Source organism: Mugil cephalus, chromosome 11 (assembly GCF_022458985.1).
Source record: "Mugil cephalus isolate CIBA_MC_2020 chromosome 11, CIBA_Mcephalus_1.1, whole genome shotgun sequence".
NCBI classification, from domain to species: Eukaryota; Metazoa; Chordata; class Actinopteri; order Mugiliformes; family Mugilidae; genus Mugil; species Mugil cephalus.
Window position 1 is genome coordinate 14773894 of NC_061780.1, and position 72089 is coordinate 14845982.

The following is a 72089-nucleotide window of genomic DNA, read 5'->3' on the forward strand; positions in this document are numbered from 1 at the left end:
TTATGTCTCTGTATGGCTCGCTACAAAACTAAACAAATAAGCAGCATTCGGATGAGATTTTACAGGTCAAACAGCGAAGAGAGTCACAAGAGAGTGATATGCTCTCAAAGCCATTCAAACAACCTTGTCTTATGCCCGGTCTTATTTTCTGAGCTGTCTTTCTCTTAATTTAATTTTTTGTCAATGTCACCCGAGGGGACCAATAATGCAACATGGTTTTCTGTGCCGGTAATACGACATGCCACACAATCTGATACAAAGGATTTTGAGGGTGACATTACAAGACACAACGTTATAGACACACACAGACACACTTTCCTCAGTCCTCTCTTTTGATGCAAAATGCCAGCTCCCCTGAACCACGGACACGAATTCACCACGCTGCTTTGGGCTTCTGCTGCCAAACCCTCCTGCCGGAGCACCGAACAGGCACCATCTATCGTCTGTCAGGAGCCACAAGATGACGTAATGTGGTTCACACAGCAGAGAGGGAGCTTTACAAGTGTAGGTCGCCAGTCGTCCGCAGAGGACATACATCTCTTTTATTGTGAACATTTAAAAACATTATAAAAAATGTTTCCAATTTCTTAACACAATAACACAAAAGAGCTGTTTGTGCCCAGAGCCACAAAAGCTCTTACAGTTGAGAAGAATGCCAGCGAGTCGGCAAGTGAAGATAATAACAAACTAATCACAAGCCAAGGAGGTGACGTAATGTGTTTCCTGTAATAATGGCCAATGTCATCATGCTAGACCTACTTTCAATATTTCATGCGACGTGTTTTGCAGAGCAACAGTGCCACTATGTGGGGATCTAAGAAAGCAGCAGTTTATGTAAGGTTTCAAAGACAAAGCATGACATCATACTGTGTGTATATATCATATAAGACAGTATATAAACAATGTAAACACTCAATAAGACCTGTATGTTAAACACTGTAATGTCATTTAAGGAGTTTAAGGTAATTTGTGAATTACTATATGGTGTTTCGAAAACCACCTAGTTTTGAAAATGTGGAATCACACTGAAATGATTGTTATAACTATTGCTAATTATAACTGTATCGTTCATGATTACCTTGAATGCCTCATAATTGGTTGTATTAGAGGCTTTCGGATTGATTGCATGAAGCGACATATCACTTCTATGGTTTTCTTCATTGTAATCTTCAACTAGGCTCTCAGATAACCTGAAACAGTGCACCCTTCTCCAGAGTGAATATGGTACTGCACCCAAATCTATACTGTGAGCATTAGATTTCATTTCAAGTCAAAATAGTCTATTCGTTTTTTCGTGTTTTACCGTTCAAGCTTTGTCCACTCCTCCTCTTCCTGAGTGAAAGGAGTCTGGCCTGAGAGATCTCTCTGACAATGGACGACAGGTGCTCTTTGCTGTTGCCGTTAATGCTCTGAGGAGAGGCCTTGGACTCCCCGTCTCCGCTATCGCTGCACCGAACGATGGACTTGCTCTGCTGGAAGTGTAGAAATATAAAACAGAATGTGCAAAATATTAAGGACATCTTCCTGTTAAGGCTATTTTTCTTTTCCATCTCTGCTGCTTCCGTTTACCTGAAGCTCGTTGAATGGCATTTTGATGAATTCTCATAGCTTTACATAAAAGAGTAAAGATTGTAAGACAGCCAAAGCATAACATATGTATAAGAAATTTAATTCAGCTTTAAAATCTAAGACTGACTGCTGTGTTTTTTTCCCTAAGTATCCTCAAAAAATTCAAAGCAACAGAGGTATGCAGGAAACCAAATATCCTTGTTAAAAACTGTTGGGTTAATTATTCTTTTGCAAGTTGAAGTTATCACCCACAACTGTGGCATTGCAAAACATTGACTAAAATATTACCAAAAAAAGAAAAGGTACATGCAATTCTTACGTTTCCACTTTGCTTTGAGAATCTGTAGATAGGTGGAAGTGAGTAAGCTTTCATTCTGTAAACAAAACATACAATAAAAAATGAAAATTACTTATTAACACATGAGTCATAAACATAGACGCATATCTGTAATAACAAAACACCGTACTGTTTAATAGCCAGTATATCAGGTTGACTTGCAATTCTGTTCAAATAAAATGTAATATTTAAATCACCTGTGATTGAGATTTTTTTTAATTCTTGTGTGAATGTATCTACATGCAAACTAATATAGCAAATTCCTAATTTCCCAATCCTTTTTTTTTTTTTTTTTTTTTTTTATCTCCACAGAGTGTAAAAATCATTTAAACATATACCAGAACACTTTCGTTCACAGATGGCCCATTTTTGAAAATAATATTCAGAGCCAAGGGGATGTGTATGTATCTTTCTGGAGATTTGAAAAAAAAAAAAAGAAGATAATAGCCCTAAAGGAGTAATTAGTTGCCACACTGGAACACAGACAAACACAAACTGAATGGTTTCCAAGAACAGTCCCTGGTAGCCATAGCATTCAATTTTCCGCCACTTCTCATGAAGGACTCATTCTGGAGAATGGCACAAATGCTGATGCTGTCCATGTCTAAATAAATTAAACAGCTCTAAGGGTATGTGTACTGTATGTGAAGACATGTAGGTACAAACTACACCTCTGCAAGGTTCATGTAGGAGAAGAACAAGATAAGAGAACCGGAAAACTTCCAGTGCTATAAAGAGCAGCAAGTAATTACTTTATTTCAAAGAAAAAAAAAAACAATAAATCAGTCCTTTCTGATTATCGTTTGAAAGATTTATAAAATAAGACCTCTGGCTGTGGAATTGAACTCATTATATCATGAAGGAAAATTGCGGATTTTGTAAAGTGCACAGGACCTACCCTTTGAGCCTCCTCGTTCCCTTGGTTTTGGTGAAGAGTATATCGCTGTAGGGAAGCTTCTTAAACTTTTCTCTTCCCACTGCCACGTAAAGCTGACCGATCTCTAGCTGGTTTCCGTCAGTCACCTGCTGGCCTTCACAGGTGTAGAGACTAGAACGCACAAGTCAGAAGCCTTTTGGTTTCAACCGTGCATTTGCTCCTCCTTTTTTTTTTTTTTTTTGCCGTATGTAAGCAAGACACACAAAACATCTAGCGGTTCAGTTGGGAAAAGAAATCTTTTTCATGCATGAAAATGTATGCCTTTATTTGAAAATCTATTCTTCTGTACTAATGAAAGAACAGATGGTGTAAGTGTGAAGTTTGTCTCATCGGAAATGACATCATAAAGTCTGGAAACAAATACAGTCTGCGTGTGCAGTGTTTTTTTAAAGAATAGTACCTCCGCACACCACCCAAGACTCTCAAGCCCATTTTCTCTGTGATCATTTCTAGTATTCTGTCAAACTGGCCCAGTATCCTCTGGTGGATGAGCAGCCTCATTGCAGGGTCCAAGACGTCACCATTGGCTACGACACTGAGAAAAGAAAATAACCATGGTTGAAGTAAACACTCAGAGAGAACACTGCTTTGTCTTAGAAAACCTTGGCATTATGCCCCCCTACGGTAAAATGCCAAGGTAAATACGATACTCGGAGGAAAGGATTAAACAAAAAACCACACTGCTGTGGAGATTTTGTCTCCCTCTTCTGGCCAAAACACAGACTATGATGTACACTGATCAGTCATAACATTAAAACCATCTTCCTAACATTGTGTAGGTCTGCCTTGTGTATCTGAAACCATAACTATTCAATCAGAGTTTTGTTCCTATCTGGAGAATCAGAACCTGAATCCTAGAATCAGTTTTATTAATCCTGACCACCAGTCACAGTGAATTCATAGAACTTAGTTACATTTTTGATTAAGAAGCGCTTTAATAAACTCTACAGGCTGCAGGCTACTTCATCTCAGTGTTTTAAATTTATTTTCTTTTGTGTTAAGACGTGATCCCAAGAATAGAATCAGTGCTGTAGGTCAGGATTGTGGCAAAACAGTGAAATGTATTAGCATCTCATGGACAAATTCTTACAATATTGTGCAAGGCTCCTTGATGGGCTTCAGAAATCGAGCCGACACGATGATTCTGTTCTGTGGAAGAGGTTTGGCCTGAAAAAGAGCGACAAGATAAGGATGAAATGTCAACTAATCGTTCCTCAAAGACATTTGGAAATTACCTGGCACACAAATGCTGTACATCCCTGTTGCGATAACAGGGAACCCACTCTGAAAGCTTGTTAGGAGATCTCCGTGTCAACTTGGGATTTGAGGACAGCGGGAGACTCAGAACAACAGACCTGAACAAACTTTAGGGACCTTTGCTTCAGGGACAAATGCCAGGTCTTTCAGTCAATATTAATAAATCAGTTGGTGAAGACATTTACGCTAACTATAGATATTAAATTTAGCGCAAATAAAAAACCAACAGCAAAAAAAAAAAAAAAAAAAAACATTCTGCATGTTTAATAATGTACAACTTGAAGAGCCAGAGAGCACCAGAGGCCGCAATTTGAAGTAGTACGATGAGCTAAATTAGTTTTGAGTCAGTTTTATCAGTTTTTGTCACGCTTACCATGACCCAGAGCATAAAAAAAAATGGATAACATCAAATGATTTTACCCCTTAAGGAACAAAAGAGCTTTGAGCAGGCTAAAAGAATGTGTCTCTGATCTCTGTGACAGCACAAGAATAAGGCCATTGTGATCCTTTGTGGTTGTAAAGAGCGAGCTCTGCAGGTCACGTCCCATAACACCTGTAACCCACTGTGACTCTAAGGCCAGGATTCGACTCCTATGAGAACATGAGATACGGGAGGAGGAATATTTAAAGTCTTCTGGGGTCTGAGAGTACAACCTGGCAACTGAAGGGCCAGAGGACAAAAAAGTGCACCAGCAACAAAGAACAAGATCATGTACGCATCTTGTTTTTATCTGTGGTTTTAAGAGTGTTTCTTTTATGTGCAACTAAGCTACTGTGACCAAGTCATTTCCCTTGTGGATCATTAAAGTCTATGTAAGTCTAAAACTCTAAATATCATTAAATGCATGTATACTATAAATGCTGACCTATGCTGTTGCTTGCTATAACTAGAGACCTTTAAATTGCACGACAAAACCACAGAGACAGGCATAACCCACCTAGCTAGTAACCTATCGAAGCAAACAAGCAAGGCAATGTATAGATCTGTCTCTGGGGAGCTATTAGCCGCACAAAATTAGTTTTTCTATTGGGACTTTTTGTTAATCTTTCACTGTACAGTGTGCAGAAAGTTCCATCGGCTTTGTTTTCGGATCATTGTGCACATTTCACCTGGCAACAACCAAGCCAAGGAAAACACCTTCCTCTTTCGATGCAGTTCATACCCACTCACTTCCATCTGGTGCCCACATCACGGGGACGGCCGAGTTGATAAGTCAGCTCTCATTAATGACTTAGTGTAAAACAGTGGTGGAAATCACAACGGCCAATCTTCACCCCATTTACCACTCAATTAAATTAGTATTTTGACATTACATTTTCGCAAACCAGCTGTTCTCAGTACTGCCCAAAGTGGATTGTGACGTGCACGAAGACAGAGCAACAAAATAGCCCTCATCAATCAGCATGGGAAATTAGAGCAATCTCTTCTAACGAGCTCTATCGTCAAAGATTAGATTTGGATTCGATTTTTTCAACCTTAAAACTTCATTACCCCTGTCCTGTAACGCCTCAAAATCAGTGAGAACAAAATAAATAAATAATAAGCGTGGCAAGCACGCAGCCAGCTAAGAGTTCTCATCATTAATTGAGCCAATCAGGCAGGTTAAGTGTGTGAGCCAGGGTGAAGCAGAGTCCTTGTAAACTAAATTGGCTCTTTTTTGTAACGCTTGCCAGGCAATAACAGCGGCAACAACAAGCCCTTACATCTGTCTGTGATGAATAAGGCCCTTGCTAGTGGGCTGATAAGACAAAATCAAGAACACATTCATTTTGAACACGCTACAGTGGAGAGAGGCAAAGAGCACTTAGTCAATGTCTGTAAAGCTCTGGTTATGGGCCAAAATTAAAACACACAAAAGATTGTCTGCATGCTGTTCAAAGAAGGATGAATTACTATTATTATTTTTTTTTTGATGGATCGTTTCCAGAACACCAAGGATGGAGTTAGGTGTACTTGACCAAATGTTATCATGAAGAAACAGCAGGCCGTCGTCATCATGTGGAAAGAGGACCTGCTGTTGACTTTCAAAATAGATGAGCCTGACTTTAAGCTGTTCTTGCTTTGGCTGTGACTTCATGGCTGGTGATTAAAGATGCATTGAAAGGAGGGATGATTATGATCCATAAATCAATAATGCATGGCCACTGAGACAACAACTAAGTGTTTCTTCACCGGGAACAATACAGGAGTAATGCTAAACATAACACCTTGCTTAAAGGCGATCTTTATAAAATCTACACCGTGGGCGTTCGCAAATCCTCATGTATCTTGCATTTCGTGGCAGTTTCAGATGTTGAAAACTTGGATGGAGAAAAGGTTTTGTAGTGGAAACCCTGCTCCTAAAACATATCAGGTGAAAGGGTTTGTTGATGTGTCAGTTGAAAATAATGCATGAAAAGAAGCAATTTAAAGAATTGGTCTAGGATTAATTAATGGACCATATTGTCCCCATATCAACTGACTGTTCATTACATTCATTTTATTATTTTTTAAATTCTCAGCAAGGATCAGTGCGTGACATATTTATGTACTTTTTTTTTATAGAGGCAACAACGAGGCAGACTTTATTGTTTGTGTCATGCTCATACCCCACTGTTAATCAGGTGGGGCTTGTGGAACTTCCCACTGTAAAACCGAAGGGGTAGTAAAACCTGAGGACCTTCTCTGGTAAAGGCATGAGAGGACACACCACCTCCTCCCCAAGACTGTCTGGATTATTGACAATGTGAATTATGCAAACCGCTACCATCTCCTCTGATGCTTTTAATATCAAGTTGGTGATCAAATTACCCGGGAATCCCAGATACAGCCGTTACACTCAACCGTCACGGAAGCTTGTTTGCTGTGCTGCACCACGAAACCACGAGTGATGCTCTACAATTACCACTACAGCGAAGTAAGACAAGGAAGTTGGACTTGTGTGAGGTTCCTAGAAGATTTGAAGACAGTTAGACGAGTTGTTCTCAAGTTCTGAAGAACTGAAGATGCCATAAATGAAATATTTTTAAGGAACCTCAAACAAGTCCAGTTGCCATGTCTTGTCCTGTCTGTAGTGTCACTCATAGGGAAGCAGTTGTGGTTCTGTGGTGCAGCGCAGCAAGCAGTGGGTGAATCCATCCAGTGTAGACAAGCTGCCATGACGGTGGAGGGTAACGGCTGTCAGAAAACAAGCCTAGCTGGCCTGTTTTAAATATACTGCACAAAGACCTGTATGAACAAGACTTTTAACAGGTATACTGTATAATCGATAGTGCTATTTGACATTTTACCACATTTAACAGAAACTTGCCTTTCCTTAAGTATTTGCAGACAAAACTATTGCCTTACCTGTATTGGAAGTGTCTGCATCATTTTCTTCTTTCTTGAGCCAATCTGTTGATAACTACAAAGTACAAAGTGAAGTAAATTAGTATATATATATATAATACTGTCTCTTGCAAATTATTTCAGTATTCTTAAGTTTGGGGTGGGAATATACACCTCAAAACTTGCAGCTTTGAAGCAGGTACCAGTATTAATATTATTATTATCTTTGTTGTTATTTCTGCTGAAATTATTTGCCAGAACTGTCTCTCCTTTACATAAAATGCAATGAGTATTGCAAGAAAAGGGGGTAGCAGGTAAATGTGTGATGCTCAGTGAGAAGACAGCGATGAGTTTCCGTTCAGCGGCAGAGGGCACTCACACGTTCACTGTAGACACATATGGAACACGGAGCACAAACTTGATTGACTTCAGAATACGCCCACCACTATATTCTATGAATAACCGGCTGCACAAATCTCATTATTTGCAGTAGTATAAGCCCTCTTATTTTTAGGGCCGACTGCTCACAGCACTGATCTCGCTTTCCTCGTGTGTTGTGACTCAGGTGCATAAGCTATTGAGTCACATAAACTTTAAAATCGTGACTCAGTGAACCGGCACGACGCTGAGTGCTCAGTTTTATGTACTGTATGCAACAAATGTCAGATGGGGCACACTGGCTGTAAAACAAACCAGGAAGCGGCCAATAAATCAACGCAGATTTGAACAGTTAACAGTATCTATCAGCAGCTGCTGGCAACTTACAGGTAGATGGGTCATTCACGGTTGCATGCAAGTAATACACCTATAATTACGCATATTCTCTAAGATAGTCAATTATGAGGAAAACAAACAAAAACACTTGAATGTAGGCTAGAAAAATAAAAAACTTTAGATAAGTCTTACTCCAGCCTTTTGAACTTTTCCTTCCCAGCAGCGACATACTGCTCCCCGCTCTGCAGGCTCTCCAAGCTGTCCACCTTGTGACCTCCTCTCGGCGTGTAGATGTTCCTCACCGCTCCAAAGGGGGCTTGTATCCCTCCGGTCACCTCTCTTAGCAAAGTCTCAAAATTGCACACCCTCTTTTGGTTTATCACTATCCGGCGCGCCTCGTAGTATGGATCGCCATTGCGGTACATGAAAATGTTCTTCACCACTGGCTGCGAAAGAAAGTTGGGCTTCTCCGAGCTCATTTTGGTGCGTAAAAGCAGCTTGCCTGACGCACGGCTGGTAGGTGTTTCTTATAATAAACTCAAAACTGGTTGAACCCAACTGCGAGTCAAGCGAGCACAAACCATTATAACTTTTGTTAGTGTTGCCCCATCGTGGCCAAACGCCGGAGATGTGGAGCGACGCGGATATTCGTACAGCAGTTTGGATAGATACGCATCCAGGTCAAACGGCCACTCACAGGTAAGCAAGAGGTTACTGATTAAAAATATTAGCACACGCACGGACCCGCTGATGTGTTCCTCCGTTATAAAGGTAACCTATCTGCAGGTTCTGCAGAATCTATTTGCGCGAAAAAGAAAAGAGCGCAGAGCAATCGTCACAGCGTGTGCGCAGCTACGCAGCAGGTGATGGTAAAAGCCAACTGGCTCTGTGTGTAGTTTCCCCACTATGTAGGCTGGGTATCATGGGAGCTCATCTGTTGGGATGTATCTATGGGAACAAGCCGCTGTTCTCTAGCAGATTACGAGGGACCTCACACAGCCGTAATCATCAGGCAGTCAAACATTAACTGAAAGTGGGGGGAAAAGACTTATTGCATATAATGCACATCCTCGGTGTTTAAAGCGCAGCGTTGCCACTGAGAGGTCTGTGATCTGAGAAAAAAGGAAACAATTTCTAAGACTTGGAGGGTGCAGAGGTGTCCTACCGCAGGAGTGAGACTGTTAATTGGGCATCAAGAGACCAAGTGGAAACCCGGGTTGCCGGTGACATCCTCAATGTGGGACAAAAAAACATGTTTGTTTTGTGAACTATAATTGTGTTGCACAACAACAGGGAGAGCTGTACTCAATGTCCTTTTGTTGATTATTGTCATGTGGCATGTGTTCGCAGAGGCTGCCAAAGGTCAGAGGAATTCACGAAGTATGAACGCCCTGGTTAAGTTATTTTTAATGGAAACGCCTGTGCGTAAATGCATTTCTCATGCCGTCAAACTTGAATGATACACAGTATTTGCTCGTGTAATATTGTGAGCTGGTGCTTGATTTCTGTTGATCTTTAGATTTTATCACCTGCTGCTCTGTGCCAGAAGGTTAATAATGAAAACGTAGGCGTAATTCCTTCCCTCCTCCTTCCCCTTCTTGTTGTCATGACCTCCTTCATCAGCAATCAGAGGCAATTATTGCTCCGGTGGGCGTGCTGGGTGGGGTTGCTGACAATAATTACTGAAGGCCAAAAGTCCCAAAGGAGCTTCAACAAAACATAAAATGAGCTGCAGAATGTATTTTGTGTACAAGACATAATGTACATCGCACTCTTTGTTGCAACCTGCAACTTCTCCTTCATAGGTCAATCAGTATGTATCCTAATAGTGAGGCTACACTACAACATCATGAATACACCGGTCAGTCACAATGTTATGACTACTGAAAGGAGAAGTAAACAGCATTGACCATCATGTGTCAGTACAATGTCCTGCTGGAAAACTCTTGGACCTGGCATTCATCTAGATGTTACTTAGACACATACTACACATCTAGACCGGAGCAGGCACCCCCACATGACACTCCTTGATGGCAGCAGACATCCCCAGCAGGATGCAGCCTGATACTGACACACAAACAAATGGTTTACAACAAAACAAAACATGAAAATCAGCACAGGGTGTGGACCTGGCCTCCAAATTCCCTAGACCTCAAACTGATCAAGGATCTGTGGGATGCACTAAAGCAAGCCTGATCCACAGAGGACCCTCTCCTCAAACCACCGGACCCAAAGGCCCCAACTAACATTCTGTTGCCAGACACTACATGACACCTTCGGAGGATCCATGTCCATTCTCTGATGAGTTACAACTGTATTGGAGACACAAAGGAGAACTACACAATATTAGGAAAGTATTGTTTTAATGTTGTGGCTGATCTGTGTATATCATGACATGGATTAAAGATCTTCATAGACATGTAGTGCCTTTGTTTGGTCACTAGAGGGAAGTGTACTCCAAATAACGGTTCAATTTTTGCTTTCAATTTAAAAGTTGCTTGTTGTAAATGTTTTGTACTTACATTTACTGGAACTTGACATGTTTTCCCCCCTAACGTAATGTATGCAAATGTAAATTTTCCTTTCACCGTGGCTTGATTCTATTGTTAATTATTCATTTAAATGTGTTTCTTGCATGCCAGGGAAATTCCAAACGTAGTTTTTCATATACGCAAATCTAACCCCTGTCCCTTCCTCCAAATGGTCTGAATATGTTTGCTTTTAGTGAAGCGTTGTATCACTTAGCTACCATTTCACTGACAGTATTCGATCCAAAAGGTTTCAGTTAAAACCACCGGCGACTGTGTGAATCCCTGGGGACACAATGTCAAGTCACAGCCAGAATCATATATAGAGCAGCAAGAGCACCTCAAAACAAGAAATTTCCTTCCACCTCTCCTTTATTCCACCTCCTATATTTCTTTTCAGTCTCAGTGGCAAGACATGAAATTATACATAATTGCTGTTGTTTATTGGATGTGATAATGGCACCTTTTAAACCCTATCCTCGCACGGCCAAAATTACTGTGCAATTGCTGTAGCCTGAACATTTGGAAAAAAAAAAAACACAAAGCAAACGTCTGTCACCACTGTCAACAAATGGAGGTAAGGTGGCATCAACAAACATACAAATTCAGATATATTAAGGGCCTTACGTATCATGGGAAATGCAAAGAGGGTGACAGAGACGTGATGATATGGGTGAAGTCAAGTTTACAGGATGAATGTAGCATAGCTCTAATGTGTTTTCTGTTTATGCGGTCTCTTCTATGAAAGCTATAGCACGTTGACATCAGACATTCGTTGAGTGGGTGATTATTGTGGAATACTCATGTAACAGAGAGGGATTGCAAGTGGTTATTTACATGAAAACAAAAACCTCACACTGAAACGGACGCCCTTAAAGCATCATCTCAAATATACGTGTCTGCCGCAGCGGTGATTCCCTGATCCCAGCTCCAGTCTGTTTTAGGAAACCTTAATGGTGCAGAGATTTTATGCTTGGTCAGGGGTGAAGATTGGGAAAGATGATATATAGTGCGCTACACCTACGTGCTCAGGAGGCGCTAGATTCTAAATGACTGGCTGCTTTTATGTTAAAACCTTGAAAGAAAAAAATAAATAAATCAATAGCTGTTGTCAGACCACCCTCTGCATTAAAGCAAATGTCAATATGTCTCAATGCATTTTGGACAGTAATCATCCTCAAATGCTATCTGCGGAGGATATTGGGTGATCAGTCTGTGAAGATTGTCTCTGAGAGCGTGTATTTGACACTCCTGTTACTGTAATGAGCACTGTTGATTCCGGGTCATGCCGACCAATCCCGGAAAGGTTCAGTTATCGGTACTATTCAGAACAGGGCAGAAGGCATCACTTCAAAACAGTTATGTCTGGAGGCTATGATCAATATCCGATTTTGCAATACTCAACACAACAAAAATGGATCAATGATCCTTGTTCATTTCGGAGATCCCCGACATTTCTGGGTCCGTTACTAAATAAAACATAAACATATAAAAATATGATATAATAGATATATAATAGATATGTATGTTTGCCTAATCTTGTCTGAAACTCACGTGGTGCCAAAGAAAGCGTTAGAAAGTGGGATTTAAAACCACTACGGGAAATTTTAAATGTAATAATTTTATTAATTATACTTTATTTGACAGTACAAAACAAAATCATACAGTCAGAAACACCACAAGGCACAGTACAGCAGCACAGGCATACAATTTGGGACATAGTTAACCCTTTAGCATGTTACGTGGACCATAAGGGGTTAAAAGAAGTCATTGCTGACGTATTTGGATTTCATGGTTTCTGATTGAACTGAAAGAATTTATGAGGCAAACGAAAAGGAATTTCTATGTAATTCTCACCAATATCCTTAAGGCTAATATAGATATATATATATATATAGATATGTGTACTTGTTGGTCTTATTCAATATCATACAGTACAATACAATACAAGGCCCTCTACATTACATTTACTTACACATGTATATATTAATTTAAATCGTTACATTACACTCTATTCATTTGCAGATTTGATAAAAAAGCAGCTTTTTAAACAGTCTGAATAAGTCTGTGTAAACGGTAAAATTAAAGCTTTATGCTTTCTTTATGGAAACGTGACTGTCGTAGCTTCCAGAATCACAACCTGAAACTTTGTGGGTGACACAGAAGATGGGAAGGAGAAATACTGATCTAACTGAGCAAGTTAACAATCAAGCGGTCTACTGATGAAAACAAAAAACAAAAGAAAGATCCCCTTGGCAAAATATTCTCATTTTGAGGACGTTGTATATCTGAGCTCATCTGTGTTCTTTGGTTGATTAAATCAGCAAAGTGGCAGATTCTGTTTTCCGTCAGTGATCGTTATTGGAAAGTTTAGAATGTGTGTTTGTTTATTTATTGAAGCGATATGACTCTGGGGCGGCTGTTATAAATGACATTTTTTTTCCATTGTTCCATTGGAATCAAGTTCCATTGATTTCTATTCTTTTATGCTCACAAAGCAGCAGCGCAATGAGAAATCTCATGTTTACTCAGACATTGTTTTAGGTTAATCAAATGGCACGAGCAACTATGGAAAAGAACTCCTGGCAATTATTTTGATGTAAACCGCTGACAGTGCTATAACATCATAACAGTCTTTAAGAAGAAAAAGGAGGTAAATAAATAGTTACATTAACATGAATAAGGGCTGGGATTCAGTAAAACCTATGGTATTCATTTCACTTCTGACTCCTTTGTACTTTGAACATTTTGATCTAGATAAATAAAACGAATACCAATACAAAAATGAAATAAAGGTGAAATAATAAATGATGTGTCTCAACATCTCCGCTTGATTTTCCTTAAACAAAATGTAATTGTATCGTTTCTTCTTATGTCCACTTTACTCAGTGTATACTGAACCATTGGGAATACTTTCTCCTGAGGCTTTCACTTCTCGTTGTTACATATGGATAATTCAAGGAAAGAACATTTCCTCCACTAAACAAGCATGGAGCACTTTCAGGGACTTTTTATCCCTTAACACCACATGAAGAGTTTGACTGAATCCCATCCAGCAGTGTTAATGAAAAGGTGGAGAGGGCCAGTGCACAGCTTCACACATCCACTGTTAAAATGAAAGAACACTACAACTTGTATGTTTTTTTTTTCTTTTCTCGTCGGCACTTTCCCGCCACCACCATGATGAGTTATTAATTCAAATGGCTCACTTCTCCTTAGTTCTTAAGACCTTTGCTGTGCATGCACTTATCCACCTCGTGCCCATTAAGTCATTCTCTCTCTTTCACTCTTTCTATGTCTCTCTCTCTCTCTATGTCTGCTGCTCTCAGACCACCAACCAGTGATGCAGCTGTGGGAAAGAAATACAGCACGCATTATAGTATGAGATATAACACAGTACTGCGCTTCAGAATAAATCATTATGCTTAAATGTAATGAAATATGATATCAATCAGAGGAATACAATTGAATATAATATATAATAAATAATGATAAAGTCAACCCTTACAGTGAACTGCCGAACCTCGCCATTGTCGACCAGATGATGCTCTGTCTCTGGGGTGATGGCATAAGCCAGTCTCTGTTAAAGGGAGACCAGTGAGCGGAACAAATCAAAGCAGGTGAACAGAGACAAAGCAAAGTAAAGATGAACGACGATTAGCTCATTTCACCAATTTAGGGCCAAGAAGACACAAGTCGGACTTACATCGCAAAACTTTCCGGGCAGTGTGCAGAGTTTGTAGATGGCGTAGAGAGGCACCATGGTCATTGAGGAAATAGCCAGACACCACCCTACCATGTTAGCCCATGGAGGAAACGTGTAGGAGCCGTAGTTTGGAGGGTTGAACGTGGCAAAGCTCACCACGACCATGAACTATGGGAGAAAATGTTATTGATAACAATGAATGAATTAGCTGTTGGACATAGAGGAAGGTTAGCTGTGGTGGTTTCTATGGTCTTTAACTACAGTCATGGTTTGGTGTGCATTAAATCTCACAATAAGTGAATCCCTAAGGAAAGCTGCTTCCAGTGATAAATTCCAAATATATTGCCATTGTATGTCTGCAGCTCCAGATCGAGATCTACAGGTTTATCTGCAGGTTGTTTTACTCTCTTTGTTCCACGTCATGGTTGTGTGTGTGTGTTTACAAGGCACAGCCAGCAGAAATTTCATGTCAAACTTGAGAGAAGTTGTTGGGGAAAAGCCTGTGATGTAGTTTGATGACAATTTGATTTGACTTGAAGAAGAAGATCAAGTGGATACCTGGATCTCAGAGTAGCTACAATATCCATTTTTATTTAGTTCGCACTGATATGATGACAAACTGAAAAACCTAGAATGCATTTTCTCCTGAAGTGACACTCAGACCCTTGTCAGGGTCAACCGGACTCACCAGGAGGAAGCAGGGGCTGACAAACTTCCAGCACAGCCTCCAGTACCTGCCTGGCCGCTGGCCAATCATCTCCTCAATGTCATCACTGAAGCGGTCGACTCCTAAAGATCACACTCAGGATTATTTCCATGGCAAGGTAGAAAAAATTTGCTAAAAGTGTCACATGCACAAGCACTACATTAGAAATTCATCCCTCTGCCACTGGGAACAATCCAAGACAAATATGCAGTTTTGATATTATCAAAGCAGTGGGTGTTCTCCATTAAATGTTCCCAATGCTGAGACCAATGACAATAGCAGTATTGGTAAAGATAGCGTAAACACAACAGCAAAGTAAAGCGGTGAAAATATTCTAAATATACATTTAAAGTCAGTTGTGTATTTATGTGTATTCATGTATTTAACCCTCCCTGCTTCCCCAAGCTGGGGGAATGGATCCACCATCTCTGCGGCTAATACACTGATTATAGATGAGAACGTCATACAACTGGATTTTGAAAAGGCTACACTGTTTATTGAACTACTTGCAGTAACTGAAGTCATTCCCTAGAGCCACCTGTAATAAGCTGCTGCACCAAGTTTTTACCATACCCCTGGCTGTAGGTATTTATTTTTTTTTTTTTTTAAAGCCTTCATGCCTTTAAGGCATCTCTCACTGCAGAGGAAAATATCCAGGCTGATAACTAATTGTACTCATGCAGTGGACAGTAGACCGAAAGACCACAGTGGACATGGGTCAAAAGTTCATGCCGGCAGTTAAGAGGATGAAAAAAAAAAAGGCCCACTGAAGCCTTGGGCTTGATTTATCTGGCTTGCCAAGGTCAGGACCCACCAAAGTGGGGCAATGTGATGACCCCACTGCCTGGGGCTCGGTTAGTATTTAGTCCTTTATGCACCTCTCCACAGGCAGGTTCAGGAGACATGAGCCAAGAAGTTCAACTTACAAGTTCAGGTCAGTTGTCCTACCTGACCTCCAGAAGGTTTTTGTGCTGTACTGGTGTTTCAACACAGGAGACACTATGAAAAGCAAGTTTTCTTGTTTTGAGGAGGTAGCACTACAGGTGGAAAGACAGCAGATGCAAAGATCTGCTGCATGTAGCTAGGCTGAGTCTAATTATTAGTGGAACCACAAGAGGTCACTAAACATGTTATGACAAGTTGATGTGATCTGAGGTCCTAAAGGGCATAAAAAGGTTATTTATACTATACAACTGAATGATGTCTTCCACAATGAGCCCAGAGTTCCAGAAATGTAGTAAAAGTCAAGACAGATACGTCATTACATCATGAAAACTCTCTAAGATTATTTATTGAGACACGATGTGTTAGATGAAACTAACCTGGTGCTGAGGACAAAACTATGTCAGAAAGGAGAAACAGGTGAGGTCACCCTCACTAACAACAATCTATAACCTAGCTATTAGGCAGCTGACTCCTGTCCATGACAAATGGGAATTGTCTGTTCCCCAGCTGCAATTTTCTTTATGTGCTGCCTCACGACTGCTGAGTGAACAGAGGTAACACTGGCAGAGGTCACAATTCAGTCTACCTGTCCATCTTATGAGCACCATGCACAGAGGCTGAAGAGGCCCAAACCATTAGCAGGAACAGATCACCTAGAAGCAGTATTCTTAGATCTAATAGGACTATGCTGCATTGAGGCACAGAATATCTATCCCAACAGATTTCTCATCAAACCCATAATAAAGCATCAGCTTTGCTGGCCATGAAAAAATGAATCATCTGTTTTTGCCTCTTCTTTTGTACGGTCCATCTTTCTCACCATAGAACCAAGCGATGCCGATGGCTTCAATAAGCACTCCAAAGAGAATCGATGTTCCCGCCGCAAAGTGGTCCAGCAGAGTAAACACATACATCCCTCCCTGGAGAGAAGAAAAAAATACAATGAATGTGAGTTTTATCAAACACGTTGCTACTTTTAGATTTGTCGGGAAAATCCCAATCATTTTGTTTAATGCATATTCAGGTACGTTTCCTCCTTTTATTCACGGACCAGAGTTATGACCAGAATTTATGGACATGATGTTTGCAAGAATGAATGAGTTCAACTTTAGTGGAAAGATGAACTCAATGAATCCTTGGTATGAAACTTACATTTGTAACACAGAAGAGGGATATGAGGAAGGTGGCAACAACAATGAAGAGGGTGAACAGCTCTCTGTGCTTGTGGAGGAATTTGAATTCATCAATTAGGCCTGTGATCACCGACTCCATCCCACCCATCTATGTCAAGAAACACAAGAGTTAGAGTGAAGCAGAAAAGTCAGAATTGCCGATGACAACAGGCACGTGTCATCTGGCCAAAGTAAACTTGAATGAGTGTGTACGTGTGGGTTCACACTCACGGCACTGTCAATGCCCAACGTCAACAGCATGATGAAGAAGATAACTGCCCACACGGATGACCCGGGCAATGTTGCGATGGCTTCTGGGTAAATGACAAACACCAACCCAGCACCTACGAGAAAGACAGAAATCAAGGGATTTACCGCAGAAGAAGACATAGAAGCAGCATCGAAGACAGACTGCCAAAAACGTACAATGCCAAAAGTTACACAAGTTAAGTTATAGAAATTCTTCAGATTGGGTTAGATATGATACCGTACCATCTCTGGCAACTTTGTCAAGAGCCACGTTGTGCTTGTGGGACATATAGCCAAGAAAGGAGAAGACGACGAAGCCGGAGAAGAAACTGGTCAAAGAGTTGATAGAGCTGGTAATAATGGCATCCCTGGATCGATACAACAAGACAGAAAGAAATCGACAATTCATGAAACACTTCCTCTGTCAATATCTGCATAAATTACCAGACTAATTAATTTGAGTGTTGGCTTGAGACTTTATGTATATATACATATATGTGTATCTATACACATGTATGTGTGTATGTATGCATGTATGTATGTATGTATGTATGTAGGAAAAAATGAATGTAGATGGATTTTATGAATTGTTTTATCAGGTTGTCAATATGTGACAAACTGTGGAGATGATGCTTTCTGTTGTTTTGTGCAAAAGTAAGTAGAGAAAATTAACAAATATGCGTTAAATAACAGACAGAGAAAAGTGAGCTCACAAAAAATTGAGTCGGAAGAAAAATAGCTCAAGGAGGAATCCGCGAGGTGCACTGTGTTATGTGCCAGTTATCAGAAACATTAAAAAAGGCAAAAGAGGAGATAAAAGCCTCCTGCGGGATGCTGATGATTTTCAAAGAGTGCAACAGATTTGATTGGTGCTACGGCCGTCTGTGGCACAGCAGGGTGTCAAAGACATGAGGGGTTTCAAGGAGCTTCAAAGGTTATTGTAATTCACCTGCCCGTGTTTCGCGCGCGTGTTTGTAGAGACAACGTCCCATCCTCCTGTCTATCCCCAGTGAATCTCCCACCTGCCTCTCTGTCACTGTGTGTCCTTTACCTGTAGCAGTTGTTGCTGAATTTGTTGTAACTGGAAAAGGCGATCAGCACACCAAACCCCACTCCAAGCGAAAAGCAGATCTGCGTTGCTGCCTCGATCCAGACCTGGGGAGCAACAGAACAAGCACACTTGTGTGAAGCGGCAAACAAAAGGCACAGGAGAGGAAAAAAGCCATTATTAGAGATAATTGCAGGAAACTCATTCAACGGCAGTAGATGAAAGACGCTTGTGAATACGGGGGGTAATTTTGCAAATTACTGCTCCATGCATCTATCTAATCTAATTCTCCAATTGCTCCCGTGCATCTCTCAATCTCTCTCCTTCTTGCGTTCTCGATCACTCTCCATAACTGAATCCTTTGGTCCTGAATGCTTTCTCGTTGAACGCTGCTACGCCTCCTATTAAGGTAAATAAGATGTTGCGATGGCAAGTTGTGCAGATCAGGAAAACACGGTGAACGGTAACACCAAGAATTTTCTCAAATCATTTTAATGCCTTGAGTAAACGTGTCCCTAATTTAACAGGGAATACCAATGTTGTGTTCAAATTTTTTATTTATTTATTTTCCCCTCCAAATTAGCGTGGCAGCAGCATGAAACAAGCTGCAGGAACTATTCAGGTGTTGTTGCACAGCACAGTCATTTCAAAAAGGTAATGTCACATTCAGGCTTTTGTTGTTCAGCATCATAGATCAAAATAAAGAAGGGTGAATTTGACAGTAGAGTTGGGGAATTGCAGTAGTATGTTGCTTAAGGTGTGTTTATTGTGTTAAATAAATAACTTTATTCTTTCACTTTCCTATCCTGCTGCTATTACTTTTATGTTATGTTGATGTCTGTGATTGCTGTACCAGCTACTGGACACTTGAATTTCCCACCAAGGGTTGAATAAAGTATTTTTCTATTCTATTCTATTTTCTATACTCCTTTCATTTTATTTCAGTATTTTAATTTATTTTTAGCCATTTCTCCATTTTAATTCTTTATATTTTAATGTTTTTTATTTTATTTATTTTTTTGTCGTTCTCGCCTCAAGACCACACCTTGCTTTTAATGAATGCATTTTTAATGGATCAATTCTAAAACACCTGTTGATCAAAGCAGAATTTATCTCACATTCTGACCACCTTTTATTAGTATTATTGTTTATTAGTGAATGTAAATCTCAAGAGTCATTGATGATGAATCATACATATGTGTAAACTGTAAATACTCTCATGTCATTTGGGATGTGCAACGATCACAATTCACTGTTATGATACCATAAGTTCCATTAATATAACAGCATATATGTTACTGTACTTAACACGTTCAGTGCTAATGTTAGGTAAAGAGAAATGGAGCTCAAAATGTCAAAGCTTCTTCTTCTGGACCCCCCGCCCCTCCCCTCACCCCAACCCTCTCTTTCGCTGGCACTCACCTTGGCGTCGCAGAGTCTCAGGAAGTCCACGGAGAGGTATGCCTTAATGCCATCGATGGCTCCGGGCAGAGTGACTCCACGGAGCAGGAGCACGGTTAGGACCACATAGGGCATGGTGGCTGTGATCCACACGACCTGAAAGAGTCGCATAACACACACACACAAATGCAGAACATCCCCATGTTTCCACAGAGGAAAAGGGGGGGCAACACACAGAGATTTAGACACATGTAAGTCAACACTCTGGAGGATCCTGAATGGAATTATACTCCTTTTCTGTTTTTATTAACATTAGCAGATGTGGCTGCTGTGTTATGTGCTACCTTGCCAGAGGTCTTGACACCCTTCCAGAGACTGAAGTAGAGCAGAACAATCACCACAGCTAGACAGGAAGTCAGCTGCCAGCGTGGACGACCCAGATCATCAATACCGTTACTGTCCTGAATATGGAGTACCCCTCTTCTAAGGAAAGAAAACATTGTGGTAAGATGCACGGCCACGATTTACAGTATATGTATAAAGTCTATGTATATGTTAGGCAAAGCAAATAAAGTGGGAATTACCCACATCCAGGAGTAATGATGAGTTTTACTAAGACTCCTCACCAAAAGACATGCATGGGTAACCGTAAGACTGATTAGGTCTCTAATAATTGGTGTATTTAGGATCCTTATGGTTAAGTTCAACTGCAGTGAGTTACGCACCTAGATCTGAGTCTTAAAACTGTAAATTAACAACCAAGGCCTGTTTTCAAACTGTTCATCAGCAGCAAGGAGACATTTGAGACCTCAGGAAGTATGAACACATCCCAAATGCTGCAACATACTGAATTAGAGTAAATAATTAAAATTGCATAGCTCATGACAGGGTGCAAAGAAAAGAAAAACTGCAAAGAAAGGTAACAATCTCTTCCCTCTAATTAAGAAGTTGAATCACAGAAAAGCTGTAAAATCACAGAGCGCTGAACGCTCCGGTTCAGGTAATTTCAGAGGGAGTCTAGCAGAAGAGACTGAATGAGATCAGCCAACGTTCAGCTGATGTGGTCAAATTGTCTGCAGGTGGTTCTGTGTAAATAGCATACTGCCAATTCAACCAACATGGATGAAATACCTCAGCTGTCACAACTGAACCGCCCCTCACTTGTTGGAATAGGAAACACCTGCTCAGCTTCATATAGACAGAGGCAACACCTACTAAGTGCATCCAATCTGTAGATGAATTGTCGAGAGAAAGTGCCTGACACTGAGATCCAGTTTCTGTTATCTATGTGTTAAATTACTGATAATACATTCTAAGCGCATAACCTAGACCTAGACGGAAAACCCATAGCCATGGCGTTGCTGCATGGCACAATCCGTGTGGTTTTTGGAAACTATTTTGAGCTGAAGATTGGGCCCACTTACTCGAAATACTCCTGAGCAGGGGTGGCTTTGTAAATGTCACTGACTGAGCTGTTGTCAGCCCAGTCCGAGCAGTTCGGGCTGTTCCAGGTGTTGTTGCAGTGGACCCAAGGTAGCTCGGAGGTGAACGAGGAGAAGAGGTAGAACAGTGCCCAGGAGATAATGACATTGTAGTAGAAGCCAACGTAGAGGGAAATGAGGATCACTGTAAAGCCTACACCTGTGAGAGAAACACCAATGATCAGTATTATACAGACTACACAGAGGCGCAATTGTAGATTAATACTGTGTAAAATAAATCTTCATCTGGCTATGAGGACCGCACAAATTGACTCCTGAGATACACTATATTGCCAAAAGTTATTATTAAAACCTATGGATTAGGAATGGGATGTCACTTAAATTAATATGCGTGTAAAGGCAGAGGAGAAAATACTTTTGGCAGTATAGTGCATTAAAAGGGGGAACTTCAGTGGGAAACAGCATCCACATCAGTGACTCTGCTTTTCTATGTTGTACTTTACATTCAGTAGAATCAAGAATCCTTTATTGTCATCATTCTCACAAGAGCACAGCGAAATTTTGGGCTTAAGTAGTGCATTATAAAAACAATAGAATAAGCACTATAAAAAAAATAGATACATATAAGTAAGTCAGCAGCAAACCTTGAACACATACAGTACATACACTGCAATGACTTGCAATAGTGCATGTCAGCTTGTGTAAAGTAAGTACGTACAGTGAAGTACTGTGCTTGAGTAAATTTTTATTTATATACGTATTTATATACATTTTTCTGTTATTTTGCATATCCGGAGACACATTATGGAGGAACATTAACTTGAGACGACCCATTTAATTGACAGTGGGCATTTCCCCGAGGAATCCTTTAATATTATTTCACCAATAATAAGACAAAAGTCTAAAATATAACTTTATCAAGCAGAACTTTGAGCTTTCCTCTCCACTTAGTCATGTCTCCTGTGACTTTCTAATGGGATATTAAGTTGGGAACCACTGAAATAAACCCTGCAAGTGTACATGAAGTCAAAAATAGCAAAATCTCCCCCACCTGCACTTCAATGGAAAACCTCACTTTTTTTTTCTGTAATGGAGCATCTACATTTCTTAGCGCTCCTGTACTAATTAAGCACAGGATCAGAATTTATCTTCCAACAACAGACAGATAAGATGTGTGCAGAGTGTGTAGAGTGCACACAGATGCATAACAAACCTTTAAATTAGAATTATTTTGGTCTTATCTTAGCAAATATTAGCTGATCAGGAAACAGTTTCTCGTCTTAGTCAAAGGCCCAAACTTTTTTGGATTACCATCTTTCTCACATTTTCATGCAACTTACAGCATCAGTTTCTATTCCTTTATCGCCAAGAATTATTGTCAATCAGTAGGAAGAGTGTCATGTTTTAAGAGAGCTGCAACCGTACAGTAGCCACTGATGCGCGCCTGCGGTCACACGCAAAAAGAGCAACTTTTTCTGAACTGCCTCTTCACGCCTTAATTATCAGCACATCTGCCCTTTCCATAAATCCGAAACAATGTCCACTCATCTAAGACTGAATTTAATTGTTAACCTTTGCTAAGAAGCATGACCACAACTGTGCCTTATTGATTTCTTTGTAATGTGGATGTGATATTTGTCCAGGCAGCGGCGGCTCTTATTAGCACCGCATGTGGCCGAGCTATCTCTCCATGTCCTGCTTCTCAGTGCTTTTCTTCAAATGCATTGATCCTGAGAGGAAACCAGCCTGTTGATCAGAATAATTACTGTCAATACGGGCATGTGTATGTGTATTTGAATAATTACTGTTATCCCCCCGCTGAGAGACAGAGAGAGAGTGAAGCGTGTGATTAGAACGTCAATGTACTCAGTGTGGTCCCTGACAGACGGCACATGTTCACACAAACACATGCTCTGAGGCATGCACACACACACGCACACAAACACACACACACACAAACTGTAGGCCACCTTCAGACCGACAAGGACATGTTTTTGCACAAAAAGTCAAATGGCTTCTCGCGGTGAAGCAACAGATGGTCTTCTGCAGTTAATGGCATTTGTGGTGCATCTCTAAACCGATGGTGTTAAACACAGATTAACTCCTTTCGGCAATAAACAACAGAAAGACAAGAGCAGGTGGACGAACGCGCACAAAGCTTGTGAGGTGTAAGGGAAGCCGAAAAAGTTGAAGCAAACCAAGTGTAACATTATACTTTCAACCTACAACTTTGCACAGAAAATCGGTGAATGGGTCTTAATGTCCGCGTCTCCATTAGTGTTGCGACTGGATAGCATTCTCCCGAGCTGCGCTTTGCTTAACGATGTGTTGAAAAGTACCCCGCCACTGTTTGACAGAAGGATTTGGACAATCAGGACGAGTCTAAAAGCCCAATTTTCATTTGCTTTCCATCTGAGTGCCAACAGAACCTGGCGTTCTGGGGAGGATAAACAATGCCTGTCGCCGCTCGACATGGAGACGAGCAGACAAAAGAGACTGGCGTGCGGACAGGCAGGCAGGCACGTGGGCAGAGGAGGAGACGTGTAGATATTAAAGGGTTTATGTTATCAGACAGACAGCGGTGTGGGCAGATGGACATGCATGAGGAATAAAAAAAAAAAAAAGAAAAAAAGATTGATTTATTATATGTGTGCATATTCCCCCGTTCCCGTGAGAACATGCAAGTATCAAGAGAGCACATTTGCATGTGCACATCCTGCAGTGTCAACATGCGTGTGGGTTGTCTCTGCAGTAGATCTGAATATAAGATCCCATGTTTGGCATTTCTTACCTTTAAATATGGGACATATCTTCCAGACCCCTGCTGCCCCCTCTCTGTTGTACTGTCCCAGGGCCAGCTCCATGTAGAAGAGGGGCATGCCTGCTATCACCATGAAGAAGAGGTACGGCACAAGGAACGCACCTGCACGCACAGGGAAGTGACATTTTGAGGGGTAAATGAACAACGTATAAGAAGCACTTTAGTATTTACACATTTCATTTTGACTATGAGTTCCTGAGGACCAAAATGCAACAGATTACTCTGTTAGACTACAATTAAGTTGTCTGGCCATTTCCTATCATTTGCAATACTACAATCCTTCATCTCTGTACAAGTTGATAAGGCATATATGTAGGATTAAATGGCAAATCTTAAGAGGAGCTGCTTCTGTTTTACAAAAGAAAGTTACTTTTCCATACATACAGGTTGGACATACACTGTCACCAGATCCGAGTGTCAGCTTTGACCATGGCTACGGTGTCATTTCATTTACAGCCACAGTATCATTTACAGCTCTTAAACATAATGAGAGCTCTATGTTAAACAGCCATAATTAGTGACACTGATTGTTAGAGCTAATCTATTCAGAGCAGCTGTGGTGGTTTTTCCCCTATTTTGATCTCTGTAAAGGGTTGGGGTGGGGTGGGGGGGTGGACGACAAAACACAGCGACCATCATACACAATATGTCCGGAAAACACACACACCTGCATGCATGTGTAAACAGGGCATGGATGTGCATATAGTACAGGTGTGGTGCAAAAAAGCAGGAAAATATTCATTTTCTTCTCCTTCGACACAGCGTACATCCCGTTGCCTCTCTCAAAGTGGTCCCTAGTCTGCCTCCCCCCACCCTTTTCATCTTCCCAACCACCTTACCTCCTCCATTCTTGTAGCAGAGGTAAGGGAATCTCCAGACATTCGCCAGGTCCACGGCAAATCCGATCACAGACAGGAGGAAATCGATTTTCTTTCCCCAGGTCTCCCTCTCCTCCTCCCCACCGGGGTGAGTCTGGGCTGGAGCCGGGGCCACTAAGGTGGTCGAGGTGAACTGGACCCCGTTCTGCTCCTTCACGAGGATCAGCTCCACCTGAGACGGGGTCATCAAGGTCATAATGTGCCACGTGCTACGTAGAATCGGATGGGCGCTTCACATATCACGACCACAAACAAATGCTTTCTGAAGATTTACTAGAAAAGCAGCCAGTTTTTCTGGGGAACTTCAGATGTAGATTTCTTTTTTATAGATTTAGATTTAAACCTGACACGTCAACAGCCATCATCTGACTCCGCGTGGAATCACGCAGAGGCCATTACATGTACAAGCATTTACATGGGATTTGATGAGCGAGCAATGAGCGGACCAGTCTCTTGCATTTTATTATTCCCTCACTACCCACGCATGACAGACGGCGCCTGCCATGTCACCTTCACTTAATGCACAAGCCAAAGCTTTTTATTTTGTGCTCTGTTCAATATTCCAACTTACAGAAGTCGCACACTCGTAGCTCCGATGCGGAAGGTAAAGCTTATTTTAAGGAAATACTTGCAGGCATGGCCAACGTTTTGACCCGGAGATCTTCTCCAGGGTAGAAGAAGGACATTCCAACTTAATTTTTTTTTTTCATTATTATTCTTTTCATGTCTGGGTAAATGCATTTAATCAAAAAGCAAAAGGATTCAGTACGATTCAAACTAGTCTGAACGTCTGCAGTCATGTGTCTCAGATCGGCCCTGACCTCTTTGGGACCCATAGTGTTGGAGGCAGGTTTTTCTGGGGCGACAACTGAAGACATCACGGCAACAGGGACTTGCAGGTAATTGTAGAACAAGAAGAAGAAGAAAGAAGGTTGGTGAGGCTGAGGAATCTTGAGTGATACAAAAAAAGAGGAAAATGCATTACTCAGTTGATGAGAATTAGGTTTTTGCAACAAGTCATAAAAAAACAGTTGTACATTAACATTAACATTACATGAAATATTTTACACTTTTGGGGGGAGGGGGAAGATGAATTTGTAAAGCACCGTCACAAGCACAGCTTCGTGAATTACTTTGTAGTTTCAGAGTTATTACATTTAAATACTGGATGATGAGAGGAGAGTGGAGAAAAGTGACAAAGATTAACAGGATCCAGACTGTGGGTGACAAGAGGGGATGGGGAAGCATCTCCGCAAGGTCATCACTGCGTGCTCATTTCATTTTCACACTTGTTGAACGCCATTTTGCTCCCACATTTGGCCTAGCATCCATGCACCACGTCAAACCACAACACGCGGTGCACCATATTTAATTGTGGTTTTCACCGTTTCATTACAACGGCATCAATCATTTTTATAAGGAAAAATGCACTAGCAAAATCAAACTCGGATTTATTTTCAATTTTTTTTTTTTTTGTGTAATTTGTGAATTGAAATAAAATCTTTTTTGTTTGTTTTTTTTACACAGGGGATCACATCAGTTTTATGCAAAGCTTGGTTAATAAAATTGCTAAAAACAAATATTTCCAAATTGTGCCACATTTTCTGTAAATGTGTGACTATATTACTCTAAAAAATAGAAAAGAAACTTTAAAAACAACAGCAACAAAAAAAAAAAAACACTCACCTTTGACAATTACAAAGTAAAAGCTCCTCCAGATGTCAGTTCAGACAATTTAATTCCAGTGCTGTGAACTGACCATATTTACGCAGACCTTCCTTGACAAGTTAGACTCGGACCCTGATTCAAGCAGAAATGTTGAGGAGGACCCAGACGGCCGAGAGGCAGAGTCAGAGTAAAACAGAGTGAGCGGAAAGACAGAAAAAAAAAATGAAAAAAAGACAAGAGGAACTGGCAATCTAAGAGGATTTGTAGAAAGCCCTACCACCCTCTTCGGCTCCAGGGGACAGACACACAGAGACCAGAGTGCCCTGTGGTCTCGTATGGAGATTTGTCTGCGGGACCACTCTTGAAATATGAGGTACAATCAACAACACTCCCCCATCACCGTCACTCTCCTCCCTCCTTCCTCGGCCAAGCCTGGTCTCCTCCTCCTCCTCCTCCTCTCTCACTCATCGTTGCATATTTTTTCTCCCAGGATGACTTTTCATCTGTAGTAATGGAAGAAAAAATAAATACTAAGAAGTATGTAAAGCATATTAATTGACCTAAGGATGTGACTGTGTAAAGCTAGATTGCCTGCTAATACCTGTCATTTATTTAATATATATTTAAATCTCACACTATGTTATTCAATCTTAGTAGCAGTGTTCATATTTAGACCACCATTGTACCATGTTGCCAATGGATATACACTCATTTTCACTTTTTCGTGACGCTAAGATTTAGTGCAGGACTGATATATTAGAATGCATTTGTTTCACATGTGTAATTAATGTATATCCTATGAATATCATCTTTTGGACTGAAGATGATTTTTTTTTTTTGTCCAGAATGCTAAATACAGTAATCCATTATCCAACAGCAAATTCTATCACTGTTAATAACAGATTGGATTATTATACAGAGAATAATCTTACTATTTTATTTGTAGACTTTATACAGTGAAAAATTCATTCAAGAATTCTTTGTCTAAGATTAGTAAATGAGGGGATGGATAGATAACAGGTTTGTTTGACTGCCTGAGGTTTTTGAAAACAGTGGAAAGAGCACAGACAGAAACAAAAATGCATTTTGCAAAAAAATTAAAATAAATAAATAAATGGCAGAAAATTTGGTGTCTGCATGGGACAGTTATATAAAATATGAAGCAAAAAAATCTGAAATTTAAAATGAAACCCGCTGTGTAAAATTCACAGTCGAGTTGCCTTTTCTCGTTTCTATCGTCTTGCTCCACCCCTACGTGACCCACCCACCTTGTCAAGGCACAAATCTCATTACCTGCAATGTCCAAGGGCCTAAACACAATCAGCCCCGTCACCCAGACCTCTCCCGTTTCAAACTCAACCAAAACAGGAGCGGGACATCAAATAACACAATCAGGCCGCTCCCCACGGACAGATTTATGACTCTCACGTCCAGAATGACAGCCTGTTGTTTGCGAGCCAATCATGGTGATCAATTGGACACTAATCCCCAACTCTGCCGCCACCACAGTGCACACACCTTTAAAGTGCAATCATCCGTCAAACCTCAGGCCTCAATATCAGAAAAATGCCGGGGTCGATGTAAGCCGCACTGGAATTATGAGGTTTCCGATGCAGCTTGGCCAACAATGAGTTGAACATAATCGAGTGTCTTGTTTTCATAAATGCAACAGCTGAGACCCAGGGAGAGGACAGGGGGGAGGAGGAGGGGGAGGAGAAGATGGGTGAGGGAGTGGAGGGAGAGGTAAAGGGTGAAAGTAAAAGTGAAAGACAAAACAAAGCTACAAAGTACAAAGTTATATGAAGAGAAGCTTGCCCCCTTGGCTCAACCTGCTCTGAAACAGTGTGAGTGAGAAGCATACACGATAGAACGAGCTGGCACTGGAAGTTCTGTTTTGCAATGAAACATTCTTTAAAAATGCACAAAAGATTCTCAGAGAAGCAGAACAGAACCATGCGCTTTCTTCAACCCGTCTTGCTTCGTCTGAGCACGGCCTGCTCATTCCTGCAGGAACGGCCGAAGAAACACAAAAGCGGAATGGGGACAAATTCTTCATCCACTCAGCCACAGCCATAAGCAATGATTTCAGAGAACTGGAACTTTGTCACCCCCCCCCAACCCCAACGCCAACAACTGTTTGACCTGCTGAGCATCGCAGTGGGGAAGTCTCATTCAGTAATAAATTATGTCACGTTTAATAAGATCCGCAAGAGAGCACGGCTGTCGATTAAAAGAAAACATTTCATTAGCCGCTGCTCGCCTTACTCTAATTGCTCGCAGTCGTCTGTATGGGAAAATGCTGCACGCACGTCCAGTTACAAGGAAGGGAGCAGTCATGAACTTCTTAAATACAGACAATGTTAATAATTCTTAAACTGTAATCAGTGATTGTTCTCACGTGACCTGTGAGCTTTGCAGATGTTTTAGGCAGGTGTGGAAAGAAATTCTACTGGTTAACAAAATGCAGTGAATGAACAGAAGAGAATTCTAAATCAAATCAATATTTGGTGTAACCACCCTTTGCCTTCAAGACCGCATCAATTCTACTTGCACACAGTTTTTGAAGGAACTCGGCTGGTAGGTTTCTCCAAACATCTCGAAAAACTGACCACAGATCTTCTGTGGATGTAGGCTTTCTCAAATCCTTCTGTCTTTTCATGGAATCCCAGACACACTCCATGATGTTGAGGTCAGGGCTCTGTGGGGGCCGTGCCATCACTTCCAGGACTTCTTGTTCTTCTTTACGCTGAAGATAGTTTTAAATGGCCTTGGTTGTATGTTTGAAGTCTTTGTCCTGCCGCACAATAAATTTGGGGTCAATCATACGCCTCCCTGATGGTACTGCATGATGGATAAGTATCTGCCTGTGTTCCTCAGCATTGAGGACACAATTAATCATGACCATTTGCAGAAATTCAGCCCCAAACGTGCAAGGAACCTCCACCATGCTTCACTGTTGCCTGCAGACACTTGTTATTGTAGCACTCTCCAGCCCTTCAAACAACTACAAACAACTGCCTTCTGCTACAGCCAAATATTTCAAATTTTGACTCATCAGTCCAGAGTACCTGCTGCCATTTTTCTGCACCCCACTTCCTAAATTTTGGTGCATATAGTTTAGTCTCTTGTTGGCTTTGTTTCAGTGTCAGAGGGATGGATTTTTGGCTGCAAATCTTCCATGAAGACCACAGACTTCTCCAGACAGTAGATGGGTGTATCTGGATCCCACTAGTTTCTGCCAGCTCTGAGCTGATGGCACTGCTGGGCATCTTCAGATTTGGAAGGGAAATAAACTTGATGTATTTTTCATCCGCTGCACTAAGTTTCCTTGGCCGACCACTTTTTACAAGTGCACCTATAAGGATTGACGCTGGTTTGAAAGCGAAGGGTAGTAACACCAAATACTGATGTGACTTAGATTATTCCTTTGTTCGTTCACTTTGTATTTTGTAAATTGATGAAAAATAAACAGTCATTATTTAAAATTTTGAAACCATTCTTCGTTTACAGCATTTTAGAATTGAGTATTTTGACATATCATTAACACACGATTCACACGATTGCAGATTCATTGAGTTGATCAGTTCAAAAAGTATAAAAACCACAGCTTAGAGAACGTGCAATGCAAATTTGTGTATCTTACAAATTGAATGACTAGCAATGGTTAGAAAACTGGTACAAAATGAGAAATTAAGCATTTTATTGTCTACTATTACGACTACCAAAATGATCAACCGTATGATTACAATGCCAGTCAAAGGGTTAAACAAAAACTGGCAGAAGTTGTTGAGAATGCTGTGAATTTCGCAGGTCTTAATCATAACTAACGCATGCAATCATTTAGTTTATCAACAGAGAAAAAGTTACTTGGGCTTCAAAGCTGCAACGCATTCTGAGGAAGACTCAATCACGAGGATCTCCACAGCCATGCATCTGAAAATGTGCTGATAAAAAGTCAGTCGGGCCTGCAGAGAAGAGGAGAACAACTATAACCTGATCATCCTTAACATTAACACCCCTTTCTCCCACCAAAACAGCCCCTACCTGTCGAGGTGTGTCCTCCACTGAAGGTGTGCTGTGGTATCTGGTATCAAGAGATCAACATCAGACATCTGACCCAGTCTTTGAACCACTACAATTAGGCCCTGATCAAATTTACTAAAATTCTTCCACTTGTCTTTTTCACCCCGCTTTTACCCATCAAGTTTAGTGACTGACATATGTCATATGTCACTGATGGGTGCTATGATAATAACACAAATATTATCCACTTTACACATCATCATCATAATGTTGTGGCTGACTGGTGGATTGTTTTCAGTTTTAGTGTAAATCCTTGAATCAATCCAAGATCTATTTGATAAATTAACTTGCACGGTATAGCTAAAAACAGGTACATGTAAAATACACTCTTGGATTACTGCTTCCAGTGTATTAAAACTTTTCACTTCATGTCCTTCATCCACCCACAAGAGGGAGACATTTGCAATAATCCAGGAGGAAAGGAAGGACGCAACAGCTACGGTGAAATGTAAGGATTCAGTGAGATTTAAATTTCCAAATTTTAACTTTAATGTCAAAAAATGAGGTGGATGATTTACTAATTATTGGCAGTAAAATTTGCTGATACCTCTGTGATATTCCCGTATGATGTGGAAGTTAGTAGCAACCATCAAATATAACAATAATAATAATAAATGATGATAATAAATTATTCCCCTATTGATCCCTCATGGGGAAACTCCAGCTCTGTCAAAGGTTTCACAAGGTAACACATTCAAGAATCTACCATGCACCCAAATGCACACATCACCAGTTACCATTGTGGCAGTGACACACTTGTGTGTTAATATTTCTTCTTTAATTCCATCCAAGAGTCACATTAACAAGTTATATCATAGCAGTCCTGAACAAATTCAAAATACCTTGCAGTAATGACTCTTCATCATCCAAATGCATTAATAAAATAAAACCTGTTGGAGTATAGAAAAAGACAGGAAGTAAAGCTACAGAAAAACAAAAACAAAAAAATACAACAGTACAATTTCTCTGTCCACGTACACGAAGCCATCAGAAAGACTATCACTCTGTACGAGTACACAAGTCTTTCGTCTTAGGCTTGCAGCTGGACACACTGTTGTAAGCAGGCAGCAATAGCATAAATACAAGTTTCTCTTGCAAGTTTACATTTTCCCAGATTGATGTCAAGTACAAAAAAAACAAAAAAAACAAAAAAAAAAATCAGAACTACAAGATTCCCCTCTCTACTGAGGTATTTGAAATCAAGGTAAGTGAAACAAGTGTGAAAAGACATAAACCTGGTATTTTCATACAGCCCCAATGCGGACTAGCTCTGAATGGAAATACTGAATACATAAAAACAGTACGTATTTGACTTGCTGATGAAAAACATTATCAACTGTTAGACTTTCCAAAGGAATTTTCTGTTTAAAATTAAATGCTGTGGGTAGTTTACTGTGGCTCAATATGCTAGATTTTCAGATTCAGTTGTAATTCACAATGGGACTTCCCGTCTATGTACAAAAATAGTATGGTTTCCCTCACACGTACATACATAGTGAATTGTATAGTTAACCACGTGTTGTAAAATCACATCACTTAGGAGTACATGTAACACTTATCCATTTCACGGTGCAAACGAGTCATTCAAACCTTCATGTTAATGTCAAGTCCTCTAAGTTTATAAACTCATTTCCAAGCTACAAAATTTCCACAGTCCTGAGACAAAGCAGAAAGGTTGGCCTAAAGAGTTTTAGATGTTAAAACAAATTAAAAACAAATCCTAGGGCGAGGGACATTTTTGACATCTTCAAACTTGTGAATGCAAAACTATTAATATTAACAAAAATATGGCTAAAACACTGTAACCCTACAACCTTTAACATGCTTTGGAGCATTGTGAAATTTCTTTAGAAATTTTAAAAATAAAGAAAACAATCTAAAGTGCAAGCACAAATACATACAATTTCAAAAGGACAAAGTAGTAAGGAGACTGTGTTTGTACGTGTGTGCAGTCTGGAGTGTTTGTGTGACACGGCCCGTCATGTGGTGTCGCCTCACCTCAAGGCCTAACACGCTTACGCACTCGCGCTTTGCTTAGTTCAACCTGCACACCTACAAAAGAAGAAAAAAAAAAAGTACATCATCTGAAAAACCATGATTTCTTAGGAAAATGTCCACTGGAGATCAGCGCTTTGAGTAGCTTCTGATTGTGACAAGATTGTCTATACATTCTCTTTAGCATAAAAATTCTATAGATTCAAGGCTATCGGTTTCCATATGAAATCTGCATTTTGTTTCTAAGCAGTCAACTCAGCGATAATAGTAATTATATAACAATAAAACTTTACACTGTGTAGGAGGAATACAGCACAAAACAACTGCAGTAGTATACAAAAGGAAAAAAAAAAGAAAAGAAATAAAACATGTGGCTCATTTTTTCAATACAATCTGCAGAAGAGAGAAGATCACAGATCTTTGTCATGGCAGTGAAAATAAAAAATAATTCATATACGTATATCAAAAATTCACAAAATGTCCTGCATTTGGAATATTCAAAATACATATCAGAACTCTTCAAAAGCATATATATATTGAGAAGGCTCAAGAGATGTGAAATATTGCTTCACTGAAAGCCATAATGGGGATACATGTACAGTATGCATGGTCATGACTGAGGTGGGAACGTGACGAATTTACAGTTAAAAATAATAATAATAAAAAAAAATCTTGTGTGATATAAGTAAACAAAGAGTCATCCAGCTAGAAACAGATTGTAATGCGTCATTTCAACTGATGATGAGAGGTATTACCTTTAACAATTAGTTTTCGTATAAAAATGACACAAATGTAAAGCACTGTGAGTTCAGAGAGAGGAAGAAGGTGAAGAGGAAGAAGGGAAGAACAGCCAATCAGAAGCCGGAAAATGATTGCAACTAGCATCACAGGCTACGTTTACATGGGCAATATTCCTTCAAGCTAATATTATATATAAAAAAAAAAATCTTGTTTTGCTAATGCCATGTCTCTGTCCCATCCAGAAACTCATCTTAACAGGTTTACCATGCACCCACATGGAGCAAACATATTTATTCCTTCCTGAGTTATTAGGTGCTTGTTAGGGGTTTCTAATTCAACGGTTTAAAGCACCTCTCTCAATTACAGTAAACAATTCCTTCCGACAGGGTTAGATCTGGTCAGTCAGTTCCAATTGAGGCCTTTTTATTCTGATTATTAGTGGAATACTACCGTCCATGTAAACGTAGCAATCGTGTAATTGAGTGAACAGGAATGCACAGCACTAACACAGCTGATGAATCAAAAAGTGTCAGTAGATTGTAGTTTTAGATATTTCCTTAAAATCAGAGATGAAATAATAATAATAATTTGGGCATATAACAAAATATTGAGTGGAATTGTTTAACATTCAACTTTCCTTCCAATATCAAAGGAACAGAATTGTAAAAAATTATAATTTTAAGTCCACTTTAGACTAATAAACACCTCCATTATCCACCTTGTTAGAGATTTTTAATCTTAAATATTCCTTCATTTTAGTTCAAATTCAAAGCTTTGGCTTATTAAATATGTGTTTATAAATACATTTTACAGCCACAGCTTAAAATTAAACCACATTCAGTGGTAAATATGTTTGTTTCAAAACTTCATAATTATTAGGAGAGCTTAACTCCACAGGTGATAATGGGGCCGACTACATCCTTGTATATATACAAGGCAGGCTGAGGGATAATGTGCTGCGGAAAGGGTAGGAATGATTAAGAAGTTTTAACAGTGTAATGCAGAAAGGGACGTAGTATGACCTTGCCTTTAAAATACCCTACAAAGCCACCTAACTGCATGTGCTTTCAGCGGTCACATCCTGTGAATTATTCCCTTAAAGCCGTTACACCACCGACTCAAAAGCACAGTGCAAACATGACAGGTGACATTAAATCATTCAATGGATTTTTGGTCCGCGTTTTGTCGTTTCAATTAAAAAAAAATAAAAATAATACAATGCAAAGTGTATGTGAATGAAGAATGGAGTGGACAGAAGAGTACTGAGAGTCTACATGCACGCAACCCACTGAGCGTAAAAATGATGACATCATACGAGTTAAAATTTTCATTTTTGTCACTGAACCCTGAGCAAAATCAAATATATCATTGTGTATATATACACACACACACACAAAAGAAGCTCATAGCAGTCATGATCATCAACTTTCAGGGGCCAGAGTTAACCTCAAATGTGGCTACTTGAAGCGTCAGGTAGTCAAACAATTGTCACAGGTACCCTCAGGCCTTCCTTCTTTACATAAAAAAAATTCTCAGTACTGCTCAAAATAACTTGAGCCCATGCACTTCTGCACTTTCAATTCAAAAGGCAGCAACCATTAAAGAGAGGACATGGATAAAAGTTACAAATAAACGAGACTTGAACACTAATTTCACTAAAAAGGAGTTTACCTCACTGTACAGGGCGTGTTAATGTCTCACTTCCCTTGTGTTAAAAACATGCAGTCAGTATTATATTAGAGGGGATATGGGGGAAAAAATAAAATAAAAAAATAAAACTTTTCTCCAGTAATCCTAATAAGTGCTTGCCCTTCACATATTCAAGCATTGTATCTGAAACAGCCGTTGTTTGGCATTTTGACGATTCATGGTATGAAAAAAAAAAAAAGTTCATGGGCACAATACTAATAATTAAAAAAAAGTGTACGGTAAACTTTATTTTTGTGGTTACTGAAGGGTAGTCCCTTACTGTATAAACAAGCTACGTAGAAGTAACTAACAACCCTCGGCCCCTCACACAACACCATCTCACCAGGAGAGGTGTTTGTTTTCTCCCACTACATTTTAAAACCTTTTCAGTTGTGTTTCTTGACGAGTCCGTCTATTGTGCCATCGTGATCGCTGGGGCTGAAGTCGGGACAGATACCGTTCGCTGTTTTGCTGGTGGCAGTGCCGTGCAGGTCCGGGGCAGACAGGCTTTGTTGCGTTTGGTGGTCGTGACAGGAACCACTGTGGAGACCTGCGTTCTCTGTGTGTAGGTACTCCTCAGAAAAGTCTGGGTGCAGCTCAACAAAGCTTCTGAACTTTTCTGTTGAAAGACCACAAGAGGGCGCCAGAGACAGGATTTAGAAGAGGATGGACTTGAAATAAATAGAATAAAGTGGCCTGCTTGTTAAGGCTAATGCTCATTATGAGAATGGTATCAAATAAGAGTTTGATAATCAAGCAAATTTCAAAAAAAAAAAGAAAAAAAAAAAGAAGAAGAACAATTTCAACAGCCGATTCACTGAGTCCCTTACCAAACGTGACCTTCCCTGTGTCTGCGGCGTCGATGGCGGTAAACAGATTTGACACGTTGAGGTGAGCCAGTCCCAACGCTGTCCTCAACACAACTGCCAACTCCCTTTCTGTGATGGCACCGTCCTCCTCTGCTTCAAACATCTGAAGATAAAGACGTCAGGAAGTGAAGATGCCATCTCTTGACTCTTGTGAGCTCAAGTTTGCAGCAAGATTTCTCGGTCAAACTCGAAGATATCGTCCATAAAGCAATTCAGTTAATGACATAACATTATCGCAAACGGTGCAACTGCAAAATTGATCAGTTCCAACAATAGCTCCTGAAAACATATTTTATATAATGTTAAAGAAGTATGACCTCAATATGCGGGTGTGAAATATTCTATAATGAGGGTGCTTATGTCAGCATGTTACGCGCTGAAGGAGTGAGAAATATTTGACTTGAGTAAAAGAGAGTAGAATAGGTGGCATTTTAACGTGGCAAATGCCATGCTGATTCCAACCAAGCACAGAAAACCTTACTCTTTCTAGTGGCTAGATAAAGCCTGGGACAGAACTTACCTTGAAGGCCAATTTCATTGTTTCCAGAGTTTTGGCAGGTCTGCATACAACAGATAAGGCTATCACATATTCTCTTATGTCCATGCTGTTATCTTCATGCTGGAAAAACAAGAGAAAACAACAAAAAAGAAAGAGCAGGCAAGATCACTATATTTTCACAACAGTACCTAAGGGCAATTGATGTTTGGATCAAATAATGCGGCAAAAAAAAATGTATTGCTTCTTCGGGGACAAATATCTCCCTGCACTGGAAAGCAAAGTGCTGGGATAAGCTTCAAAAAGCATCTGGTATCTCATACTGTTTTATCATAGCAACTGACTCTCAACTGACTGTTTCAATCTTGCTCCAAAACCATATATATTGCTTCCTACATCTTTATGATACCTTCAGCTATGCACTGTCATTATAAAGTTGCAATTCTGCATTTGCAGTGAATGCAAGGACACACAAAGTAAGTAGCTGAAGTTGTCTATGGGCGGTGGCAGAGCTATAGTGGTAGTAAGACAAAGTGGTGGTTGTGGGAAGCCAGTTCTTACCTCATCAAAAAGAGCAAACATGTCTCGGAGCATTTCTGAAACTGGTACATCGAGGAAGTGAGCAAATTCCTCCAAGCTCAGTTTCTGTCCCTCCAGCTTCCTGGCTCTGTTGCCATACTCCTGCAAAACCTTCTCAGTGTTGCAAGGTTTCAGCCTGAGACAGGGAGGGGGAAGATACATAACACGCATTATGTGAACACAATATTTCTTTAACCAGTCAGAAATAACTCAGAGATACCAACTTAGCAGTTTACATACTCTATGCAGACGCTAAATAAAATGATCTGAAGGGACACGCGCCCTGAAGCATCAGTCAGAATTTTATTTATTGAATATGTGCATTTGTTCCAACCTCACCAAAAAGATCAGATCGAGCGTTTTCATGGTTATTAGCCACTAGTACAGTATTTTCCTATAAATCAGATTATCAAAGGTTTAAACCACCTCTCTCGCTCGTTCTGATTGGGCTAATCTGTTTCCTCTGAGGCTGCATTTTTATTCTGACTCTTCTTTTACTTAGACGCAGGTGTTCATGTAAATGCAGCAGCTGATTTTCTCTCTTTCCACCGTTCGTCACTTAACTTCACCAGAGCTCAAGCAGGAAGTCGTTTTGTGCGTAGAGATCACACCACCCCCCCGAGAGCCAATACCAAACAGGTACCTGACCAACCTGCGTGAGTCACAGGTGCAGTGACCTTGCTTTCTGATGCATGCGCATGTCGCATTTGTTGAACTGCAAAACTCAAGCTCAAGAGACCACGGCCAGAAACTGAATCCCTGCCGAGTCCCCTGCTGCGTTGGCTGAGTATTTTGTCCCATCTCACCCCTGCGCTCCTAACTTAGTTCTCTTTGATGAGGTTATTGCACTGGAAAGTTTGAGTGACTCACCCCAGTCTCCTGACGAGCTTGGCGAACTCCAGCAGACAGGTGTCGACTGGCAGTCTCAACTGGCCTTCTGCCATGGCCAGCTGGCAGTCTTCAAATGAATAGTCTGTGATGGGTACCCCCAGGGCTCTGAACACAACCCAGAGGAGACAATGATGGGACCTCAGTGCGTGCAAGTCACTACAAACTTATAATCTAAAAGCTCACAAGGCTAACATGCTAGCCGACGTGGCTACTTTGATGTTTAGAACAATAATGCTTTTTTGACAATCTGCAGGACAAAAGTTCTAAGACCCAAAGCAGAAACACACAGACTGTGAGAGTGCGTGACAAAGGTAGTTAATACAGCCTGTACTACAAAAGCAAACCTGAAGACCTGTTTACAGTGGAATAATAGTGAGTGGCAGAGGACTTAACTAATGGTTCTCATTCATTCCTGACCTTACAGATGATTAATATCCTTAAAAAGGAAACAAGGAAATTAAAATGTAAATATTTAAGACAATGAACTTGTGAATGGAGGCAAAACATTTTCAATCTTATTTGGCTTTTCATATGATTCCCCACGCTCGTTTCCCTGAATGAGAGAGGTACTGAACATCCAAAACTCTCTGTACCTTTAAATGTTGAGACAAACTAAGTAATATACATTGCACTGTGATGAACGAATGAACGGCATGCTATACATCATATGATCAATACATCGGACTTACTTAGCCATGATACGTCTCACATTGATAGCAAACAGAGCAGGATTCTTTTTCTCCTCCTCTGACGGTGTGTAGATAGGAAGGAACTGTGGAGACAAACGTATTAATTAGTCTCAGATATCACGGGATTTTTATTGCATGCATACAGTTAAAAGAATGTATTTACAATAAAAACACAAGAATGCACAGAATTTAAATGGGGTCCATGGGGTGCGTACAACATCTTCAGGAACTGTGTGGGTCATTTATGCAGCACATAATTCAGTCAATCCAACCATCAGCATGGATAAAGAGAGCATCAGATAAAGCACGAAATGTTGAGAGATACTTCCACGCTTACCTCTATTATAAATTCATTGTGTAACTGGCAGAGGGTCAGCCACAGGATTTCAAATCTGGACAACAAAAACAGACCATCAACAACTATAAACCAATGCAAACCCAGGGCGCACCAGCAAACTATTATGCATGTGTCATTTTTATTGTTTAAAGCTACTGTATTGACGTTATGTGTTTTAAAAAAAATGTAACCATATGTAATCCTGATTCCTGCTTTCAACCTCAGACTCAGCAGACAGTAATAACAAGTATGAACAGTGAAACAGTGTACTTACGCTCCGGGCCCTTGCCACGTCCATGTGATGGTGTCCTGTAAAAAAAGAAAGAAAAAAAAAAAAAACACCTAATCAGGATATTTTTCGGCAAACTCGAGCCAGCAAGGGATTCCCAGGTTCCCAGGACACTTTTCAAATCAGTTGTTAATTTCCGCTGCAGATGTTCTTTAACTAAATAAGAGTGCAGCTTATTTGCACACCAAAAACTGATTACTGTGCAGTAAGGTCAAGTCTGTCACCTCCAACAAAAATATATACATGTGCACTGTGTTAGTGAAGGGTGGACCTGAATCTGCAGTAACAGATTTATTCTTAGCTCTTTCAACTTTCATGTTAACAGGCCTCAGATTACTTGCAAACATGCAGTGGTACTGCTTGCAGTCTGCACAAGTAGGTAGGCAATATGTATGAAACAGTATACAACCATGAATTGTGTGTGACTTTTTCAAAAGCACAGTTCATTTGTTTATTAGTATAGTCCTGAATAAAACAGTTTTGTGCTATAATGGAGATGACTAAATAAGAAATATTCTCCATTTTTTTTTTTTTTTTTTTTTTAGCTGAAGTGGTTGTGGTTGGCTGTGGAAGACAAACTGAATAATTTTAGCCCACTGACTTCTGAAAGTTGTATAATCAAATCAAATCATACTTTATTTATAGAGCACCTTTCATGCATGGACATGCAACACAAAGTGCTTTACACACATAAATCGAAACAATTACAAGTAAAGGAAGCTTAGAGCCACTGCTGTCCAAAAGACCAAGCATTTATGATATCTTTCCAAGTTTGAAATTGACATCTTTTGCCATTTTTTATGTTCCAGTTCAGTCTTAAAAAATGATGCGTTTTATTAATCGGTAGCCTCGGGTACATGTTCTTTTGTGACGCAAAAAAGTATCCAAAAAAAAAAAAAAAATACAGGTCTGCACTGGACATAACACTCTCTAGGTTACTTTTATAATAAGCCATTATAATGGCCTTCTTCATCATTGTTCTGAATGTATTCATCATTAAAGTGAGACAACAGCATCTAGATCAAAGGAGACAGCAAAAAAAAAAAAAAAAACGTACAACCTACATCATTAGTAGACGGTTCCCCAAACCCCAAAAAATTCCCCTATTAAAGGTGGTTTTCCATGGCCTCACTAAAAATAGGCCTGAGCAATGCCTTGGAACGCAATTGAACTGAATCATATGATTAACCAGATTTCCATTCAGGCAATCAGAAAGTAGCTCTGTATGCTTCACTGAATTCTTTCTTTCTAGCCACACTTAAACTAAATCTGCCTCTTTGGCCTGCCAGTAAGTTGGTCATTAAGGACGGTCTTTTACCAAAGTTTCTGTCTCCATTCTGCTACACTCAGTTTGGGCTATTTATAATGCTCCATGCTCTTTGTCACTTCTGCTTTCCCACACTGTCATATTGTTCTCAGTTTCAGCATCTCTACTCTCGTCCAGTGATCTGTTACCCATGTTCTCCATGTCCCAAATCCATGCACTTAAAATACATTTGCAGTTCTGTCTCCTGTGGTAATGACACGAGTATGTTGCATCTACATTGCCATGATCAGTGGAGTGCTGCAAGTCAGCATGGAAATACCATCAATAAACCATCAACAAAAATAAGAAAGGTTAAATATTTGCATTTTGAACATAACTTTTATTGACGCGGAATAATGAAGGCTCGTATTTGAATTGTGATTAATTGAGCTGATTTGAAACTGAATCTGAAACTACCAACTACCTTGAGGTAGCAACACCTTTGTATCAATTCCCGCATTAACAACCAACCATCCGTGCCTCCTCCACAGGCTCTGATCAGTGACGCTCATATTATGTATATATTGAATTCCCTACATATTATGAAGTCTGAACTGTATGGAAAGGCAGTATTATGCTCAGGACCTCGACAGGATTCTGAATTGCAGCTTTGGCAGTTTTTCAGATATTTATAGTATCCACCCACTGAGCCGAGCTCTGGGCACATGCCAAGCAAGCTACAGGACATGCATAGTATACATACAGACGTACTCATTCTGTTTGACATTGCAAATTTTCAATATCAAACGGTTATTATTTAAATGTGTAACACAAAATCTGAATGGGGGGGGGGGGGGGGGGGGTTGTAAAAATAACTGCCATTCTTGTTGCCAACCTATCCTCTTACCAGTTTGTTAGGGTAACGAATCACCACAGGCTGCACCGGCACAGCTGGGATAAAGGCCCCTAAATGGGTAAAAAAAAAAAAAACAAAAAAAACAAAAACAAGAAAAACCTTAATTAACAACACATCAGGAAAGTTGCATTTACTGGTTAATTTTATAGCTCTTTGCAGATTATATATTGAAGGTATTACTAATAAACTTCAAATTTGTAATTTCATTTAAAGAACAAAGTGAGAATACACAAAATGCAATGAAATATTAGTGCATGCAACGGTTAAACAGCTGACATCTTAAGTGGAGCTACCTGGCTTAAAGGTGATTAGGCAGGATCTATTGGTGCATGTCCCTTCTGGAAAAATCATGATCTGTAGGTGAGAAGGAAATAAGTCATTTTTCGGTTCAATAAGGTTTTCTGCAATATCCAGCTTTGAGAACAACAAAACTTAAGGCTTGAAATCCTCCTTAATGATGATGTGTGTACAACAATTTGCCAGTGCATCAAGACTGAAAATATGTCGACATAAAACGTACATCAGCAACCTTGGCAGAGTTACTTAACAGCCGAAGATGCTTCGTGATCAATTTCTTCCTTGGTGCCTGCAACATTTTTTATTCTGCAGTGAGTGACTTTCACGTTCAATCCACTTACCTGAGGCCATTCCCCTCCAGAGTGGGCTCTGCGTTTGATCTCCTCCACCGTCTTCTTTCTGGAATTCTGGTCTGATCGTGATACAAACACTGGCCTGATGTACTTAATCAGAGCTAGAAGAAACAGGCAAAGAACGGAGAAGATAAACATTTTAACACTGGCCTCAGAAAACAAATTCTTGTGTTAGAGAAATGAAAATGAAAGCACAAACGATCTATATGTATCCATATGAAAGACCAGCGCGAGCGATGAAATCACCTCTTGAAAGCAATCACCACTGCATCCTTACACAAAGCACTTAATTCTGAATAACTCCGCAAAGCAACAAGAAGACTAGAAGAAGGTAGCCGAAACATTACTGTGTTAATACAACTGTACAGCACTGTACTCTAATTGAGATATATAAGCAGGAAATACCAGTTTTGAGTAATATGCACTGATGAATTTCAATATAAAGAGATGAATAGCTTATGGAAAAAGAATACAATATGTGTAAAGCGTAAGGACAGCTGTGTAGCCTTTACAAAACCACTAATCCGTGAGGCTAACCAGGAACGATGGCTTCAGTTCGCTAGGGATCCTCAGGATTGGACAATGCAGCAATGAGAGAAAGCCATGTGGTCTGATGAGTCCAGATTTACCCTGCTCCAGAGTGATGAGGCATCAGGGTAAGAAGAGAGGCAGATGAAGTGATGCACCCATCATACCTAGTATCTACTGTACAAGCCGGTGGGGGCAGTGCTATCATCTGGGGTTACTGCAGTCGTTCAGGTTTAGGCTCAGCGACATTATGCGATAAGAATGAGGTCAGCTGACTACTTGGATATACTGAATGACCAGGTTATTCTATCAATGGGTTTTTCCTTCCTTGATGGCACAGGCATATTCTAAGATGACAATGCCAGGATTCCTCGGGCTTAAATTGTGAAGGAGTGGTTCAGAGAGCATGAGACATCGTTTTCACACTTGGATTGGCCACCACAGAGTCCAGACATTAACCCCCTTGAGAATCATTGGGATGTGCTGAGAAGCCTTTGCGCAGTGGTCAGACTCTCCCATCATTAATACAATATTTTGGTGCAAAATTAATGCCACACTGGATGGAAATAAATCTTGTGACACTGCAAAAACTTACTGAAACAATGCCACAGCTGTAAGCAAAGCCAAAGGTGGTCCAACAAAAGTTTAAAGACTAGAGGTTAGAGCTTTAACTTCATTTAAGCTTTGATAATATTAGCCAACAAAATTGATAATTATTTAGGTTTAATCAAACAGGAAATGTGTTATATACTATGTCCCTCATAATGATGTTTATAAAATGTCTAACCAGTTTAAACTGATATTGTATTACAATATATTTTGTTTTTTTGATTATCCATATTTATCAACAACCAGCCTCTGTGGCGTGACCGTTACTTTCATTTTCTATAGTCAAGTGACTTGATAATGTCAGATCAAGATAGCAACCAAGCTAAAACAACCAAACCAAAGTTAGCTTATGGTTAGTAAGATGATGGTTTAAAAAAAAGAAAATACTTTGCATTTGCAAATAATGTACTGCAATGCAATGTAGTGCAATCCGTCAGTGTCAGTTCTAAGTGTCAGCATCTGAAACCCACTATGTGTAGCAGACCTACAAAAGAAACACGTACATGCACGTAGAAAAGGGAAGTGTGACTAGGTCTGGGTTAAAGACAGACTGGGTTAAAGCTTTTCGGGGGTTTCACAGCCCCTTAGAGTGTTTATTTTAGAGCCAAAAAGAAAAAGTTTCAGAAAGAGTGGGTGACATAAAGTGAAGAAAGAAGAGACTGAGGCCGTGACAAGAAGTAATTGATTCCAACTGAAAGCTGTCTGCTGAGAGGAACGGATTAAGCTCTAGCTAGTACCCTGAGAGACACACTGCACACGTCACTGTGGCTGATCAGGTATTAATGCTTATTCTGGATTCCACTTGCTTGTCCAGGCATTGCTGCTCGGTTTCCATTGCAAAAGCTAATAGGAAGTTGTAAAACTTAAGTTGAGCAACGCAGCAGTTAGGACAGCCCAATTCAGAGGGAGAATGATACTATATAATGAGGGTAATCCTAAAATTGTAAGATGTATTTATTGTTAGGCTACAACAGAACAGTCTTAGCCAGCTGCATGTTGCTGTTATAGTCAATGAGTAAATATACCCAAGGATGGTTTCAGTCCTGCAACACAAGCAAGTAAGACCACTTTAAGTTGGCTGAGATTCAGTCAGCCTCAAGGTAACAATGTGGCCAATTACTGACTTAGTAGGTCAAGTAAGAGGAGGAGAAAGGAAGGCTAAAATAATCCCCATAGACCTTTACTGTATGTCCTGCTGGCAGGAACACGAGACTCAGTCCCTAAACTGGCAACCAGAAAAAGTAACTGAAGCTGAAAGCTAGTTAATAGGATCTGCTGTTACAGTAGTGTGAGCTAACCGGAGCAAGGTCTGCAACTGCGCAAGGTCTGCAACTGTGCAAGGCCTGCTTGACATCTGCACAGGCCTTTAGGTTGCGCGCAGGCAAAAAACCCTCCAGATGCAGTATTTCATCAAAGAAAGTGCAGCAGTCAATTATAGGTGTCCCGAGTAATGGGTGGAAGTGTGGCTGACACAAGCAAATAAGGGTCAGCGGAGGAAAAGAAATAGAGGCGGATAAACTCCAGTGCTTGTGTGCTGTGAGTTAAGCATGTGTACATTTCTACAATTTGTTTATTTGAAAGCAATATTGTCCTATTTCAGGCACGGCTGGTCTATGCCTGCCCCTTTGTTGCGTTAGTTATTGTGTCCAACAATTAATGAATGAATGAATGAATGAATGAATAAAAAATAAAATAAATAAATGGTTTCTGTCCATTGAGCTTTTAATTTCAAATGATGAAAAGAGGAGTTTTTATCTATATTTTAATAATAATAATAATAACAATAATAAAAGCCTGCCTCGATTACAAGCCTGATTTATGCAAATATCTGTTGCCCTCAGTAGTTAGGGTAAATAAAAAGTCCTGTGCACTATCTAAGGAAACGGTGTTGCTATCTGAATGGCCCTTCTGCTTGGTGGGATCCATCACTGGCACCGAATAACCTTTAAACAATGCCTAAACATCACAGCGGTGGATGAAATGTCAAGAGTATCCTGACTTCTTACAATAGAGCTGGTAGGAAGTGAGTCACAGATGCAGGCTCAAACAAAGTCTGCAGAGACTGAGGTTAGGAGAGATGGGACTGCAGCCTCTTCCCTGTCCACTTCATTAACATTATCAGAGGTTTCTGACATCAAAACTGAGTCTCAATTTAGTTGATCAATTACGGTTAATAAGCTGCCCAGTACTCTTAGTTTCGTATAACGAGCAGGCGTTTTTTAATATGTTGAATGTCACTGTTGAATTATTTTCCCTTCCTAGTATGAGTATGATAAATATCATCACAAAGTAAATTTGCTAATCTTCTCTGTTCACTGTTTAAGCAGCAAAATCATGCAAAACTGTTGTGACTCATCCCGAGCTTCCAGGCTAGTTGTGACCTGCCTTTTGCACAAGCCAGACATCCTATTTAAACCAAGCTTTTCCCTACATGGGGTGGGCATCTGGGCAATAACTGTGCCAATGTTGAAACACGTGTTTTTTCAGTCAACAGATTTTGCAGTGGTGCCATGAAAGAATGAGATCAGGAGATAGTCACAGAAGTTGACAATAATCGTTGGATGCTTTTTACTTACTGCCCCAGAGAGGTATATCCTTGCTCTCAGCCTTCATGACAATTGAGGACATCGTCATTGTGACTGGGATGGCGTCAAAGTAAGACGAGTGGGGTGCCAGGGTGAGGATGGGTGCTTCTGTAGGCAGCGCCCTTTGCCCTTTCACAGTCATCCAATGGAAACCTCCCGCAAACCACATGACCCGCATGAGGACTTTCAGAATTATGTCCACCAGTCTGGAAACAAGATTATGCACGTGTGAGGAGCACTTTCCATGTATGCTGTGGATAAACACCACACTGTACTGACATAGTATACATTGCTAAAATAGAATTATCTCCAACATCCACACAGAAAAAAAAAAGACAAATGTATAAATGCATATATCAAAAACAAAACCACAACAGACACGACGCAACAATGCTGATTGGGGTTAATGTTGTAACTTGTGGAAAATATTGGGGCCAGTGGTAACCAGAAAACAAAAAAAACACCACAACATAACCCACCTACAACATTATTACACCCTGTATTGCAGTCTGTTGCCTTTAGTGTTGTCATCGACCCCTAGTTGTGTTATGTTATGTGTCACCCTGAATTGCTCAGGCTTGGGAAAGTACTGCTTAATACTGTCGTGACTGATCTCGCAACTTAAGTTAAAACCACACTCTCCCCAACCAAGAGACTGGCTAGCATTTATACTTTGCTGAAAATATTTTTTTAAAAAAAGTTTAAAATCATCATGAGGCATTAGTGTACAGTCTGTGCAATTAACCAAAAAAGGGAAAAAAGGAAATCTTTGTTCCCAACCAGTAATACTGTGAGTAAGTAAGCCCGGCTATGTCTTTATAGCTGTTGTGTTACCCACCACTGTCTTTACCGGCATTTCACTTCCTTGTGTGTTAGTTCCTCCTTGACTGCAGAGATGCAGCCTTCTTTTTCTCCACCCAAACTAGTAACACATTAGTATAAGCCTTGTCTACACCCAGGTCCCTCACATCACCATCTGAATTTAACCTCAGGCATTTTCATTAACCTTTCATGTTATGTTTTTAGTCTTGTTTGATGCATGTGTTCAATGAAAAGAGGTCTATAGCTGAAGTACAAGTTTCTTGGACAGACCATTACACAGTCTGTGAGGAAGGAGCAAAAGATGAGAGAGAGCTGAGCAGCTTAACGATTAAATGTCAATTACTTGGGATAAAATGTCACAGGAAACAAATCATATTGTGATTTTTTTTTTAACCTAAAACTGGGACAAAGTGATGTTTAAAAAATATTGGATGTGCCTCTTGAAATAAGCAAAACTGGAGGAACAGCAGACCTGAGTTGACATATAATTTTTTATTTGGTTTTACTAAATTTACTGAAAACTACGTGTAACTGCAAATGATTTCTTCTTGAGCGTAAGAGTAGGTCCCATTCTATTAGCCTATCATATGTTTATTCTTCTTTTCATTGTACGTTATTTCGTTTCAAGTATGTAAAAATAAAAAAGGGAATTTGATACTAAAATAGTTTTTTTTCTAACAGGGACAGAAATAATTTAACAGCACATTAGTATAATGTTAGTCCAAAGCACTTAATTGCAAAAAGAAATGACAGTTGATTTGTCAGCACTGACAGGCTGCTCTATTAGTATACATGTGCGACACTAATTGGCTATTGCTGTCGTATAGCATATTCCCTATTCAATGACGGACATTCAGCTCCTTGGTCAAAGCTGAAGTTTGAAGCCACACATGTAAAAGATGATAAACTGAAACAGATATTTATAGTCAACCCTTCAACATTAAAAAGAAAGTCCAACTACAAAGTGCTGTTGTTTAACTACACATTAAAGTAAAGCAGCATTTTTGAGTCGTTGTATTTTCTATTCGAACTAAAAGCAGCTACAGTGACTGGACAGGCAACTGCTCATAGCATTCTACTTCTGCTCCTTGTGTAACCGTTGCCAGTATAACGTGTCCGAGCATGTGCAAGTATTTCCAAGACAGACTGTCTCGAGTTTCCTGAAAAGCAAAATAAACTTTCGATTAAACAGTCAAACATGTTCATAACAAAGCACCCACCTTCTCCAGAGGCACTGGGGTTCGACTGTGGTTTCAGAGCGCCCTACTGAGGCAAGGAAGGCAAAAGGCCAAGCCAGCAACATCATGAATGCTGCTGTCAGTAGGCGGATGGGGAATAGTGTGACTGTCATTAATGCAATCTGTAAGAGATTAAGGGCAAGAGAAAAAGAACAGGGTTAAAGAAACGTATTCAACCCAGTACAAGTGTTTAGTCAGAACTCTGACTTCAGACTGTGGAGTATTTTCTTTGGCTACACATGTCCATAATTTTTAGGGCCATGACAATGCTCTGTGTACACAACACATTTTATTGCGTAACTTCCAATGAAGAAGATCAGGTACATTTTGCAAATGATGGATTAAAGTGACTCATGAAAGTAACTCAATTACTTTTCATGTGAGGACATCAGGTGAAGTCAGAGGTGTTTAGATTTACCACAAGCATTTAGACTGAGAGTTTAATACTTTTCAAAATGAAAGTCCAAAAATTAAATGTATACATTTCGAAAAAAAAAATAAATAAATAAAAATAACATCCCTCATGGATGTGAAGCCGTTATGATATTAAGGAAGAAAAACTGCACACATATTTCAACTTCCAGCATGTACTGGAGCCAAGTACGGCTTTTTCTACAATATATTCCACTTCATACTGTACAATATTAAGGACGAGGTCTGCAGCAACGAATCTGAGCACAGGTGACAACATCAACTCAGCATCACATACATACACCGATCATGCATAACATTATGACCACATTCCTAATATTTTGTAGGTCTCCCTTGTGCCTCCAAAACAGTTGTGATTCATCAGAAAATGGACATGGACCTTCTGAGGATGTCCTGTGGTGTCTGGCAACAGAATGTTGCTAGTGGGGGGCCTTTGGGTCCTCTGGGTTGAGGGGAGCCCAGGGAATTTGGAGGCCATTTCAACCCCTTGTGTTGTTCGTTTTTTTGAGTTGTTCCTAAAGCGTGTTCCTGTGTGTGTCTGAGTGTCATTACTATGGGGTGGGGTTGTCTGGTCTGGTCTGGTCTGGTCTGGTTTAGGTAGGTAGCACATGTCTACAAATGCCAGGTCGAAAAGTATCACCGCAGAACACTGAATTGTCACAAGACGTTGAAGGTTATTCATGTCACCTGTGTGTGGTTTTAATCTTGTGGCTGATCTCATGTTTCTAACTGGTACACCAATGAAAGACACTGAACACTCACCTCACTGTTTGGGTCCAATGGCGACTGTTTGCTTTACAACTTTTTATGACCTTCTGATAGCAGTTCTTATCGTTAGTCAATATTTGTCCAGATAGCAGCCACTACTGACAACATTATGTCTATCTGACATTTCTTATCAGGAGAGTCCAACAGTATTGTCAATTTAAATCCAAGCACTTAAAACTACCGATAGCAAGCAAATGATTTTGGAGAGTTTGGAGAGCTGCCCTTCAAAAACAAATAACCTTTCATTTGTCCAATAAATAACACTGCCTCTATTATACTATTACTATATATTAAATATATTAATACCATCATTAAATAGTCCTCAAAACTGTTTATTTTCCACAAACTACCGTAAGACACATATATTAATATAAACCTCTACCAAACATAGCTGCTTTTTTGGACAAATATGAAAATCGTTTTTGTGAAGAATACTTTTTATCCCTTCATAACATGAGTCTTGACATTAATGTACCCAAAGCATGCAAGTACTTAAATGTCACTCAGAATTAAAATACAAGAAATGCTACAAGAGCAAACGTTTTATTTAGGAATTAGAGTATACTTAGGTATTGCTAAAGGACATCTTGACATTCATGCAATGTCTCAGTCTTCAGAGTCAATGCAGAAGCAAAAACCATTCATGTGGATTAATGCAACTCAGTTAATATACTGTAGCTTCTAAAAATACTGTAAATAATGTAAAGATGGAGAGTGGTTTCTTGGTAACTAACCATGTGTTAGACCAAAACAGCTGAACTAGAAAGTGTAGCCAGTGTAGGCATTGTAAGGAAAACGCAAACCATGAAAAACTATTTCTGATCTGTTCTTTCTGCCTTTACACTTAACCCCAGCAGGTTGAAACCAGTCTTCTTTAACTAACGTGCAAGAAAAGGCTATGAGAGAAGACCAACTGTGTGTGAATATGAATATCTGCTGTAATGGCAGTTTCACATTAACCTCAGGCGTATTGTGCTGTCACGTAGTTTATCTTTTAACTGTGAAAATGGGATGCTAGGTGCACATGCTCTCCCAGTGACAAAACATCACATGACGAACTTTAAAATGATCACGTCTGATGGTTTTTAAGACTGGTTCACTAAACCCACAAGGAAAGAGGAAAAGAGGAAAGCTGTACCAAAGAAATGTTAAATCAAATTGACTGAACATTCAATGACATGTCTAGAAAAATGTAGACATGTGTTAGCTTGAAAGTTTGAAGTATTTCCTTGTTGAGCTGTGTTTTGTGGTATTCAGAAGGCTGCAGGTATTCAGATAAGATTATATTTCCTCTCACTACTACTATTAGAAAAAAACAGGCCAGTGTGCACGCTGAGCTGGTTGTATGCATTGTATCAAGTCATGACCAACAGGTCAAATAATAGCTTGCTAAATTACATTTACTATATAACTTAGACCGACATCAGAGATTGTTTATGGGACGTAGCACTCTATGTCACCACTGTACAATCATGGTAGACAGTGTTCCTGTGGTTTTGATAAACCGAAGTAGGAACCATCAGTTGCTCAGGTCAAGTTAGGTTCAGCACAAACATCCTCTCTGACACTGATTAAGTTCTACTGAATCTAATTTCCAGGTTGCAGCCAGCAGTTAGGTGCACGAAACAAACAAGCAAAAAGCATTCATGTTTTTTCCTTTTGTCCCATATTACATCTTTAAAAAGTGTATGTAAATGTATGTAAGGAGCTTCTATAATGCTCCCTCATCTTATACACCCATCAGGCATAACATGACTCATCAGAGAATGGACATGGGCGTTCTGAGGGTATCTTTTGACACACACCACTGGCATCGTTGGGTCCTATGGATCCTATGGGTCCAGGGGAGGGGCCTCTGTGGATCAGGCTTGTTTCCGTGCATCCCACAGATACTTTATCAGTTTAGGATCTAGTTCAATTGGAGACCAGGTCAACACTTTGTGCTGTCGGTGGTTTTAATGTTGTGGCTGATTAAATTATTTTCCTTTTCCCCTAATTTTTTAAGGTTACCAGTGCAGCAATCTGTTTATATGATATAAAAATAGTAAATTAAAAGAACATAAGGAAAGACAAGTTTATAGTGGAGTCCCTTTCGGCTATACATGAACTACAACCCCTCAGTACAAGCAATGCCTAACATTGACTTTCGACTTTAAACTGCGAATTTAGTGAACTGTTTATATCTCTGGAGCAAATGGCACCTTCAAATTATGTCCAATGAATGTGGGACCAATTAATCGCTGCCTTGGCAACATGGAAACAGATTTAGGTCTTTGTTGGGTTTACCCATGACATAGCAATAAAGATAAGGTTTGTCCAAGCTGCTATCTGACATTACCAGCTTGCCCTCTGAAACCTGACCAACATTTGGGAATCAAATGTTGGCTGATAAACCTTAATCTTTAACAAATACAGTGCAATATGGTGCCACATCAGACCTCAACACTGCAAATCAGGTTAGTTAGCTCATCATGGCAGGTTAGTGAATTACTGTATAGCCTACTAATGGGTAAGTGCAAGCCACCACTGTGGGATAAATAAAGGATTATCTTATCTCATCCCGATATATACATATATTTATGTTCGTAACCTATGCCACTTGTTTCTGGACAGTTGCCCCTTTGTCACAAACAAAGAGCTAGACGGATTAGCAAACAAGTCAGATTATAGTTAGTCCCTTTAGGACAGTATACTGCACAGAATGGTGCTCTATAAATAACATGACTTGTTACAAAGGGATAGTTTAATGCACCCACAGCCTATTAGCTTTTTGGCATTTAGCCCACAATGACAGGCAACAGCTTTATAGTCAAGCAGGGACTAGGATAACTCAATGAAACTCATCTGGTCCTATTATAATCTGTTACCCTTCTAAAACCAGATTTATGGCTCTGCATCAGATCAATGCCATAGGTATGCTGTAGCTGTATTTTATGATGTAGCCTATGCTGTCAGAGTTGTCACAATGCAGAGCACATCAGTTGGGACGGATCCAAAAGGCATTCTCTCTTTTATGTCGCTAAGTGGCTGAACAAGTACAGAAATTACACAGTCATCTCCTCTGTTTTTGTAAATTTGCAGTGATTTCAGCAAAAGTAACATCTCAGCAACTCCGAACTGAGCCACTAACTTTTAATCGTTGATGCACAATGAGAGACTCAACACAGCTTACTTGCATTTTGAGGACTACAGAAGAACTACAGAATGATGCAGAAGTCAACAAGTATAAATGCTTACAAGGCCATAGCCCGCTACAGCACCTGGCTTCATAAATGTAATCTAGTAACGTATCATTTACTTACTAAAATTCAATCCGAGAAAGTCTTGTCCATCTGTTGCAAATCAATGCAACAGGAAGGAGAAAAAAATCCATTTCTGGGTTTTATTACAATAACTGAAGAAACTATCTCCAGTAACAGTGAAGCTGTTCAGACAATCTCCTGTTTCACAAGAGACATGCTACGGCCTCTTTTCTCTCTGAGCCCAAACACATCCTGTTAGTGCGTCATTTTGCGAGACGTCAGTGTGAGGACAGAACTCTAAAACTCATTCCTCTAATCTTAAGAATTCAAGTTTAAATTATTTCTCCTCCAATGCTGGTGTGAACACACGACCAGCACAACATGCAGAAACCAGTTGTTCTCAGTTACATGAGAACAAAGAAAATGACGTCTATCATTTCATGACCTATTTTTGGTCCTGCAACTAGGGAGCATAAGAAACCATTTTCTAAGGTCTAGGTCGTTAAGTTAAAACGTGGGCTGCAGGTAATGGGGATCCTAATGAAACAAATAATAATAAAAAAACACATGTATGTGTAAATGCACGCACGCACACACGCACATAATTGGTTTCCAAGAGCTGAAATTGAAATGAAGGTTCCCCCTAACAGTTGAAAACTACAACTTCTGCAAATTTTAATGTGCACTTGTAAACTTATGATGTGCCCCAAATAAATGAGTTTATCACTACATCGTTAACTTATTTCATTTAGCTATGTTAGACTTGCAGAAGAAGCCAGAAAACGAACCTATTCCACCGGTGTCAATTCACCTGACATTCTAACTTTTCCTTTCACTCTGTGAAAAGAACCAGAAGGAAATAGATGTGTGTGTGAACCTCCCTAGGTCACCATTTGTATTTGTAACAAGATACGCTCTCACGCCAGCTATGGCAGAGCAGCGCCATTCATAAAAACTGGCTTTCCCATTAGACTGCACTGTGCTGCTGAAAATACCTCACAGCTGTGTCCCACTTCCACGTTGTTTACAAATACTACACTGTATTCTGCATGTACTGTTATTGGCACGATCATAAGCAAAAACAAAATTAAAAAAACAACACATTATCGAGTTTTCTATTCCTGAATTCACTTGTGAGTGAAAGATGATTTTTTTTTTTTTTTTTTAATTATGTCACTGATTAATGCCCACTCATGGCTCTGAACAGATGCACCCGCATACACTTCTGTCACTATTGGAGCTATTTTGAGAGCTCATGAGGTGAGCTAAATTTACATCTAGGCCCAGTTTTTAACAGCAAGATAATACCGCTTGTGTGCATCACAAAGGGAGGTTTCCATCAACTGCGAATAATGCAACATGTTGCAATATTTGCAGGGAAGGAGACACAATCCAAGCTGTCACGAGTAAACAAATCACAATTTAAAGCACTGTGATGCCTAGGCAAGCTGTACTCCAAGGATGCCGTTTTCCAGTTTTGAGCAATGGAGCTCAAGAGTATAGATGGAGAGGCTGCAGGCTTGAATTGCCCTGCAATTAACGCCTTTAACAGAGAAGCCTGAAAGCTCTAAATCTGATTATCAACTATGACGGGCAAGGGAGATGCGTATCAACGCTACACTGCTGAAACTGTAAAGATACGGTCCATTTTAATCTAGCAGAATGCGTGGGGAGAGAGGGGGGGGGGGGGAATGAAGATGACTGTCAGTTTTCCATCCCCTTCTCCGCCCTCCACATCCACACACGTGCAGGTTGAGTGGTACCGTGGAAACCAACGAAGCCAGTGGAAAATTAAGAAAAACTGAATTTTTGGTTTATATTTCACACAAAAGGGCACGTGTCAGCGACCAAGCATGGCATATTGGTCAAAGCTACTAAAAAAGAAACACCAATGGCTTCCCATAGCTATGGTAACAGTTAAAGAGCAACAAGCTAGGCCCCTCCTGGACAGGCGGCCATGCTCAAATAACTGTATTTTATTCAGAGGGTTGTTAGTACGAGAGAGGGGCGCACGTCTAATAGTGCAAAAATAAATACTGTTTCTACAACTAAGTTGAATGTCTCTTTTTGTAGCCCGTCTAAAGAGCATCGAAGCAAGTCAACAAGACAGCTAGTAGAGGGAAAAAAAGCAACATGTATGTAGCTAATGTTAGCCGGCTAGCTCGTACTAGCTCAGCTGACAACATGCAATAGGGAGAACCTCCTCAGTGATGGTGACAGCCAAGCCAATGTGTCGCACTAACTCCTAACGTCCAACAAAGCAACTCGGGCAGAGTGTTGACATATTTGTGCAAGTTAAAGCACACGCCTGCAAACACGCTCTCTTACCTTCGCCTTTTCCATTGGGGTGAATTTCAAGACGTGCACAAAAGGGTTCCTGAACGGAGGAGCTTGGTCCATCTTTCCGTCTACTTCCATCGCACAGTGTCTGTTACTCGGCAGCCTCATTGTTGGATGTAACGTTGGTCGAGATTACGGCTGTGGTCCTCAAGTGTTCAGCAGAAAACTGATTCTCCCCGAAAGGAAGGCTCCTCACGCGAAACGCAGTTGCCCCTATATATATATCAGTCTTTGACGGTGGCTAATTGAGGTGGCAGTGAAGGGCTGTTATCGTTATCTTCCTTCCTTGGACCGCATGGGGGATAATGGCTAGCTCAGGGATTAGCTGGGGATATCTGAAGTCGCCGATATCTGTGTGCCTTACAGTGCTCGGGGCGCCTTCCTCCACACCGTGCCTACCAACCAAACCAGTCCGCTAGCTATGGATGCTAACGCAGCCACGATTCCGTTCCTTCAACTGAGCGCATGCGCAAGACTATTTCTCTTGTCCATGATCATCTCCCAGAGATGTGATGCCGCCTTCACAACTACCCAAAATATCGTAATTTTTAAAATTCGTGAACCGAAATTGTTTTTCTTCTTCTTATTATTATTTATTTATTGTGTAAAAATAAATAAGAATCATGTGGCGCTGGTTGCTGTCATGATAACCACGTAGAGTCGTAGTAGCTGGCAAATACAGTATTATAAATATGTGAGTTTCAGACAAAATAGTATATTTTTTCATAATAGGTGTAGTCAAACTTCCAACGCATCAAGACCGAATTTCAATAGAAACACATCATTCTACAAAACAACAGCACAGTAAACACAACTGACTATCAAACAAAGATAAATCACATTCTCAGCTGCCACTTGACTAACTGATTATCAGTATACCTGTTTGTGGGTTTGTGCTCCATCACATGCGAATCCATGTGTGTATACATATACTGCCTGCTTCGCTTAGAACACAGGAAAGGTTACAGCGCAATCTGTGATTGGTGACCAGGTCTTTGTACAGCAGAGGCGTAGGAGCCCAGGATTTATTTTTAGTATTTAGCATCAATATATAAGGTTTGTCTCACTTTGGTTCCTTTAGTTAAACTGACAACTGCAGAATCTTTACAAAAGGTGTCCCACTAATGCATTGCTGGCAGTGGTAAAATGAGGGCTATTGTGACACAATTATTTAATTTGACTACGTTTTTGAATTTATGGTCCAAAATAATAATGATGATAGAGAAAGAAATAACTTCACATTGAAACATAAGTCAGATGTTTTGTATTAATCCTAAACCACTGCAATTTTACAATTTTATATATAGATAAAGTGTATATATTGCGTGTGTTTGTGGGTGGGTGGGTTTGTGTGTGTGTGTACAGCAGTGTGAAAATGTGTTTCCACCCTTCCTAATTTTTTTGGTTGATGTTGTTTTTCACACCTAAAAGTTTCAGATTCTCAACCTGATTTAAATATAAGGCAAATATAACACAAGTAAACACAACATGCAGTTTTTAAATGTAGGTTTTTATCATTAAGTGGAAAAATCAAACCTACATGCAGCCCCCTGTTAAAACATAACTTTACTGTGGGCTTTTACACCTGAGTTCAATTTCTCTACAAAGAAAGTAATTGGGCTCTGTCAGTCTGGAAAATGTTATAAAGCCATTTCTAAAGCTCTGGGACTCCAGTGAAGCACGGTGAGAACCATTATCCACAAATGGCAAAAGCACAGAACAGTGGTGAACCTTCCCAGGAGTGTCTGGCCGACCATTATTAACCCAAGAGCTCAGAGACGACTCAACCAGGAGGTCACAAAAGACCCCACTACAACATCCAAAGGACTACAGGCCTCACTTGCCTCAGTTAAGGTCAGTGTTCACGACTGAAAATGACCTACATGGCAGAGATCAAAGACAAAAACCACTGCTGAGGAAAATTTTCTTTGGACTGACGAGACAAAAGCTGACAGCTGGTCTAAAAATAACACTGCATTTCAGAAACAGAACATCATACCAACAGTAAAATCTGGTGGTGGTAGAGTGTTGGTCTGGGACTGTTTTTGCTGCTTCAGGACCTAGAAGACTTCCTGAATTCTGCTGTCTACCAAAAAATCCTGGCCATCTGTTTGTAACTTCAAGCTGGCTTTTGGAGTGGCCTAGTCAAAGTCGTGACCTGAGTCCTATTGAGATGCTGAGGCATGACCTTAACAAGGCAATTCATGCTGGAAAATCCTTCAATGTGGCCAAATTACAACAATTCTGCAAAGATGAGTGGGCCTAAACTTCTCTGCAAAGACTCATTGCAAGTTATAGCACATGCTTGATTGCAGTTGTTGCTGCTAAGGGTGGCCCAACCAGTTATTAGGTTTAGGAGGCAATCACTTTTTCACACTGGGCCATGTAGGTGTGGATTTTGTTCCCCTTAATAATGAAAACCTTCATGTAAACATGTAAACAAATATTTATATTGGTTTGTTCTGAAACATAGTGTGACGAACCCTTTTCACACCACTGTATAAATACACATACCATTTGGGATATTACATTAAGCCAAATGGGTGTCAAACATACAGCCTGTGAACCAAAGCCGCCTTCACAGAAGACTGCTGGTATTTGGGAAGGTTCATCAAATTTATGGGATGTCCCATGGTCAATTTTGGTCATGAACGCACCATAAACCATTGTGTTGTAAATGCGTGGGCAGGTGTCAGTCTGTTTGATTGGCCAATTAGTGATGTTCAAGTTAACCTACCGGGGTTCCAGGTGGGTGGAGCCGAGAGAAGAGAGACGGAGCCAGAAATAAAGTCACCGCTAACGCCTAGTCCAGTAAGCTATAATGTTTCATATTTACTACTGGGTGCTTAAATGAACGAGAAGTGACGAAGTGACGAGATGCTGCCGAAGGAGGGTTTTGGCAGACTCTAACAGTATCCTGCATCTCAGGAACTGTGAGTACTGTTAAGAGACCGTGAACCGGATTCAAATGAGCTCCAACATGGTTTGGTACCATAGACTAATTAACTAATTAAGAATCTATTAAAAATACTTTGCTTGTTTTGATTTTAAATTCAAATGCGGGACCATCTACCCAAAAACAAATGTTATTTGTCCTTCGAGAAGTACCTTTGTGATAATGTTTTTCCTGGTGACGAGTGAGGAACTATGGGGCTGCAGTGGTTTTGTTAATGCACAAGAGCCTGAGCTCTCATATCTGCATGACTCTCTGCGCCCTAGAAAGAGTCACACATTGTAACTGCTAGTATACACACATCCCAAATCTAATACTCGAGTAGACCTGTCGTGCGTCCACCTCCCATGGAAAGAGTAAAAAATAATAGTTTTGAGGTGGGTTACCTGCAGTAATGTAAAGAGAACTCAGAATTTCTAATTTGACCACTGTCTTAGTAAGAGCGGTGGACAGAACACAACACCCAGTGCTAAATAACACAGTGATAAAATTGCACTTTATTTTTTTTTAAAGAAATTCCAGGTTGCTCATATGATGTGCTTTTGCACTACTCTTTGAACTGAAACAAAGGGAGACATTTGGACTCCTTATTTTATTATAATGTTGCCGATCCGGCCCGAGTGCGATCAAATTGGGCTGTAGGTGGCCCCTGAAATAAAATGAGTTTGACATCCCTGCATATAGCATTGGTTATGGACTCAAGTGATGGTAACTGATTATATGCTTCCCTCTAGTGGCGAAAACTGCGCAGTGCTTTCACAAGTACACAATCCAGAATAAATATTAGCCGCACCCACTCATTAATATGTGTCAACTCCCGACCTTATGCATGCAAATACAAGTGCAGCTGCGGGTCATACACTTCAAAGTGCATTTCCAGTCACATCTTTTCAATACAGACAGTGTAAAATAATTGTAATGGAAAGTGAAAGTATTTGGTTCTAAACAAAATGGGTAGAGCACAGAGGCAGTTTATTCAAAAGATCAAACTGAATTGAAAGTATCTGCAACCTAGCCATAGACATAACTACTTGAACTTAAACTTTTAGTATATTTTAAAGATAAGATAAGGAGCCTATTGTCATTTTATATAATACAAGTATAATTTGAGTAATATATAATACAAGTTTGTTTTTATTCATGAATGTCATTATGAATATTCATCCTACTTACAACCTCAACCCTCAATTTTACACGGGTTGTTTTGTTAGTTACCTTTACTACTTAAACCTGATGCAATATGTAAATATTTTTTGTTTTTTGTGCGGTAACATATTTACTTTTTTTATATATACTTTTTCTTGTGTACCTATTCTATTTTTTTTTGTGATTTTTTCTTCTTCTTTCCATCACACCAGTGCTTAAAAAAAAAAGAAAACAAAACAAAAAAAACATAAAAAAATGATCAAAGTACCATTTCAAATGAAATTACAATCAATTCCATTCCATATCACATTCCAGCCATATTGGCTGTAAAGTGTCTGTAACAGAAGAATTAGCAAGCAGTAAAAATGGAAGGGTTCTTGAACGCCTGCTTGTGCACAAATGAATGTTTCTTTTTCTATTTGCATTATTTTTTTCTCTAAAGTACTGCAGTTCTGTAGAACAAACTAAAATCATAATAGCTCTTAACCATTGTTTTTTTTTTTTTTTTTTAAGACAAAAGCTGGTAATGTATACATTATAAAATAGAAGCAACATTTATCTTTTGCTGAACTGTGTTACTTGTAAGTTGAGTTGTGTGTGCACAGCAGTCCTTAAAGTTCCCTGTTAACAAACCAATTGATTGAACTACATGTTCACATAGGAACTTGTAGTGTGAGAAATGGTGCTGTACATTGGAGGCTGTACTTTATTTATGACACTTGATTTTTTCTTGTTCTCATAGCAATCATGCTTTTTTTTTTTTTCTACTTACGGTTTTGGCGACTCCAAGTACTGTATGTCAAGGACAGCCAGTCACAAACACCCCGAATGAATTTTGGAAGCACTGTCTCCTGGATAGACGCAATTCAACTCTATCATTTTTTAATTTGGGTGTGGGTGGACTAGCATGTAGTCAAAGTGCCCCGTGGGCTGACCATATCAGGTCGTGACATTTGCATTTGACAGGAATCACATCAGACAGGGTTAATGCCAGAGAGGATGGAGAGATAAAAAAAGGGGGGGATAAAAATTGTGGAAAAGGTTTCCCCCCATTTCTCCTGCAACCCTTTCCCCTTCTCTTTCCCTCCTCCAATCCCATAGCTGAGGTGCTTAAATTAAAAAGGAAGAAATGCAATTTAAAGACATGGGGTAAACAATCACAAAACACTTGTTTCTAGAGGAGAGACAATTTCCTGGTGCCTTGTCCAATTTCTTATGGCCTGGAGGTCTGCCGCATGCGTTTTAACACCTGGTTCTACACCACTGATTAAAATTGTAATGCCGGTGTTGAATCAATCCATATGACATTTTGAAAATACACAACTACCAGGACATTTTATATATACAGCATTTTTTCCCCTGTTGTATTAATTTGGAAACGGCAAGGTGCAAGGTGGCGACTCGCGCTGGGCGTCAGTACTATGCCTTCCAACTGTTTGAGGGGACAAAAGGAAGTTTCAACAGCCTAAACAAGTGGAAATATGTAACTATCATTGTACACAGTGTTTACTCAAAAAGCCATGTGTAATGTGTGTGCTAGGAAACCTACGATGGGACATTTACATTGTATTTACATGGATTTACATGGGCGTGTCAACATGACTGGGATAGTCATTAAATGTGGCCCTTTGATTGCGTTTCTCCCAAAATGGAAAAATCTGAGGAGAACTTGGTCCATCTTCATTCTCAATGAATGATAATCAGCATTGTTGGTTGGTTGGACAAAAAAAAATAAAGCAGCTCCATGCATTTGACCAAATAGCCTCACGAAAATTGGTAATTTTGAGTCAGAATGTGTCTATATATATATATATATATATAATATAGAAGGAAGTGTATAACACCGGGTGGAAAGACAAATTAAGGTCAGGAACACAATCACAGATTCAAGCCAGAGTGAGTGAAAGGCAAAGGGAATAGAGAGAATGAGAACAAAACAGAGAACGTCCAGATTTTTGGTACCACTATTATATCAGTATACCCCCCCAGGCAAAACAGCTGAGGCAGAGTGACAGACGGGCCGTTGTTTGCTTCACACCACAGAAATGTTTTACCAGCCCTTGCGCTCGTGTCAATCAATGGCCGGCATGTTCCAAAACATATTCAACACACAAAGAGAACACTTTGGCTTGAGGAAATGGATTGTGCCTAAGATTGGCAGGGGACTCGCTGGACGTGTCAATCACCAAAGGCCCTTTGTTTTACCCATGTCCCAAGCTTTAAGAACAAAGACTTTTTCTATTGTTTAATGTCTCTTTGTATGCAATATAAACTCAGGATTTTTTTTCTTTTTTTTCTGTGATGCTCAAACAAAAGTGTTACACTGTAGGTTTATTCCAGAAAGAGGATTTTGCTGAAAGTGCACTGGTAGGAAAAGAATTCGCAACAGTCATCTCTGAGCAGCAGGCTTACATGAGAGCACAAATCTACTCGTTTCATGATGTGCCGATGATGAGTGCAGGATGAAGGGGGTAGGGGTGGGAAGGCAGTCAGATGGGAAACGTTTGAAACCGCAATTTCACACAGCGGACGTCTGAAATCCGAGAGAGCCACAGATCCATTCTCTGGCATCGCATCTGAGCGGCTTCTTTCAGTTTTCTGAAAACCGCCGGGACATTTCATGTCTTCTCTTCCTGCCTGGCCCCTCCAGGTGCCGCGCTATCTCACAGCTAACACAGGAATCCGTGAGCCATGTACATCCGCGGCCCTTTGAAAGAGGAAGCCACTTTGCCGCTTCATCTCGGAAAGCACCTTCCAGCGTCCTCTGTGTTCCTCGCTGAGATGAAGGCGGCTCCAGCTAGAAGAGCGGGTTTTGTAACCAAAGCCACATGTTGGGCAGGACAGCCAGTTGTAAGACAAGAAAGATCTTTGTGGCGAACACAAGTGCTTGGCTGTCCTCTCGCATGCCTGTCTGTCAGCGTTGCTTTGCTGGCCGGACACCTGTACAACTGTAATTTTACACAGGCAAAAACAAAAGGGGTGTGTGTGGGGGGGAGGTTGGTGCAGGAGGGATTATACAGACATGTGTTTGTGTATGTTTTCTTTGTAAAGAATCAGTAAGTGGTGCTGAGTGCCCGCTCCTGAAGGGTAACGTTTGATGGGAAAACAGCATGTCAAAAGAGTCTCCCATGAGGTTGATGTGTCTTCAGCACTCATAAAAAGTGTTGCTGCAAAATTCAAGTGTCGACCTTTGACCTCGACAGACAGCTGCGCCGTGACCAGCGTCAGCACTGAGTGACGAAACGACTGAGGATTTAGGATTTACAGCACTCCTCCTGTGCAAAAACGAAAAGAGAGACGTAGAAAAGCAAATTAGAAAGAAAGAATACTGAACAGCAGAGCGACGACACATAGAGACGCGCGCCTGTCTGGGAATGAAATGCGAGGTCATGGCTTTGGAATGCGACTGTGTGATAGAAAGCAGGAAGAGGAAACAGATAAACTCTTGAATGCTTCCCTTACACACACCTTGTTGTGCTATCGTCAGGGGTCGAGTGTTGGTTGACAGAAACCACTGATCTGTCTCAGTGCTAAAACCATGATAAGACACTGGGGCATCTGTGACCTGTGTCAGTGTGCGTCGGTCGCTGTGTGTCTGCGCGGCGAGATGCATGTGAAATTCCACAGTGACAAGAGTCACTCTGGTTTCTGAAGTATAAACTAATGCTGTTGGAAACACAGTGTGGCAGGTGTTATCCTCCATAATTCAGCAGCAATAATCCATTATGTATATGATTTGACTTAAATGATACTCACTAAAAGGCACATCCATCAGTTCAGTGGTCCACAGCCCTTGTTACATGCGAGTTATGCTCAGATGAAGACCATAAAATGGACTTTGCTTTGCAGTTTGTCATCTCAATATGTCCTACATTTAGATTGTGTTTGCCTCTGTTTCTCTGTACTGGTTTGAGTTAAGGATGCAGAACTGACACTTTTATTTAAGGGCCCATTCATATATTTTGGTGCAGTAGATGACCTTAAAATATTAAAACTCGTGACGGAAAAAACGTGATCGAATTCCTGTTAATATGCCGGTTCCTCATTCCTGAGAGTTATAGGAAAGGACTGATACAACAGCTCTCGTGTGCGAGTTGCAAAATCTGTAAAATCTTTCTGATTGAAATTAAGTTGAGACCAACCTAACCATTTATATGGATGATGGCCAACAATTACTTATTTGAATGCGACATAACCAGAATCAACCAGAATTTTTTTGGACACAGTACACACTTTATTGAAAACACTAAATTCATTCAGTATCAAAAAGGAGACAAGGAAGATAAACCTTTTCAACAACGCTGCTCACATCAGTTAATTTTACTTCTCATCCGTTTGAACATTTGCTATTTAACATTTTGCAATTATTTTATGGTTCTGACTGGACTATTATTATTCTTATTAGCAAATGCTAGTATTCATGTGAATGTGGCCACAGTGGAGCTGCCAGGTTGCTGTAATAAGAGGTGACTGCTTGACATTACTGAGTCTTGCCAAAAAAAAATACTTTCCATGAAGAATGCATGCATTTTTCCATGCCAAGAAGACTGCAAAAGTTTTTAAATTAACTACGCTACTGAAACATAATGGCAAACTAATGCAATTACTTCTTTCTGTGCTGTATAACAGTAACATATTGCATTTAGATCTGTAGCAATATACAGTAGATCACTCATTCAAAAGAAGTAGGAAAAAAAACACATTAAAAAAGTTTTTGCTCAATATTTGACAAGACAGGACAAGACAACTATTATATCAACAGAGAGAATAAATGTCAAGTAGATACAGCAGGAGAGAATGAAAAGGAAGAAACAGAGGGTTAATGATTTCCTTGACAAGCTGGTTGAAAAGCTTATACAAAAGCAAAATTACTCTACTTTGATAGGTACAAGCGGCCAGGGAACGTGGGAATGGAAGGGTGGGTGTGTGGGGGTGTATGTGTGTGTGTGTGTGTGTATGGTGGGGATTTTCAGTCGCACTGTTGAAAGGCTCATGTCACATTTCTTGGTAAGTTTTTTTTGTGGGGGAGAAATGTCCTTCCCTGTCTCCACATCTGCCAACACCCAACAAATGTGTCCTTTTCACCCGTCCCTGACTCCCCCGCAATATTCTATTCTGCAAGAGGGATAATGTTTAGTCTAATTGACCATCTATGGTGATGATAAAGGAATCAAAGCAATGGGATTTTGATTTCACGCTCTCTTTTCCTGTTGGGCTTTTCTTGTCTCTTTCCCGTGGTCATTTCCTCATCTCCTCCATGTGGGATAGGAGTTTTTTTTTTCTTTTTTTTTTCCTATTTTGCTGCAGTACTAGCCGTGAGCAAATGGAGGAGCTCTAGTGATGTTCTTTTGACCACTTGCAGCGACCACAGGGAGGACCACAGCTACATCCCAGAACATTTACATCTGCATGAATACATAAGCCTCTGCTCTCTGTGCATATTTGTTACCGCTGCATGTACAGTACATGTGCACACAAATACTCGTGCATTTGGTTGTGTTTTAGCACGTCTCTGCACGAGCGCCGAGTGTGTTTTCATGTGTTATGTTCGCGCCTGCTCGTGTTCAATATGGGCAAGTCCCTGTGAATTATTTGTAGGCATGGGTGATAACGTGAATTCTAGTAGAGTGGCGACAACATGTAGTTGTAAAGCAGTGGATATCGAAATTGGCCGTGGATAAAATGTTGCTTTTACAGGCAGAATAAAAAAAGTAAAAAAAAAGTAAAACAAATAAAAATGTCTGCTTTGTGAAGAACTCAGCTACTCCTGCCAGTTCTGCAGAATCATATGAGAATCTGTTCTGACTGAAGGTTTTGTTTACCTCTTTGTGTGTCGAAGAACCATTGGAACTGTGTATTCTCTCAGAATAACAGTACTCTACAGTGTGAATATTGGACATGCCCTCGGTACAATCGGCTGGAACATTTAAATACACAGATACCATCGTATAATTTGGAATGTAATAAGAAGTACTATACTTGAAATCTCACGCAAGTTCAAGTAAATTTGGAATGAGCAAACATGCTATGTATAGATCTTTTTCATGATGGCTGCATGCTGAATTATTGCTGTGGGTTACCATTGCAAGGTTAGCATAACTGGCAGCAGTTAAATAAGAGTCGGCAAATAAAAAAAAGTCAACATGTGCAATGTTATTGCATAAATCACATTCAACAGCAGACATCCGTTCTTCGTTCCTGCACGTTCAAAATTAGACCATCTGCGTAGTAGCCTAACTGTCCCAGCACAATAGTTGACATTGGTACTGCACCAAAGAAAACAATGACCCTACACGCTCCTATCAAACTCTAACTTAAATCCCCCCTTTTACTCCGCTTTCATTCTGTGTCATTCTGCCTTGTATCTGGCCAGGACTTACAAGTCTCTGACTGTGACATAAGGGATTCCATGTTGTCCACTCCTAACAGATTACACGAGCATCCAAGACAAAAGGACAGCGAGCTTGTGAATTTATTTGCCTCTGTATAAAGGGAGAAAAGGGAAAAAGGGGAGGGAGTTTAGAAGCTGGAGAATAGGAGAAGGGGAATAAGAGAGGAAAGGAGGGGGAAAAGATTGGAAGGAAAGAGCAGAAAGAAATTATTAACGGATACATATATTTATGGAGTCAAGAACAGAGAGAATGAAAAATATTAAAAGAAAAAGGAAGAAGAGGAAGGAGAAAAGGGGAAGCATTTCTTTGTACTCTTGTTATCGCTGGTCCAGGCTAGCATCTTTATTCTACCAGGAGAAAATGCTAATCATCAATCTCAGGCTGCATGCTACGTCTCTGTTTAATAGCTGATAGGGAGTCTCCACAGGCTGCTTTGCTTCTTTGTTTAAAATGACATATAATGGGACTGAGCCTTATCAGTGTCTCGTTGCATACTCTCTCTCTCTCTGGGATTGTGGTCCAGTGTAAAGGAATAGGGAATAGCAAACTACGAATGATTTCAAGCAAAGGATAACTTAATCCATCAATTTAACATGAAATACATATGCAAAAGTCGGCAAGAGGGAAGGGGGTTCCCTTCAGCAGTGACAAAAAGATGAGGAGGAAGAATGAGAGAAAAAGAGACAAAGAATAACTAATGGAAAGGATTTTGGTTATTATTGCCACTTACAAAGTCATACTTTCATCTTCAAGACAAATTCATCACCAAAGAGAATATAGTGGAGCAAAAAAAAAAAAAAAAAGATTTATTTCTTACACACATCTATAAATCTAGCAGTGAAAATACTTCACCGCTGTAACATCTTTTAAGATAAATCAAGAGACTTGTAGGTGCAACGTCTGCAATACATTCTGTATACATGGGACAACTTTAGTACCAGGTCTGGATCTGCTTGGAGATATGCGGGTGAAATATTGCCGTGTAAAGGCAGTTGAGATGGGATGCATTACCACAGACTAACCTTAACTAAAGGGTAAAGGTTACCAGAGGCATTCTTGCCCACTTGTATTCCTACGTGGCAATGCTTTTACATCCGTGTCCTTGTTATTTAGTTGTTTTTCTTACGTTGAATGAGGACACACAGAGAATGTGAAATTCACTCTTGTTAATGCCGCCATCCTGTCGTTGATCTACAGGTGGTGGTGATCCAACACAAAACAAAGCCGTTTTTCTGTAAAATGCAGATGTGTGCAGACTATGCAGGTTTCACTTGCTCAATACATTAAAAACCAGACGACAGAAGGGATAGGGTGGTACTTTCAGACTGAACAGTTCTTTGAACTGAGTGTCACACAAACACTTGTGATGTAACTAATGGTAGAAGTAAACAACAGTAGAAGTAAACAACATTTACCATCTTGTAACAATACAATGTTCTGCTATGAAACTAGTACGTAAGTAGTAGTAGTAAGGTGTTGACTTGGCCTCCAAATTCACTAGATCCCAAACTCATCAAGTATCTGGTGGTTGCACTGGACCAATCCTGATCCTCAGAGACCCCTCTCCTCAACCCATGGAACCCAAAGACCCCCCCACTAACAACATCCTGTTGACAACTGTTTTGGAGGCACAAGAGACCTACACAATATTAGGCAAGTGGTCGAAATGTTCTGCCTGATTGGTGGGAATAAAAACACGCTGGTATATCTGATATTACACTGAGTAAAGAACAAGCTAAGCTACGTTCCGACCCTCAACTACAGTCATGAACTTTGGGTAATGACCAAAAGAACAAGATCACGAATACAAGCGGCTGAAATGCATTTCCTTCACAGGGTGGACGGGCTCAGCCATTAGAGGTAGGGTACAGAGCTCAGACACATGGGAGGAGCTCAGAGTTGAACCGCTGCTCCTCCACGTTAAGAGGAGTCAGTTGAGATGGCTCAGGCATCTGGTGTGGACGCCTCCCATTAGAGGAGTTTCAGGCCCTGCGGAAGAAGGCCTCGGGGACGACCGGACACATTGGAGGAATTACATCCCCCTTTTGGGAATGCCTGGGGATTCCTCCTGAGAAGCTGGTGGAAGTGGCTGGAGAGAAGGCTATCTAGACTTCCCTGCTGAGGCAGCTGCCCAAGTGACCAAGACCCGGATAAGCAGAAGAAGACAGAATGGAACTGAGTTAGAATAGATACCACTGCGGTGGTATACTGACAGCGTTTTGAAGTGTTGGCATGAAATGTGTGTGCTGGAATATTCACTGTACTAATGTGTTGCATTTTTAAAATTGTGTTGCACTCATACTCTCATGGAACTTCCCTTCTCTTTTCCCTGTAGTTCATGACAGGGAAAGCTTCTATTCAAGATTCAAATCTGCCAATTTCCAACTTAAGAGTAATACATATTGCAATATATATGTAGGAAAAACTTTCCCAACTTGAGCACCAGCTCAGCCTCAGTAATGATGTTAAATCAAAATCAAATAATCCAGTGAGTTATTTCCATTTCCTCATCGCCACTTGCAGAGTGCCACTGTTTATGGTGGTTTCGGGTCAGCTGCTTGTCTGTCACATGATCAAGAGGGAAGAAAAACATTAACATTGAACATGGGCTGGAGCAGATGAAAGCTCTCGGCCTGACTGTCAGTGCTCTGAGGTGATGAGAGATGTCATTACTTATTCATGAGTCCTAAATGCAGAGCAGAGGAGATGGGCATGGCTGACCCTGAATCGTAGGGGGTGGGTTATGAGTGTGTGTGTGTGTGTGTGTGTGTGTGTGTGTGTGTGTGTGTGTGTGTGTGTGTGTGTGTGTGTGGATGGGGGATACTGGATGAAAGAAGCATGATTGAATCAAACTCAGTTGTGCCAGCTGTGATGTTGACTTTATCTACACAACCATCTGAGGTAAACAAAGAGCATATGCAATCTGCATTTATAAAACATGTTATTTCATCATGCCTAAACAATGACACTGACAGGAGGAAGAAGAATTTGAAGTGTTGTCTATCATAAGTGCATTAAGGTTATATTCAACTTAGCCTTTTTGAAAAATAAATAAATAAATAAATCTGCACAATAAACCTTTAATCTTAATTATAGTTTTGCACAGTTTTGCCTATTGCCAACAAGTCACATATATTTTACAGAACTAACAGATTTTCAAAGCACAATAATTTATTTATTTTTTTAATTTGATGGGATGATACATGACTGGAATTGTATGATTTTTGTTTCAACTTTCCATACCAAATGTGGAAAAATTATATGAAGTGGTACAGACAACATTTGAAACATTTTTTTATGTTTGGTATCACTACAAAATCAAAAGAGAACGAGTTTTCATATGATGATTGAGTGTTTCTCTTAGTGCAAACATTACTGTATATAGCTTCAATAAAGGGTGGGAAAAAAGCTAATGTTTGCTTCATCGCTTTGCTACATTCCGTGTGTTTCCTGGGGGCCAAGCCTCCCCTGTCCTTAAAACCTAGTGACGCCCCTGCTTATAGAGTAATATAGGAATAAAACTAAATACAACATAGACAAGTAGCATGATCTATTCTTTAATTTATGTAAGCATGTTTTAATTAGCCATTGTGATGACTTGGGATGGACTGACTTTTCATTCCCTTTGTCCAGAGAACTCAACTAGGCACCTGTTCATGTTTTCTCCTGACACTTCGTTTGAACTCTCCACTCCTCCCCCTCCCTCCCTCCCTCCGTCCTCTGTTGAGTGGAGTTATGGTATGCATTCAATGGGGCATTTGAGTGAACAGCATCTTTTATAATCCATATCCAGTGTCTCAATTTCCCACTGAATCCCGCTCTTGTGTGATCAGAGACCTGTACACAGCTGAGGGTGCTACTGTTTCAAAGCAGCTGGAAATGATCTGTCATCAGAGGGGAGAGATGAAGATAATGGCTGGGTATTATGGGTTGTATCTGAGAGCTTAGGAACATCATACACACTCAACACATGCACCGTCTCTGCGTTTGATTGTGATACCTGAAGAAAGTGGGGTTTAGAAACTCTAGCTAGACAGCTGAACTGGAACAATTTTCCTATATTACCACAAGCCAAAGGAGAAATTGCTAAGCTCAACTCCACATAATACGCATGAATAACCACTCTGAGGTCACTACCTCTCTCACTCTTGCAAGTACAGCGAGTGGTTTGTTTGATTTGATCCTGCTGGCCGGGGATAAAATAAACTTAGCAGCAGGCTTGTAGCTAGACAGATGATAGCAGGTAAAAAACAGTGTTGCCCCATGTACCCAGTCTGATTTACAAACCCCGCGCTCTGTTTTCTATCCACCAGACTCCTGAGCGAGCAGGCCACAGAGGTTACACTACAGGAAATGAACTCCATATCACATTACTATTTCTATTTGATAGGGGCTGGTGTAAAATATGCACGGCTGTACTCGGCAGAACAACCCCGCCATGCTATTATTGACTATTCATTTTGCCCTGCCTGTCATTGATGTATGTGGGCGAAGGAATAAGTAATGCAGATGTAACCTATAGCGTATACACTGCTTTTTAAATATACATTGGCCAGGAAGTAAAAAACTGCCCCGGTGATTTTTGCACATCCCTTATCTGCATTTGCAGGTTGCCCAGATCCATCAATGTTTATGAAGCCAGGGCCAGTGTAATTCTAGCACATTTATCCACCTGGAACACACACGTGCATGTCGACATGCACATGGAACCATATGAACACAAGCACACACACTTCGCGGGGCTTTTCCATTATGCCATGAATATCTCCTGCACGGTCCATATTTTTTTTCCGCCGTTTCCTTAATATCCAGCCAAGACAAAAATCTTGAATTATTTTCAGAGGAAAAATTCCCAAATATTTCATAGTAGATAAGGAGAAGATGTGGCAATGGGAGGCTCCTGGCTGGGCGTCACTGGAAGATAACTAGGTTTTATTAATGACCTGACAGTAGGACAGGCTAAAGTAATTAGGCTCTTTCCTCTCTCTCCTTCTCGTCTGCTTTGCTTCCTTCCCTCCACCGCCTCGGCAGATGGGCAAGCAAATTTTGGTGATAGTTTGATAACCAAAGGGGCATCCAATGGACAACGCAATGAAAAAAAGTAAAAGCGGACCAGAATGAATGAGTGCGGGCAAAAAGAGGGATGCCACTGATGTTATCAAAGTTTATTCGATTTGCTGCAGAGAAAGCAAGGCGCCTATCGGTTACGTTCACCTGTGAATGGTTAATTGTCCGGCACATGCATATGGGCGAGTCATTAATAACATTTGACTAATAGTTTAATCCCCTCTTTCCCCCTTTCCCATTTCCCAAGCTTAATGATAGAGATAATATTTTCAGAACCAGTGTTTTTTCTTTATGTTTACAAAAGCTAAAGAAAGAGAAATTGTCACGAACAGATTTTCTTACCGTAATGTTTTGCTATTTATCAATTCACTCTTGCAATTCTCCAAGAAAGAAATGTACATTTCTCAAAATGTCAAACATATATTTTAATACCTGCAATCTTTTTGGGGTCATATTTAAAGTTTTGTTTTTATTTCCCCAATTTCAATTGAATCTGTAAATTAGATTTTTAAATTTAGACTTGAGAACCACAAGCAAAAGGAAAGATAAAATAAAATAGGATTAAACTAAAATGAAAATAGTATAAGCAAAAATTTACATAACATGGCAGAGGAATATATATCATAAAGATACGAATGATGATGGTACCGTAGTTATTGCACATTTTTAGGCACCCTTAAACTTTGTCCCAGCACCCCTAAAAATAAGAGTTAAAGCAATCTATACCTTTGTGACACAGTAGTTTGGCTTTAAAGCACCCCGAAGGCTACGGCCCTAGACTCACCCCCAGAGTAGGGTAAAGTTGGATAGAGTAGGGAGTTCCTTTGTCTATAAGGATTTGCAACTGCGGAAGAGCTGAAACACCTAATGCAACAAAGAAACGTAATAATATCCTCCTAATAGTTGGAGAAAATCAAAGCCACAGAAGAAGCCACACATTTCATCACCCAAAGGAGACGACTGCCAAAAGGCAGAGAAGCGATCTTCTTTGAATTATTCTGATAGCATTATGAAAGTCTGTGTAAAAAACATGGGAAATCAGTTTGTAGGTTTATTTTCCTTTACTGAAACAAGAGTTTCAGTCAATACCAGGCGAGGAAATGACATGTGAGTTATCAGATTCAAACTGCTATTGAATAATGAAGGGACCGTACACCGTACACGACAATGTTCAATGGCCGAATCACTCGGTGAAGAAATATCGTAAAACATGTGGTACACAATGTGATACATTGCACTTATTCCACTTCAGAATATATTCTCCACTGCGTTAATAAAAATGGCATATGATAAAAATCAGCAGGCAAGGAATATGTCATATAATTATCTCCTCAGGACAGACTCCCGTGGAGCGGCTATCCATTTTTAAAGGCCCATTTGTCTTTTGATCCATTAGCAGAAACATCTGCAGTATCTGTCTATCTCTCAGTGCAGCTGTAGGATGGAGAGAAAGAGTCAGAGATACATGGAGACAGCCAGTTGGTCTGTTAGGTGCTTAAATGTGATGCTATCCATCCCGGCCCACAAACTTTGTACGCATGCGAGAGAGAGAGAGAGAGAGAGAGAGAGAGAGAGAGAGAGAGAGAGAGACTGTGTTTCCAAGTTTGTGTGTCTGCTTATGCACTGGGTCAAACTTTGTGTGCATGAGTAAAAGGAGCGTGTTTTTTGTCAGACACAGCAATCAGGCAGACAGAGAGCACCCGTGAGTCACTCCAGATAGATCCAGTGCTCACTTATCACAAAGGAGAGAATAGGAAGATAATCTGAAAATCAAAGGTTGCCAGTATCTGGACTGCGATAAGTGCGATGGGC

At 40.2% G+C, this 72089-nt stretch overlaps 3 protein-coding genes across 5 annotated transcripts in view; all 3 read right to left on the reverse strand.

Moving 5' to 3' along the window:
• The window catches only part of LOC125016470 (doublecortin domain-containing protein 2-like), a 20446-nt gene extending 11430 nt beyond the window's left edge, over positions 1 to 9016 (reverse strand). The window contains exons 1-7 of one of the 2 annotated variants that reach the window (XM_047598978.1): positions 8314 to 9016; positions 7429 to 7483; positions 3934 to 4010; positions 3244 to 3378; positions 2805 to 2954; positions 1889 to 1943; positions 1304 to 1469 (exon numbers count right to left, since the gene is read on the reverse strand). In XM_047598978.1, the coding sequence (XP_047454934.1) occupies positions 1304 to 1469; positions 1889 to 1943; positions 2805 to 2954; positions 3244 to 3378; positions 3934 to 4010; positions 7429 to 7483; positions 8314 to 8600 (925 nt within the window). In that variant the 5' untranslated portion in view covers positions 8601 to 9016. Of the gene's footprint in view, positions 1 to 1303; positions 1473 to 1888; positions 1944 to 2804; positions 2955 to 3243; positions 3379 to 3933; positions 4011 to 7428; positions 7484 to 8313 lie in introns of both variants that reach the window. The other variant, XM_047598977.1, reaches the window with a different exon arrangement.
• A 3253-nt stretch (positions 9017 to 12269) lies between these two features.
• slc6a3 (solute carrier family 6 member 3) lies at positions 12270 to 27045 on the reverse strand. The gene is made up of 16 exons (XM_047599028.1): positions 26704 to 27045; positions 25839 to 25967; positions 24979 to 25189; positions 24110 to 24241; positions 21301 to 21517; positions 20221 to 20359; positions 19898 to 20032; positions 18479 to 18582; positions 17671 to 17795; positions 17410 to 17522; positions 17159 to 17287; positions 16827 to 16926; positions 15044 to 15144; positions 14356 to 14523; positions 14158 to 14229; positions 12270 to 13998 (listed from the first exon to the last, which is right to left on the reverse strand). Exons 2-16 carry the CDS (start codon positions 25893 to 25895, stop codon positions 13975 to 13977), a joined length of 1827 nt encoding a protein of 608 aa, XP_047454984.1. The 5' UTR covers positions 25896 to 25967; positions 26704 to 27045; the 3' UTR covers positions 12270 to 13974.
• A 4479-nt stretch (positions 27046 to 31524) lies between these two features.
• Positions 31525 to 55171, reverse strand: LOC125016507 (lysophosphatidylcholine acyltransferase 1). Of its 2 annotated transcripts, none has more exons than XM_047599029.1 (14): positions 54708 to 55171; positions 47920 to 48059; positions 45869 to 46083; positions 42144 to 42256; positions 41799 to 41859; positions 41497 to 41555; positions 39329 to 39363; positions 39055 to 39109; positions 38718 to 38800; positions 38008 to 38133; positions 37120 to 37273; positions 36583 to 36681; positions 36024 to 36165; positions 31525 to 35812 (listed from the first exon to the last, which is right to left on the reverse strand). In XM_047599029.1, the coding sequence occupies exons 1-14, from the start codon at positions 54825 to 54827 to the stop codon at positions 35580 to 35582; spliced, it is 1635 nt and encodes a 544-aa protein (XP_047454985.1). In that variant the 5' UTR covers positions 54828 to 55171; the 3' UTR covers positions 31525 to 35579. The 2 variants fall into 2 exon arrangements, with proteins under 2 accessions (XP_047454985.1, XP_047454986.1); XM_047599030.1 differs by lacking the exon at positions 54708 to 55171 and adding an exon at positions 52440 to 52589.
• Positions 55172 to 72089: the final 16918 nt, after the last annotated feature.

Bases quoted from the DNA above. Each gene is read 5' to 3' on its own strand.
- LOC125016507 (XM_047599029.1), bottom strand. From the start codon at position 54,827: ATGAGGCTGCCGAGTAACAGACACTGTGCGATGGAAGTAGACGGAAAG. The intron at 46,084-47,919 runs GTGGGTGCTTTG...TCTTGTTTCCAG, and splicing joins CCCCAGTGCCTCTGGAGAAG to ACTGGTGGACATAATTCTGA. The intron at 37,274-38,007 runs GTGAGTCACTCA...TCCCTGTCTCAG, and splicing joins AAGCTCGTCAGGAGACTGGG to GCTGAAACCTTGCAACACTG.
- slc6a3 (XM_047599028.1), bottom strand. From the start codon at position 25,895: ATGTCTTCAGTTGTCGCCCCAGAAAAACCTGCCTCCAACACTATGGGT. The intron at 17,523-17,670 runs GTACGGTATCAT...TCTTTCTCGTAG, and splicing joins TGACAAAGTTGCCAGAGATG to GTGCTGGGTTGGTGTTTGTC. The intron at 15,145-16,826 runs GTGAGAAAGATG...TGTGATCTTTAG, and splicing joins CGGCATCGCTTGGTTCTATG to GAGTCGACCGCTTCAGTGAT.